Source organism: Lithobates pipiens, unplaced genomic scaffold, assembly GCF_037356315.1.
Source record: "Lithobates pipiens isolate NorthernLeopardFrog02 unplaced genomic scaffold, aLitPip1_a1.2 Scaffold_8, whole genome shotgun sequence".
Taxonomy (NCBI): Eukaryota; Metazoa; Chordata; class Amphibia; order Anura; family Ranidae; genus Lithobates; species Lithobates pipiens.
The window spans coordinates 642,802,188-642,874,276 of NW_027507903.1; the positions used below are offsets into that span (position 1 = coordinate 642,802,188).

General features: G+C 46.5%; 1 protein-coding gene across 1 annotated transcript; it reads right to left on the reverse strand.

Moving 5' to 3' along the window:
* Positions 1-1,234: 1,234 nt before the first annotated feature.
* LOC143961619 (beta-1,3-galactosyltransferase 5-like) lies at positions 1,235-51,931 on the reverse strand. The gene is made up of 3 exons (XM_077470942.1): positions 51,797-51,931; positions 15,210-15,795; positions 1,235-2,427 (listed from the first exon to the last, which is right to left on the reverse strand). The coding sequence occupies exons 1-3, from the start codon at positions 51,797-51,799 to the stop codon at positions 1,898-1,900; spliced, it is 1,119 nt and encodes a 372-aa protein (XP_077327068.1). The 5' UTR covers positions 51,800-51,931; the 3' UTR covers positions 1,235-1,897.
* Between the last annotated feature and the right edge of the window lie 20,158 nt (positions 51,932-72,089).

Below are 72,089 nucleotides of genomic sequence, written 5' to 3' on the forward strand. Positions count from 1 at the left end.
CCACCCCTCATGCTGCTCTGGCCCCCCATATGCTTTCCCCACGCTGCTCTGGCCCCCCCATATGCTCCTCTCCCCCGCCCATGCTGCTCTGATCCCCCATATGCTCCTCCCCCATATGCTCATCTCTCCCCCCTCATATGCTGCTTGGGTCCCCCATATGCTCCTCTCCCCTCCGTGATGCTTTGGTCCCCCATATGCTCCCCCTTGTGCTGCTCTGGTTCCCCCATATGCTCCTCTTCCACCCAATGCTGCTCTGGTCCCCCATATGTTCCTCTCCCCCACCCATGCTGCTCTGGTCCCCCATATGCTCCTTCCATGCTGCTCTGGTCCCCCATATGCTCCTCCCCCCATGCTGCTCTGGTCCCCCATATGCTCCTCCCACCATGCTGCTCTGGTCCCCCATATGCTCCTCCCACCATGCTGCTCTGGTCAGCCATATGCTCATCTCCCCCTCCCCCCATGCTGCTCTGGTCCCCCATATGCTCATCCCCCCCATGCTGCTCTGGTCCCCCATATGCTCCCCCTTGTGCTGCTCTGGTTCCCCCATATGCTCCTCTTCCACCCAATGCTGCTCTGGTCCCCCATATGTTCCTCTCCCCCACCCATGCTGCTCTGGTCCCCCATATGCTCCTTCCATGCTGCTCTAGTCCCCCATATGCTCCTCCCCCCATGCTGCTCTGGTCCCCCATATGCTCCTTCCATGCTGCTCTGGTCCCCCATATGCTCCTCCCCCCATGCTGCTCTGGTCCCCCATATGCTCCTCCCCCCATGCTGCTCTGGTCCCCCATATGCTCCTTCCATGCTGCTCTGGTCCCCCATATGCTCCTCCCACCATGCTGCTCTGGTCAGCCATATGCTCATCTCCCCCTCCCCCCATGCTGCTCTGGTCCCCCATATGCTCATCCCCCCCATGCTGCTCTGGTCCTCCATATGCTCCCCCCCATATGCTGCTCTGGTACCCCATACTGTATGCTCCCCCATGCTGCTCTGGTCCCCCATATGCTCCTCTCCCCTCCATATGCTGCTCTGGTCCCCCATATGCTCCTCTGTCCCCCCCGGGGGGCGCTCACCTCCGCTCCCTGGCTAGTTATGCAGCGCGCCTGAATTACAGGCCTGATGCTCAGGAGTGGACACTGAGAAGCTCATCATACGATCCGGAAGGAGGACGGCCGCACACAGCTGTAACGTAACCTTCCCCGGCACTCGTTCTGTGCGTCCGCCCTCCTTCCGGATCGTATAATGTGTCCACTCCTGAGCATCATGTCTGTATTCAGCCGCGCTGCATAACTAGCCAGGGAGGTGAGCGCCGCGGGTGGACAGAGGACCGGAGGGAGGCGGCGGTCCGCTGTCACTGAAACCGGCCCACTGAGCCATCGGCCCACCGGGAAACTCCCAGTAGTCCCCATGCCTGCTGATACATCACGATATAAAGCAACGCTCTCATTCTTCAGATAAGCTCCACCTATTAAAAAGCCATTCTTAAGTCCTGGTCTAGCAACTTAGCCTAAGCTGGGATCCGGTTAGCATTCTGCTGCAGGCAGGAGGAAGCATTTCCTCAGTCTTCTCTCCATCAGTGGTCAGAAGGTGGGAACCTGCAGCAGGGGCAGATCTAGGCCACATGTTTGTGAACACAACAAACCAGCATTTAGATGACTGGGCCAACTGTGAGCGGACATCTCCTTCTAGGAAGTAGGTGGTGACTCTGGATGATACCTGAACATAGATGGCTCCGTCTATCCGGAGAGGAAAGCAGTAGGAGGCATTGCCAGGCAAAGTGCTTTGATCTCTGTAAGAGGACACAAATGCCTGGAAGCCTTAGTATGTATGGACTTCATTATAAAATATATATCTGAAGACAGGTCCACGTGAACACCTCCAGAAGTCCACCAAGTCAGATCTAGCGGGCGACTGTCTTTCCGTTGTCACCTCCTTGTACGTTTTTGACTATACTATCGTACTCTCGCTTCTCTTTATTGCTGGGCGGGCACGGGGAGGTGTAAGGGAGGGTGTCCCAGATTTCCAGCAGCTGATGTCTCGATAAACCGTGTGCCACCAGGACGTCCCGGAAGCGGCAAATCTTGGTGGTCTTCAGCCCAAAGGTACGGAAGCGAAGCTCGTGGTGGAAGGAGATGTTGGCAGCTAGGGCCAGTAGACCAAAGTAGACGTCATCCAGGGGGAAGACGGGGATGGTGGACGAGGCTAGGAGAAGCAAGGGGACCACCTCGGCAGAGAAGAGGAATCCCCCGCCAGATACGAACGGGGGGTAGACATCGTACGGGAAGACGGTGAAGGGAACGCCGTATTTACCCCAACGTTCCACCGGGCCCTGAGTCTGGCAGAATCCATGGACTTGGAGAGGGAACTTCTTCACGGAGGTGGAGATGTAGGAGACCAGAGAGTGGGGGTTCACAAACTCGTCATCGTCCGCTGCCATGGACGAAACATTTGGGTAGAGATAAAAAAAAAAAACGTTTAGTTCATGACGATCACCCACAAAAATTCACAATTCACAAGATTTTTATCAACCACGGATGAAGGAAACACACCAGCCCCTTACATAGTGGAAGATGTTGTTGGTCAGTGAGCTTAATCTATTTGTTTCTTTCTGGACATAACTGAAAAAAAGTTGACCAAAAAATTATAAATAGTTGGGGAAACTGGGCATGCTACACCTGCCCCAAAAAAAAAGATCATACAGGAGATAGAGAGATACAAAGTAACAATGTTTATAAACATTGATCAGACGGGAGATAGAGAGATACAAAGTAACATTGTTTATAAACATTGATCAGAAGGGAGATAGAGAGATACAAAGTAACAATGTTTATAAACATTGATCAGACGGGAGATAGAAATACAAAGTAATATTGTTGTTTATAAACATTGATCAGACAGGAGATAGAGAGATACAAAGTAACAATGTTTATAAACATTGATCATACAGGAGATAGAGAGATACAAAATAACAATGTTTATAAACATTGATCAGACGGGAGATAGAGAGATACAAAGTAACATTGTTTATAAATATTAATTAGACAGGAGATAGAAATACAAAAGTAATATTGTTTATAAACATTGATCAGACAGGAGATAGAGAGATAGAATGTAACAATGTTTATAAACATTGATCAGACGGGAGATAGAGAGATACAAAGTAACAATGTTTATAAACATTGATCAGATAGGAGATAGAGAGATACAAAGTAACATTGTTTATAAACATTGATCAGACGGGAGATAGTTAGATACAAAGTAACGTTGTTTATAAACATTGATCAGACAGGAGATAAAGAGATAAAAAGTAACCCTGTTTATAAACATTGATTAAACAGTTAGATAGAAATACAAGGTAAAATTGTTTATGTAGGAGATAGAAATTCAAGGTAACATTGTTTATAAACATTGGTTAGACAGGAGATAAAGAGATACAAAGTAATGTTGTTTATAAACATTGATCAGACGGGAGATAGAGAGATACAAAGTAACATTGTTTATAAACATTGATCAGACGGGAGATAAAGAGATACAAAGTAATGTTGTTTATAAACATTGATCAGACGGGAGATAGAGAGATACAAAGTAACAATGTTTATAAACATTTATCAGATGGGAGATAGAGAGATAGAAAGTAACAATGTTTATAAACATTGATCAGACGGGAGATAGAGAGATACAGAGTAACATAGTTTTAAAACATTTATCATACGGGAGATAGAGAGATACAAACAATGTTTATAAACATTGATCAGACGGGAGATAGAAATACAAAGTAACATTGTTTATAAACATTGATCAGACAGGAGACAGAGATACAAAATAACATGGTTTATAAATATCGACCAGATGGGAGTGAGATACAAAGTAACATTTTTTTATACATATTGATGAGACGAGAGATAGAAAGATGCAAAGTAACATTGTTTATAAACATTGATCAGACGGTAGATAAAGAGATAAAAAGTAACCCTGTTTATAAACATTGATTAAACAGTTAGATAGAAATACAAGGTAAAATTGTTTATGCAGGAGATAGAAATACAAGGTAACATTGTTTATAAACATTGGTTAGACAGGAGATAGAAATACAAAGTAACATTGTTTATAAATATTGATCAGACAAGAGATAGAGATATACAGGGTAACATTGTTGAAAAACTTTGATCAGGTGGGAGATAGAGAGATACAAAGCAACAATGTTTATAAACTTTGATCAGACTGGAGATAGAACGATACAAAGTAACATTGTTACATGTGCTCTGTTTCATTTATCTGCAAATCAAAGGGATGAGCTGTGATCTGCAGATAAGGACAGTTAAAGAGGAAGTGTACCCTGGTGGGTGTTACTTCCTCTTTGATTCCCTGCAAAGACAAAGAGTAATGGGCTACTTCGCATCGCATAGTAGTCCATTATGTGTCACTTACCTGACACAGGAGCCAGCGATGTCCCCGATTTCCTCGCCGGCTGGAAGCGTCCATCTTCCTTCCGGGGGGTCACGGACTCCGGCTCTGTGACTGGCCGGAGTCGCGTGACGTCACTCCGTGTAGGTTTTAGGAGAGATTTGCAGCACCTACAGGTAAGCCTTAATCTAGGCTTACCTGTAGGTGAAAGTGTGTTGTAAGGGTTTACAACCACTTTACAGCAACCTGATAGGTAAATAAAAATGTAATAAAAAAAAAAAAAAAACTGTTCCTGTTTAACCCCTTTCACACTTGTATGACTTGTCCTGCGACTCGGGACTACAAAGTCGCATGACAATTCGTTCACCATGATTTCCAATGAGAACCACTCATATTAGTCGTGCCGACTTCAGAGTAGTCCCTGCACTACTTTGGGCTCGACTTTGATGCGATTTACACAGGGCATCCCCTGAAATTGCGTCAAAATCGCGGCCGCGAAATCGCCGGCAAAATAGCACGACTTTCACATCGAGGTAGTGAGAAAGGGGCCTTAATGAACCTGTAGTTTACCTTTATCAATCATATTTAATTCCTTATTCCCCTAGTCCTCTTGACTGGCATTTGGCTGCCTCTGGGTTTAGGGGGCGCTTTCCTGGCCTGTCAGACTGCAGGCTCAGATAAGGGTCTTTTATAGAGTATTGGGTGGACCCCACACCATTTTATTTATTTATTTATTTTTTTACATGTTGGCATGGGGTTTCCCTTAACCACTTCAGCCCCGGACCAATTGTCAGCCTAAGGACCAGAGGTCTTTTTACAATTTGGCACTGCGCTGCTTTAACTGGTAATTGCGCGGTCATGCAATGTTGTACCCAAATGAAATTTGCGTCCTTTTCTTCCCACAAATAAAGCTTTCTTTTGATGGTATTTGATTGCCTCTGCGATGTTTATTTTTTACGATATAAATGGAAAGAGACCGAAAATTTTGAAAAAAAATTATTTTCTACTTTTTGTTATAAGAAAAATCGAATAAACTAAATTTTTGTCATACATTTAGGGCAAAATTTATTCAGCCACATGTCTTTAGTAAAAAAAAATGTCAATAAGCGTATATTTATTGGTTTGCGCAAAAGTTATAGCGTCTACAAACTAGAGTACATTTTCTGGAATTTACACAGCTTTTAATTTACGACTGCCTATCTCATTTCTTGAGGTGCTAAAATGGCAGGGCAGTACAAACCCCCCCCCAAATGACCCCATTTTGGAAAGTAGACCCCCCAAGGAAATTGCTGAGGGGCATGTTGAGCCCATTGAATATTTTTTTTTTTGTCCCAAGTGATTGAATAAAAAAAAAAAGTTTACAAAAAGTTGTCACTAAATGATATATTGCTCACACATGCTATAGTTATATGTGGAATTGCACCCCAAAATATATTCTGCTGCTTCTCCTGAGTACGGGGATACCACATATGTGGGACTTTTTGGGAGCCTAGCCGCGTACGGGGCCCCGAAAACCAATCACCACCTTCAGGTTTTCTAAGGGTGCAAATTTTTGATTTCACTCCTCACTACCTATCACAGTTTCGAAGGCCATAAAATGCCAAAATAGCACAAAACCCCCCAAATGACCCCATTTTGGAAATCAGACACCCCAAGCTATTTGCTGAGAGGCATGTTGAGTCCATGGAATATTTTATATTTTGCCACAAGTTGCGGGAATATTACAAACTTTTTTTTTTTGTTTGCACAAAGTTGATATATTGCTCACACATGCTATGGGCATAAGTAAAATTACACCCCAAAATAAATTCTGCTGCTTCTCCCGAGTACGGAGATACCACATGTGGGGGACTTTTTGGAAGCCTAGCCACGTACGGGATCCCGAAAACCAATCACCGCCTTCAGGATTTCTAAGGGCGTTCATTTTTTATTTCACTGAGCCTGAATCTGACAGATGAGTGACCTCCTCTTCACTATCTGTCATGCTCAGAAACGTGTAGGCCTCTTCACTAGTGTACCTTCGCTTTGCCATTTTGTGCTCTAAATTTAGTGGTACATCTAGTGAGATTCACAGGTAAAAAAGCACCTAGCCTGTCAGCGACTGTATAAAACACTACAAAAAAAAACTGTTAGTGATGGCAGGGATCAGGCCTGACTCTGCGAATGCTGCAGTTATGTGTTTAGTGTTCTGTAAGTGACAGTGATCGATCGATACTGCACTTGGGTGAGCTGGGCAGAGGGGCAAAACGCAGGTGCCAGCAGGTATCTGGGCTGATCCCGCTAACAATGCGTTTTTTGGAACCCTAAACTGCTGGGGACGCTAATATAGATCAGATCAGATATTGATCTGTAGTGATGGCCGAACGGTTCGCCCGGCGGTCGTTTCGCGGCGAATTTCCGACTTTCGCCGTCCGCGGGTTCGAACGCCTTTTTCCGTCGTTCGCCCCGGCGGACTTACGTGTTTAATGTATACAAGAACTTTAACCTTTCGTGACACGTTTATCATGTGTTACAGGACAACCAATTGAGACATGACAGCTCATGGACACTTGGACATTCCCCCTAACCTATAAATACACCCGATCCGGTGGCCATTTTACATTCTTTCTTCTGTCACTGTAGGGAAAGGATCCTGTGTGGAGTAGGGACAGAGAAAACGCTAGCTATTTGGTACACAAAAGTTCTTTTCAGGACTGGTATAGGTGTTAGGTCAGCAGCCTGAGTTTCTTTTGTCAGTTTAGATAAAGGGACAGAGCGCTGTATGCTGCTATTTTAGGGACAGCTCAGCCAGATTAGTCTTTCTTCATCATCATCATCATCATCATCATTAGCTGTTACTATCAGGTCCACAAAAGAGCTATTCCAGCTAATCGTTCCAGCCTACTCTTTTTTGCCAATTTGTATAGGGACAGGCAGGAAGCAGTGTGTCAGGCAGTGAGGATAATTTTAAAGACTTGCTGTTACTATTAGTTCCACAAAGGTTCTTTTCAGGACTGGTATCAGTGGTACGGTAATAGGCTTGTACACGTATAATATTCTTTCTTCCAAATATAGAAAGAATATTATACTTGACTGCTGCCCTTCTGCTGCAGTCTGCTAATCATTCACAACTCACTTGTTCCACAAAAGTTCTTATAAGGACTGGTAACTTGGTCTGTCTAGGGTGCTACGGTACATAGGCTTGGGTGCGGTACAGTCTGCTGTTCTGTAAGGACCGCTATCGGTCCACAATAGATAGGGTTGCCGTGCACTACTGCTGACCGCTGCCCTATACTGCAGCAGTCCTTCAGCGGTATAGGGACTGACGCACAGTCTGCTAAACACTAATACACAACCTGCTTGGTCCACAAAAGTTCTTATAAGGACTGGTAACTTGGTATAGGGTGCTACGGTACATAGGCCTGAGTGCGTTACAGTCTGCTGTTCTGTAAGGACCGCTATCGGTCCACAATACATAGGGTTGACGTGCACTACTGCTGACCGCTGCCCTATACTGCAGCAGTCCTTCAGCGGTATAGGGACTGACGCACAGTCTGCTAAACACTAACACACAACCTGCTTGGTCCACAAAAGTTCTTATAAGGACTGGTAACTTGGTATAGGGTGCTACGGTACATAGGCCTGAGTGCGTTACAGTCTGCTGTTCTGTAAGGACCGCTATCGGTCCACAATAGATAGGGTTGCCGTGCACTACTGCTGACCGCTGCCCTATACTGCAGCAGTCCTTCAGCGGTATAGGGACTGACGCACAGTCTGCTAAACACTAATACACAACCTGCTTGGTCCACAAAAGTTCTTATAAGGACTGGTAACTTGGTATAGGGTGCTACGGTACATAGGCCTGAGTGCGTTACAGTCTGCTGTTCTGTAAGGACCGCTATCGGTCCACAATACATAGGGTTGCCGTGCACTACTGCTGACCGCTGCCCTATACTGCAGCAGTCCTTCATTGGTATAGGGACTGACGTACAGTCTGCTAATCACTAACACACAACCTGCTTGGTCCACAAAAGTTCTTATAAGGACTGGTAACTTGGTATAGGGTGCTACGGTACATAGGCCTGAGTGCGTTACAGTCTGCTGTTCTGTAAGGACCGCTATCGGTCCACAATACATAGGGTTGCCGTGCACTACTGCTGACCGCTGCCCTATACTGCAGCAGTCCTTCATTGGTATAGGGACTGACGTACAGTCTGCTAATCACTAACACACAACCTGCTTGGTCCACAAAAGTTCTTATAAGGACTGGTAACTTGGTATAGGGTGCTACGGTACATAGGCCTGAGTGCGTTACAGTCTGCTGTTCTGTAAGGACCGCTATCGGTCCACAATACATAGGGTTGCCGTGCACTACTGCTGACCGCTGCCCTATACTGCAGCAGTCCTTCATTGGTATAGGGACTGACGTACAGTCTGCTAATCACTAACACACAACCTGCTTGGTCCACAAAAGTTCTTATAAGGACTGGTAACTTGGTATAGGGTGCTACGGTACATAGGCCTGAGTGCGTTACAGTCTGCTGTTCTGTAAGGACCGCTATCGGTCCACAATACATAGGGTTGCCGTGCACTACTGCTGACCGCTGCCCTATACTGCAGCAGTCCTTCATTGGTATAGGGACTGACGTACAGTCTGCTAATCACTAACACACAACCTGCTTGGTCCACAAAAGTTCTTATAAGGACTGGTAACTTGGTATAGGGTGCTACGGTACATAGGCCTGAGTGCGTTACAGTCTGCTGTTCTGTAAGGACCGCTATCGGTCCACAATACATAGGGTTGCCGTGCACTACTGCTGACCGCTGCCCTATACTGCAGCAGTCCTTCAGCGGTATAGGGACTGACGCACAGTCTGCTAAACACTAACACACAACCTGCTTGGTCCACAAAAGTTTTTATAAGGACTGGTAACTTGGTATAGGGTGCTACGGTACATAGGCCTGAGTGCAGTACAGTCTGCTGTTCTGTAAGGACCGCTATCGGTCCACAATACATAGGGTTGACGTGCACTACTGCTGACCGCTGCCCTATACTGCAGCAGTCCTTCATTGGTATAGGGACTGACGTACAGTCTGCTAATCACTAACACACAACCTGCTTGGTCCACAAAAGTTCTTATAAGGACTGGTAACTTGGTATAGGGTGCTACGGTACATAGGCCTGAGTGCGTTACAGTCTGCTGTTCTGTAAGGACCGCTATCGGTCCACAATACATAGGGTTGCCGTGCACTACTGCTGACCGCTGCCCTATACTGCAGCAGTCCTTCAGCGGTATAGGGACTGACGTACAGTCTGCTAATCACTAACACACAACCTGCTTGGTCCACAAAAGTTCTTATAAGGACTGGTAACTTGGTATAGGGTGCTACGGTACATAGGCCTGAGTGCGTTACAGTCTGCTGTTCTGTAAGGACCGCTATCGGTCCACAATACATAGGGTTGCCGTGCACTACTGCTGACCGCTGCCCTATACTGCAGCAGTCCTTCATTGGTATAGGGACTGACGTACAGTCTGCTAATCACTAACACACAACCTGCTTGGTCCACAAAAGTTTTTATAAGGACTGGTAACTTGGTATAGGGTGCTACGGTACATAGGCCTGAGTGCAGTACAGTCTGCTGTTCTGTAAGGACCGCTATCGGTCCACAATACATAGGGTTGACGTGCACTACTGCTGACCGCTGCCCTATACTGCAGCAGTCCTTCATTGGTATAGGGACTGACGTACAGTCTGCTAATCACTAACACACAACCTGCTTGGTCCACAAAAGTTTTTATAAGGACTGGTAACTTGGTATAGGGTGCTACGGTACATAGGCCTGAGTGCAGTACAGTCTGCTGTTCTGTAAGGACCGCTATCGGTCCACAATACATAGGGTTGACGTGCACTACTGCTGACCGCTGCCCTATACTGCAGCAGTCCTTCATTGGTATAGGGACTGACGTACAGTCTGCTAATCACTAACACACAACCTGCTTGGTCCACAAAAGTTCTTATAAGGACTGGTAACTTGGTATAGGGTGCTACGGTACATAGGCCTGAGTGCAGTACAGTCTGCTGTTCTGTAAGGACCGCTATCGGTCCACAATACATAGGGTTGACGTGCACTACTGCTGACCGCTGCCCTATACTGCAGCAGTCCTTCAGCGGTATAGGGACTAAGAGTTTTGTCACAGGGTGATTTAAAAAATGACAGGCAGAGGAAGAGGCAGGCCCTTCCGCAGGGGTGGTAGGGGTAGGGCAGGAGCAACAGCCTTGAGCCAAAGTGGGAAGTTGCAGAAGGTGCGTTCAATTACTTTAAAGGACGCACCAGACTTGGTTGAGTGGCTCACTCAGCCTTATTCTTCTGCACCCTCCTCATCCTCTCGATCTGCACCCTCTTCTTCACTCTCTGCTATGTGCACCCCCAAAGACACTACCACCAACAACACCACCACCACCACATACCTTCCGCTTGAGTGCAAATGGGGGCCTTCATGCTCCAGTGTTTTAATAGGGACCCCCGTATAAAAAGCATGAGGGTCAAGGACCAGTACTGGGTGGCAACGTACTTAGATCCCCGGTACAAACACAAAATGGCGGAAATGTTACCGCCGTCGCAGAGGGCTGTCAGAATGCAGCACTTCCAGGCCTTGCTTCGAGAAATGCTGCATTCTGCTTTTGCGTGCGCTGGCAGAGGAGCAATTCCCACTCCCAGAGAAGGATTTGCGGGTACCAATCCAACAGCGCCTGCAAGAAGAGGCCGGTTTGAAGATGTGTTGGTGACTTCGGATATGAGGTCATTCTTTCAGCCGACCCATCGACAGGTGTCATCCGGATCCAGCATCAGGGAACGCCTAGACCGTCAGGTGTCCGACTACATTGGGTTAACGGCCGATGTGGACGCTCTGAGGAGTGATGAACCCCTAGACTACTGGGTGGGCAGGCTTGACCTCTGGCCAGAGCTTGCCCAATTTGCAATCGAACTGTTGGCTTGCCCCTCATCCAGTGTCCTGTCCGAAAGGACGTTCAGCGCAGCAGGGGGGATTGTGACCGATAAGCGTACTCGCCTAGCTCACGACAGTGTTAACTACCTCACATTTCTAAAAATGAATGAGGCATGGATCTCGGAGGAATTCAACACATGTGATCAGTAGACCATGTATATGTCTATAAACAATTTTTGGAATCAAGCACACAGACCTTCTTAATTCATTTGGCTCACTTCCCTGACCCAAAAAAGCACACCGTACTATATGCCCCTACCCTCCTCTTTGAAGAGGTTGAGCGGTGTCATATTTCTACTGGGGCTGCTTATTATGAGGGGTTCCCACCATCCCTGTGCTGTGCTGACTTCCTCCTGGGTGTTCTTATTATGAGGGGCTCCCACCATCCCTGTGCTGTGCTGACTTCCTCCTGGGGGTTCTTATTATGAGGGGCTCCCACCATCCCTGTGCTGTGCTGACTTCCTCCTGGGGGTTCTTATTATGAGGGGATCACACCATCCCTGTGCTGTGCTGACTTCCTCCTGGGGCTGCTTACGGTGCTGCTGTCAGCGCTGTATGTCACGGAGCTGCTGTCAGCGCTGTATGTCACGGAGCTGCTGTCAGCGCTGTATGTCACGGAGCTGCTGTCAGCGCTGTATGTCACGGAGCTGCTGTCAGCGCTGTATGTCACGGAGCTGCTGTCAGCGCTGTATGTCACGGAGCTGCTGTCAGCGCTGTATGTCACGGAGCTGCTGTCAGCGCTGTATGTCACGGAGCTGCTGTCAGCGCTGTGTCACGGTGCTGCTGTCAGCGCTGTATGTCACGGAGCTGCTGTCAGCGCTGTATGTCACGGAGCTGCTGTCAGTGCTGTATGTCACGGAGCTGCTGTCAGCGCTGTATGTCACGGAGCTGCTGTCAGCGCTGTATGTCACGGAGCTGCTGTCAGCGCTGTATGTCACGGTGCTGCTGTCAGCGCTGTATGTCACGGAGCTGCTGTCAGCGCTGTATGTCACGGAGCTGCTGTCAGTGCTGTATGTCACGGAGCTGCTGTCAGCGCTGTATGTCACGGAGCTGCTGTCAGCGCTGTATGTCACGGAGCTGCTGTCAGCGCTGTATGTCACGGTGCTGCTGTCAGCGCTGTATGTCACGGAGCTGCTGTCAGCGCTGTATGTCACGGAGCTGCTGTCAGCGCTGTATGTCACGGAGCTGCTGTCAGCGCTGTATGTCACGGAGCTGCTGTCAGCGCTGTATGTCACGGAGCTGCTGTCAGCGCTGTATGTCACGGTGCTGATGTCAGTGCTCTGTATTACGGTGCTGCTGTCAGTGCTCTGTATCTCCTGCACCCTCTTGTTTGCCTACCCTGGTCCCTGACCTTCCCTCTCCTCCATTGCCTTCATTAGCTCCATAGTCCTGAATTGTCAGAACAATTTCCCAAATAAAAAAAAAATGCTTGTAGTTATCGATCCCAAATTCACCTCATACATGTATTATGCTATTGTCCAGGTGGTGGGACTGCGTGCTACCCCCTAATAATTACCCCGTGGCCGCAAATTCGACCTAAAGGTTTGCGAAATTCGCCTCCCATTGAAGTCAATGGAGCCCGCGGCGAACGGTCGTTTTCGCGAACGTTTGTGCCCGTTCGCGTTTCGCGTTCGCGAAACGTCCCGTCGGAAGTTCGTCCATCACTATTGATCTGTTCAGATTCTATACCACTACGGGAGGTGTATGCTTTGCGTGTGGGTGTTAGCGGTACTGGCACTAACCTAGCGCTGCCTGGGGAGACGCAGACCCTAAAACCTAATTGATATCACCCACCGGGTGATCAAGGGGTTAAACCTTTATTGGGTAATAAATGGTGGGTGCCCTGATGCTATAAAAAGCAAACTAACTAACCAGCGTCACCCGTAACACTTATACGGTGATCACTGGTGAAAGGGTTAACTAGGGGCAATCAGGGGGTTAAAATCTTTATTAGGTAGTATATGGGGGTCCCGGACGCTATATAAAAACCTGACAGGGAACCTAAATAACTAACTGCCTAACCAGCGTCACCAGTGACACTTATACTGTGATCACTGGTGAAAGGGTTAACTCTAGGGGCAATCAGGGGGTTAAAAACTTTATTAGGTAGTATATGGGGTACCTAACGCTATAAAAACCTGGCGGTGAACCTAAAAAATAACTAGCTACCTAGCGGCACTAGTGACACTTATACGGTGATCGCTGGTGAAAGGGTTAACTCTAGGGGCAATCAGGAGGTTAAAACCTTTATTAGGTTATATATGGGGGTATATGGGGGTACCTAACGCAACCTAAAAAATAACTAGCTACCTAGCGGCACCAGTGACACTAGTGCAGCAATCAGAAAAACGATTGCTTAGTGACACTGGCAAAAGGGGGTGAAAGGGTTACCTGGGGGGCAATCAAGGGGTTAAACCTTTATTAGGGGGGGTAGGGGGCTACCCTGGACCTAACACTAACTGCCCTGACAGTTTTTACAGTCACAACTGACACTAAATGAAGTGATCAGTAAATAAATGATCACTGCAATCAGTGACACTGTGACTGGGGGGGGGGGGGGGGGGAATCGGGGTGAAAAGTGTGCCTATGTGTACCTACATGTCAGTGTAGTGTTGGTGCATTTGCTATGATGTCTTCTCTCCTCGCCGTCCGGTCAAAAAGACCGCCACGAGGAGAATGACATCACTTCCTCCCTGCCTGTGTTTACACTACACAGGCAGGGGAAGCTTCTCATTTGCCAGGAGCGAACGCGAGGGGATGGCCAGAAACCAACGGCTGTCCCCTCATCCCGGATCACTCCTGAAGCGAAACAGACCGCCGCAGCCAGCGGGAGGGGGTCAGATTGGACCCCCCACCCGCTGGAAGGCAGGCACGTACCGGTACGTGCTTGTGCCTGTCCGTGCCATTCTGCCGACGTATATTTACATGCAGCGGTCCTTAACTAGTTAAAATCCATAACAGACCCAAAGGGCCTTTTTTTTTTACATTTTTGTATTGCTTACACCCAGGAATTTTAATGACTTTATGTATGTCACTTTTGCTGCAGTAGGTTCTATACATGCTACAGATGCACCACTTTACAGGCAGACTAAGGGGACCCCCCCCCCCCATGCACTCTATGTAAAGGAAATTTTCATTTTTATTGTTTCACATTTAGAACCCCTACTCCTTTAAAAAAAAAAAAATTGCATTAATACATGTCCCCCAGGGCAGTACCCTGACCCCATACCCTTTTTATGACCTATAACCTGCATATAAGCCTTCAAAATGAGGACGTTTGTAATTTTCTAATTCGGGATCCCCTAGACCTAGGGTTCACAGTTCGGGTCTGAACTTTTTCCATGTTCGGGTGTTTTAGTGTGAACCAAACTGGGCGGGTGTTCGGTCCAACTTTTTTTGCCACTCCTTGGATTCTGCATGTGACGTGCCACAAGGCTAGGGGTCCCAACAGAGCCCTACATTACATCTGCCCACACATGGTTTTCCTGCACATGCGCAAAGGCGAGGCTGGTTTGGAAGTCCCCAAAACTCGGCGTGTTAGCGCATGCACCGAAAATCCCACTTGCGTACACAGGCATAGCAGAGCCCCATTCGGCACTTCTGCATATGCACTAGAAGAATAAAGAAGGTGGCACCAGAGGGGCAGTGTGGTCAAAACTAAAGGGAATTAAAGCAGAGATCCAATTATTTTCTTGAGTGAGAATTCAGCAGGAGTAGCAAACTCTGGCAAAGTATGGCAGGGAGCCTGTTGTCTTCAACTACAATTAAAATATCACTTTTGGAGTGGAATGGTCTTTTAATTACGGGACCCAGTTTTACCTTTGAGTATGTACTTGGCCTCCGGACAGCGGTACTGCAGCCACTCCAGAAAGCAGTGTTCCTTCAGGGACAAGTTATGGTGGCTCTCCATGAAGTCCCACAGGATAATGTCACCATAAAACGAGGCTTCCTCCACCAAACTCTCCATCTCAACCCGATGGCCGGAGTTGGCGAGGAGGAACACGGGGAGGAACCTGTATCCTAGAACCCTCCTCTCCTGAGCCCAGGTGTGACGTAAGATGGTTCTCCTCTCGGGGGATGCTGGGTGAGATTTCACTGCCAAGATAATCAGAGGATCCAGTGTCCGGCAATATCCGGAGAGATCTATAAAGGTTCGGCAACGGTACTCCTGAAGGGCCGGGTACTGCAGAGAGTATTCCAATAGATCCATGTAAAAGTCATTCTCGCGGTGGTACAAAAAGGCAGATCGGCGGCGGACTGGGGCAGAGCTGTTATTGGCTACGATATGGCGCAGGATCTCCTGCAGCTCAAGACGGGGCTCTTTCTTCGTGAAGGACTGGAAAACGACTACTAGGACCATGGACGTCAGGAATGCCGCTAGGATCAATTGCCATTTGGCGAGCCGCTGGAGAGTAGAACACACATGAAAAATAGAGAGGAAAAAATGTTAACCACTTCAATACCGGGCACTTAAACACCTTCCTGCCCAGACCAATTTTGAGCTTTCAGCGCTGTCGCACTTTGAATGACAATTGCGCGGTCATGCTACACTGTACCCAAATTAAATTTTTATCATTTTGTTTCCACAAATAGAGCTTTCTTTTGGTGGTATTTGATCACCTCTACGGTTTTTATTTTTTGCGCTACAAATAAAAAAATACCGAAAATTTTGAGAAAATTTTTTTTTTTGTTTCAGTTTCAAAACTTTGTAAATAAGTACGTTTTCTCCTTCACTGATGGGCACTGATGGGGCTACACTGATGGGCACCAATGATGTGGCACCAATGAAGTGGCACTGATGAGGTGGCATTGATGGACACTGATATGTGGCACTGATAGGCGGCACGGATGGGCGGCACGGATGGGCGACACGGATGGGCGACACGGATGGGCAACACGGATGGACACTGATAGGTGGCACAAATTGGCACTGATAGCTGGCATGGATTGGCATGGATGGGCGGCACAGATGGGCATGGATAGGCGGCACAGATGGGCATGGATAGGCAGCACAGATGGGCATGGGTGGGCACTGATAGGCGGCACAGGTAGGCACTAATAGGCGGCACAGGTGGGCACTCATAGGCGGCACAGGTGGGCACTTATAGGCGGCATTGGTGTTATACTGTACTAATGGATGCCAATCAGTGCCAAACAATAATGCATGCCAATCAGTGATGCCTAATGTGGGCACTGATTGGCATCCATTATGTTCACTGATTGGCATCCATTGTGCTGACTGGCATCCCTGGTGGTCTAGGGAGGATTACCTTTTCCCTGGTGGTCTGGTGGCGTCCCTGGTGGTCCAGTGTGGGCATCCTCAGGGGGGCTGTGCTGATAATCAATCAGCACAGACCCCCCCTGTCAGAGGAGCAGCCGATCGGCTCTCCTCTACTCGCGTCTGACAGAGGCGAGTGAGGAAAAGCCGATCACCGGCTCTTCCCATTTACACTGTGATCAGCCGTGATTGGACACGGCTGATCACGTGGTAAAGAGTCTCCGTCGGAGACTCTTTACCGAGATCGTAGTTGCCGGGTGTCAGACTGACACCCCGCAACAACGATCGCCGCGATGCCCGCCCCGAGGGGCGCGCAGCGGCTCATAATCCTGAGGACGTCATATGACGTCCGATCAGGATTATGAAACCACTTTGCCACCGTCAATTGCCTATAAGGCGGGCGGCAAGTGGTTAAATAAGATCCCCAGGAAGCCAAAGATATATCTAAACCATCTCCTGATTGTCGAATGTTTTCGTTTCTATTACGAAATTCCGATCGTGTGTACACGGCATAAGACTTAGACCGGACCATCATAACTATATGAGTTGGACATCCCATAACGAAACCATGGTCATTATTATTGAGTTGCCCTTGTTTAAAGCTATAACATCTTCCACTCTTCTTGGAGGTTGGGAAGACCTTCTCCTAGATTGTGGAGGGTGTCTGGGGGTTTCCACCCATTTGTGAGGTCATGCACTGACGTTGGATGAGAAGACCTGGTTCACGATCATTTTTCCAATTCATCCCAGAGACGTTCAGTAGGGTTGAGGTCAGATCTCTGTGCAGGGCACTCATGTTCCTCCACATCATGTCTATATGGAGCTGGCTCCACTCTTCTGGGAAGGCTAGCTACAAAAAATTTTGAGCGTGTCTTGGGGAATTTGAGTCCAATCAGCCAAAAAAGAACATTTGTGTGGTAAGGTACTGATGTTAGATGAGAAAACCAGGCTCACCACCGGGTTTCCAAGTCATCCCAAAGGTGTTCAGTAGGATTGAGGTCTGGGGCTCTATGGAGGACACTGGAATGCCTCCACACCAAGCTGGTCAAACCACGTCTTTATGGAACTGGTTTTGTACACAGGGGCGTGGTCATACTGAAACAGAAAAGGGACTTCCCCAAACTGTTACCACAAAGTTGGCAGCGCTCAATTGTCTACAATGTTGTGTGTTCTAGCTTTAACCAGTTGTTACCCGGCCGTTATTTGTCTATAGACATTTGTCATTCCGGGTGGAAGTCATTTGACGTCCTCCTAGAACGTGCCTCTCGCACGCCCCACTGGCATTGATTCATACCATTCATTGTATACCATTGTGATGAGCTCTGTGATTGGTCACAGTGATCACATGGCACAGACAGGGCAAATCGCAGCCCATCTGTACCATGTGATTAGCTGTGGCCAATCACAGGTAATCACAATAGTTATCACTGAATAAATCAAATTTCATTCAGTAAAAATGGTTGCTAATAACAATGAAATTCATTGGCATAAGCAATCATAATGTGTAAAAAAAAAAAAAAAAAAAAAATCCTGATCACTTCCTCAGAGTAGTACAGTGTTACTATGGTAGTACAGTGTGTTAAAAAGTAATCCTAAAAAAGAAAAATAGAAAAAAAAAAACTTAAAAAAATTACTAAGAATTTTATTTTGTATTCATACTGTTATATGATAAAAAAAAAGTTGTTTTATTGTAAATAAAATGTATATATTTTATTTTATAACGTTACACTTTTTTTTATATATCACTGGAAAAAAAAATGTTTAAATCTTTTTAATTTATCACTGGAATTATTTCTTTATTTATTTTAAAATGGGAAAAAAAATGAATGTAAATATAATATAATTGCAAAAAAATCAGCAGAAAAATAACTAAGAGGAGAAGGAATTAAGGTTTCCTTAACCGATGTTATATGCAGATTAAAGGTCACATCTTCGATCCGCATACCAAAGATTGTTGGAGGGAGCAGTGATAAGGAAAAGGAGTTGGATATAAAAAAATGTGTCCTGAAAACTCATCTGAAGTTTTTTTTTTTTTTTAAATATCTGTTTTGTATAAAATATTAATTTTATGGTATACTTTTGCCCATTTTTTACATGACACTGGCAAAAATAACTAAACAAAAACAAATGAAAAAAATGAATACTACATTAATAGCAAAACAAAAAAAAACAGCACGAAAACAATATCTAAGGAACAAAAGAAATGAAAATTCAAAAAATGATTAACAGTAAAACAAAACAAATAGAAATAAAAGCAGAAACAAATAGCTAAGGGGAAAAGGGTGTAAGGTTTCTATAACTGATGTTATATGCGGAGTTAAAATCAGCTCTACATATAAATGAAATAGTAGCAGAGGGCGTGGCGGCGGGGGGGGGGGGGGGGAGCTGGACATAACAGATATCCTGAAAAAGTTTTTTCTTTTTAACTATCTGGCAAGAATACAATCCTAATTTCATTGCATAATGTTGATTATTTTTAAATGTGGCACTGAAAAAAAATAACAAAACAAATGAAAATAAAAAAAAGATTTTAATACTAAAACAAGAGAAAACCAACAGAAAAAATAATACCTAAGAAACAAAACAACAAAAAGTAATAAAACAAAAAAAACAAAAAAAAACAAATGAAAATAAAAAAAAGATTTTAATACTAAAACAAGAGAAAACAAGCAGAAAAATAATACCTAAGAAACAAAACAAATGAAAACAACAAAAAGTAATAAAACAAAAAAAAAAAAAGAAAGAAATAAAAGTTAAGGCAAGAAGGGTGAAAAAGTAACAAAAGAAAAAAAAGGGAAAAAAAAGAAAATGAACAGTGAAAAAAATGGAAAAAAAAAATAAATAAAACAGCAAAAAAAAAAATCTAAGGTGAAAAGGGGTATATATATAAGGCTGGGTTCGCCGGTGCAACTTTGACGCCACTTCGACATGACTTCTGAGGAGCATTCTTCCCACTGATCACCAATGTAAGGAACATTCTTCCCACTGATCACCAATGTAAGGAACATTCTTCTCACTGATCACCAATGTAAGGAACATTCTTCTCACTGATCACCAATGTAAGGAACATTCTTCTCACTGATCACCAATGTAAGGAACATTCTTCCCACTGATCACCAATGTAAGGAACATTCTTCTCACTGATCACCAATGTAAGGAACATTCTTCCCACTGATCACCAATGTAAGGGACATTCTTCCCACTGATCACCAATGTAAGGAACATTCTTCTCACTGATCACCAATGTAAGGAACATTCTTCTCACTGACTCCCAATGTAAGGAACATTCTTCCCACTGATCACCAATGTAAGGAACATTCTTCCCACTGATCACCAATGTAAGGAACATTCTTCTCACTGATCACCAATGTAAGGGACATTCTTCCCACTGATCACCAATGTAAGGAACATTCTTCTCACTGATCACCAATGTAAGGAACATTCTTCCCACTGATCACCAATGTAAGGGACATTCTTCCCACTGATCACCAATGTAAGGGACATTCTTCCCACTGATCACCAATGTAAGGAACATTCTTCCCACTGATCACCAATGTAAGGAACATTCTTCCCACTGATCACCAATGTAAGGGACATTCTTCCCACTGATCACCAATGTAAGGAACATTCTTCTCACTGATCACCAATGTAAGGAACATTCTTCCCACTGATCACCAATGTAAGGGACATTCTTCCCACTGATCACCAATGTAAGGGACATTCTTCCCACTGATCACCAATGTAAGGAACATTCTTCTCACTGATCACCAATGTAAGGAACATTCTTCTCACTGATCACCAATGTAAGGAACATTCTTCTCACTGACTCCCAATGTAAGGAACATTCTTCCCACTGATCACCAATGTAAGGAACATTCTTCCCACTGATCACCAATGTAAGGAACATTCTTCTCACTGATCACCAATGTAAGGGACATTCTTCCCACTGATCACCAATGTAAGGGACATTCTTCCCACTGATCACCAATGTAAGGAACATTCTTCTCACTGATCACCAATGTAAGGAACATTCTTCTCACTGATCACCAATGTAAGGAACATTCTTCCCACTGACCACCAATGTAAGGGACATTCTTCCCACTGATCACCAATGTAAGGAACATTCTTCCCACTGATCACCAATGTAAGGAACATTATTCCCACTGATCACCAATGTAAGGGACATTCTTCCCACTGATCACCAATGTAAGGAACATTATTCCCACTGATCACCAATGTAAGGGACATTCTTCCCAATTTTTCTTTATTAAAAGTCTTGCAATCAATAATCATAAAATCACAATATATAAATATACATAAATATATACATATTTACATAAATTAAAATAAATATAGCAAATCTGCTCTCAAACCAAAAAAATACTTTAAGCAATAACATAAATCCTATTACGACTCACACCATTACACCAGACATCAAACTTGTGAGGTTAAGAAACAAACCTGTACCCATTATGCATGCAGCCCTTCTTCAAAAAGAAGATACTAACCAAAAAAAGCTAAGGGAGTGAAAGAACCAGAAAAAGAAAAGAGCTCCTCACCCAGAGATGGGCAGTTCACCAAAGGCAGGTCTGATATTCCTCCACGCCCTTATCCAGACTGCCCGAGGCTCCCTGCCCTTCTCAAGACCCCGAATTTTCCCAACCTCACCCAGAATATCGTGCACCACCACCTCAACAGAGAGGACTTTCTTCCGCAGGGTAATCTGGCACCGTGCATTCCATGTGAAGTAACGGACAACTATACTAACTAAAAACAGTGTATCCAAATCAAAATCCCAGTGAGTCGGGAATGCCCCATACACCCACTCCGCATAACTCATGCGATAGAAAAAGGGGATGCCTAGAGCCCTCCCCACCCTTTTATACACCTCTATGTTAAAGGGACACTGGAGCAAAAAGTGGTCCATAGACTCCACTTTACCAACACACTCCGCTCTAGGACAATCCCGATCATCCACAGGGCGATGCTTCAAGTTCCCTCTCACATAGAGCCTTCCATGGAAGGCGAGCCAGGCTTGATCCCTAAACTTCAAGGGGATTCTTTCTAAATTGATTAAACGCAACCCTTCCCTCATTACAGAGCCTGGGCAATCCCTTAAGGCCAGTGACACACTGAAAGCAGAGCCCAAAATCCTCTTCTCCAGAAGCTTCCTGGGGAGGGACTTGATATCCTCCACTGTCACCTGCCACTGCCGAAGTATTTTCAGACACGGGGCAACATAAGCCGGGAGCTTGCCATGTCGGACTCTCAGACTTTTCACTGGCCCGCCATCTTCCCAGGATCGCAGAAAAGGCCTAAAACAAGATTGAAAAATACCCACCCATCCCGGCGGGTTCTCTGCTAGCATGTTACCAAAATTGTACTTTAAAAACAGCAGAGAAAAGAAAACTATTGGGTTGACCATTCCTAGGCCACCCTCCCGCCTAGACAGGTAAGTTACATTGCGTTTGATCAGGTTCAGCCTACTTCCCCATAACAGTTGGAAAAAGCAGCTGTACACCCTTGCATAGAGAGATACTGGCAAGATACAGACAAAGCTGACATATAAAAAAATTGGGACCAGGTACGTTTTGATCAAGTCAACCCTCTCCCTCAAAGAAAGCTTCCATTTCTTCCAACTTGCTACTTTGGCATTGGCACACACCAACCTGCTTTCCCAATTTCGATGACCATAGTCACCAGGACCAAATTTGATGCCCAACACTTTAATTTCCTGCTGGGGCTCTGGGAAGGCATCCGGAAGTTCGAAGCTTTCACCTTCCTCACCCATCCAGAAAACTTCACTCTTTTCATGGTTGACTTTAGAACCAGAAGCCTCCGTGTACTGCTCTATCATAGAGACCACCTCCTGCGCCTCCTCCGTTCCAGAGACAATAACAGACACATCATCGGCATAGGCCACAACCTTCAAAGGTGGCACACCAGCAATGCCCAAAGGCACCCCGCACAAAGATCCACTCTCTAGCCTTCTTATGAAGGGGTCGATTGCGAATACATATAACAGGGGGCTCAGAGGACATCCCTGGCGCACACCAGAGCCAACCTCAAAAGGCCGTCCAACCCAACCATTAACCAGTGGGAAGCTCTCAGCCCCTTTATATAATGTCTTCAGCCAATCTATAAACCTCCCCTGCAGGCCGTATCTACCAAGTAGCAAATACAGGTACTCGTGATTGACTCTATCAAAAGCCTTCGCCTGATCCAATGCCAGCAAGTACTTTCTCCATCCAGCAGCCCTGCATCGTTCCAAAGCCTCCCGGACAGCTAAAACCGCTGAAAAGGTACTTCTACCTTGGACCGAGCAGTGCTGATGACTGGACAACAAATCGCCTGCCACTGACGACAAGCGCCAAAAAAGAATCTTCGCCAAGATCTTTCTATCAACATTGAGAAGACTGATGGGGCGCCAGTTCTCAATCATTGAGGGGTCTTTACCTTTTGACAGAAGAATCACAGCGGATTGCCTCATGGAGGGAGGGAGCGAACCCTCTTCTAGACAGCTGTTATAAACCTCCGCTAAAAAGGGAGCCAGAATGGACTTAAAACACTTGTAGAATTCAGCTGTCAACCCATCTGGCCCAGGCGATTTTTTGGTAGCCAGCTTCTCTATAGCATGAACTACCTCATCCACTGAAATTGGTTCTGTCAAATCCATCAAAGGCAATGTACCATTTCCCAATCCTGGAGTAGAATCCAGAAAGCTTTCCATCTTGTCCCGACAAAGGTCCTTTCTTCCCAGAAGGTCTGCATAATATGATCTGAAGATCTCCAGGATCCCTGATCTGGACTTCACCAGGGAACCCGTACTATCCCTCAGGCCTATGACCGTCTTAACTGCTATGCCTTGCTTACAGTTCTGGTAAGGATCAGGCGAGTGATATTTTCCATAATCCCTCTCCAGAACCAAGGAGGCATGCCGGTCGTATTGACACTTTCTAAGAAGAAACTTGACCTCAGAGATCTCCCCTGGATCTCCTCTATACGAGACAAGACGATCAAGCTTCCTCCGCAAATGCTGGTAGGCAATGTACATACCAAGCTGCTTCTTCTTACTTATGGCCTTGAAAAGTCCAATCGCCCTTTGTTTCACAAGCTCCCACCACTCTGACTTACTGCTGCAAAAGTCCAGAATAGAAACCTGTGCCTGGAAAAAATCCTCAAAGGATTGTCTTACTTCTACGTCTTCCAGGAGAGCCGAATTCAGTTTCCAGGTACCCCTTCCCCTGGGTGGAGTGTCCGAGGCATTCAGAGTCACAGACAGCATACAGTGGTCAGAGAACTCCACCGCCCTCAACTCAGGAGCCGAGAAAGCAGAGTTCTCCTTTAAAAAAAACCTATCTATCCTACTCTGACTATTCCCTCTCTGAAATGTGAATCCCGTGCTGCCAGGGTAGTGCTTAATATGCACATCTACCAGGCCTGCTTGTCTCACCATATCTCTAAGAAAAACGCTATCATACGCCAGCCTGTCTATGGAGCCTCTCCTGTCTTCAGGCCTAATTATGGTGTTAAAATCACCTCCAAAGACAACCTGCTGGGACGTAAAAAGGAAGGGCTTGATCTCTGTGAGGAGGCATTTCCTGCCCCATCTTGACTGCGGTCCATAGATATTAATCAGACGCAAGTCCTGCCCCCTAACAGAGACGTCCAAGACCATGCATCTCCCAATCTCTACCTCAATTACCCGCCGGCACGTTACCATATCGGTTTTAAAAAGGACCGCAACTCCGCTGCAGGGCTCAGCCGCAAGAGACCAAAAGGAGGGACCGCATCTCCACTCCCTTTTTGCTAGATGGACATCGGCCAAAGTATTGAGCCAGGTCTCTTGCAAAAATAAAATCTCGGCATCAAACTCGCTGATCAAAAATAAGGCAATATCACGAGCTCTTGCAGATTTCATGCTGGCGACATTAATGGTCGCCACCTTTATCGGAGTGGGAACTGCCATCAGGATGATTGGGGTAGTCGTTTCTTAACCTTTGCCACACTCTCATCACCAGAAACAGCTCTCTTCAAACTATGTGACTCCCCCTCATCCATGGATGATAAAGAGAAAGATACATCAGACATCCCATCACCTGACAAAACTGAAAAAGGGTTACCAGGAGGAACCCCTCCTGGGTCCGACTCTGAGGAAGAAATAACTACTTTATTTGTCTTCCTCTTCTTCTTTTTCTTCCTCCTAAACGTCTCCCACCCCTCATCATCTGAATCCCCCCCAACAGAGGGTGAGACATGGGATATGGACACCCTTCCATCCGCCCCACCCCCATCCAGCACCCCCACATTCCCCTGACCACGTTTGCGCTGCCGAGGGACAGGGACTGGAGGCTGAGAAGGAAGATCCGCTAAACCTGCCCCCCCAGCAGCTTCCGCTAGTCTGGAGGACCTACGTACAGCAGGAATAGGGACAACCACATGGGGGACAGACTTAGGGACCACATCACTAGAGGGAACAGAATCTGAAACAGAAGGAACTGACACAGGAGGGACAGATTCAGGGACAACATTACCAGGGGGAACAGAACCTGAAACAGATGGAACAGACACAGGAGGGACAGACTCAGGGACAACATTACCAGGGGAAACAGATGGAACTGACACAGGAGGGACAACAACAGTTACAGCGGCCTGATCCTCCTTATCCAGCCTCTGCAGCTCAGCCTCCAATCCTTGCAGGTTATGTAAAGCCTCTGGACACTTACTGTAAGGATGGCCAAGCTGTTGGCACAGATTGCACCGAATTTGGGTACAATCTTTCGCCAAGTGGTCCAGACCCTGGCATAGCGAACACTTTTTACGCGTGCAGGTAGAGGCAAAATGGCCCTTTTCACCACATTTATTGCAGACTTTGGGCTGTCCCTGGTAGAAAATAGTCAGCCGATCTCTTCCCAGAAAAGCTGAGCAGGGCAGATGTTGGACTACATTGCCCAGCACCCCCAGTTTTAGTGACACCGTCCAGGCCCCTGTCCATATCCCATGTTCATCCAGGACCTTCCGCAGTGGAGTGAGGACCTCACCATATCGGCGTAGCCATACTATCAAATCAGCCTCTGGTATGGATTCGTTACGCACCAGGATGGTCACCGATTTTATCAGAGGCTGCCTGGAAATCACCTTTGGCACCAAACCACTCCACTGCGAAAGGCCCTGGCACCTCCTATGTCGCTCCCAAAATAAATCCAACCCCTCAGGTTTTACAAAAGACAAATCAAATTCATAACTCCCCACTGGGCAAATCAAAGCAAAAATATCCACAGCTTTAAACCCCATTTCCAAAATCAACTCTGCCACCCTCCCCCTCACTGGTGGGGTCCCCTCCCCCTCCCACTTGAACTGAACCACATTCCTCCTCCTATACCCACCACCAAACCCCCTATATTGTGACCACCAATATTTACAGTATTCCCCCCACCCTCCTTGGTGCGACTCCCCACAACAGACGCATAACTCCCCATATTCCTCCCAGCAGAAGAGATATTTGTGTGTTTTGAACTGTCTGAGACATCTTTAGCAGATATCGATTGTACAGATTTGGTCTGTACAATCGATGAGTCTTTCCTCTGAGCAGAGAGAGAAATGTCATTTTTGTTTTTCCCAGCAGTATTAACCCCTTCACCATCACCACCACCACCCACCACATTCATTGTTTTATCATGACTGTCATTGTTAATACTTGCTGGTATATTCACATGTCCTGCAGTCTTCCCAGCAGTGTCAGTTCCCACTGCTGTGCTGGTGGAATCTTCATCTGGCCTGTTCTCTTCCATCAGGACAGGACTTTCTGCAGAGGACAGTGCAGGCTGGACTGACACATCCATGGCTTCCACTGCACATGGTGCAGTATTCTGATCCCCTCCCCCACCAGCATCAATCAGCTCTGCTGGAACACAGAGAGGCTCAGGTGAAGCAATCACATTGCAGGTGTCAGACACAGTGTGTGAAACACATGCAGCAAATGTGGTAGTGGAACTACAGGTCTCAGCACATGCGGGTGCAGCAACATCCATGTTCAGGGGATTTGGTGCAGGTCCATCCTCATTACCTGGCTGATTCTTCTGAACATCCTCCGGGACCTCTGATGGATTATCAGACATTACAAGCTTGTCTCCTCTCAGGGGGGATTCCATCCTCTGGATGAAGGTCAGGGTGCCATTCTCACTCTCAACCCCCTGGCTGGTTGCCGCCGGCGACTCCAAGGCCTTACATGGGGGGAGAGGAGCAGAGGCAGATGGACCCGGGTCATCCATATGCTGAGGCTGATCCACTGAACACGATGAGGACTGGCTGACAAACCTTCTCTCGTTTTCAAACTTTTCTTTAAATGCTCCACTTTTTTCTTTTAGTTTTCCCAACAATAAAGTTTGCTGCTTTACTTTTTCCTCTAATTCCTGTAGCTCAGGCTTCATGGCGGTGCGATTCTTACTCCAGGCCTGGAAGTATTTGGCTTTGAAGTTTTTAAGCTCCACTCTCAAAACTTTAAGTTTCTCCTCCGCTCTCCCAATCGCCCTAAAGCGATTAACAACCTTAAGGCTGAAAACGCTGGCATCCATACCAGGGCCCGGACCCACAGACAGATCCTCCACCTCCTCCTCACTGGGCCCCGTGTCATCAGGGGGATCCATCTCAGGGCCTCCCCCAGGATCAGGCATTATTCCTGGGCCGAGCTAGCAGGCAAGGCCCAGGCTTGAAAAATGGGTGGTTCTCACAGAGAGCTCTTTGGGTGTGTCCTCCTCCTCCTTCCCACTGATCACCAATGTAAGGAACATTCTTCCCACTGATCTCCAATGTAAGGAACATTCTTCTCACTGATCACCAATGTAAGGAACATTCTTCCCACTGATCACCAATGTATGGGACATTCTTCCCACTGATCTCCAATGTAAGGAACATTCTTCTCACTGATCACCAATGTAAGGAACATTCTTCTCACTGATCACCAATGTAAGGAACATTCTTCCCACTGATCTCCAATGTAAGGAACATTCTTCTCACTGATCACCAATGTAAGGAACATTCTTCTCACTGATCACCAATGTAAGGAACATTCTTCTCACTGATCTCCAATGTAAGGAACATTCTTCCCACTGATCACCAATGTAAGGAACATTCTTCCCACTGATCACCAATGTAAGGAACATTCTTCTCACTGATCTCCAATGTAAGGAACATTCTTCCCACTGATCACCAATGTAAGGAACATTCTTCCCACTGATCACCAATGTAAGGAACATTCTTCTCACTGATCACCAATGTAAGGAACATTCTTCTCACTGATCACCAATGTAAGGAACATTCTTCTCACTGATCACCAATGTAAGGAACATTCTTCTCACTGATCACCAATGTAAGGAACATTCTTCCCACTGATCACCAATGTAAGGAACATTCTTCTCACTGATCACCAATGTAAGGAACATTCTTCTCACTGATCACCAATGTAAGGAACATTCTTCTCACTGATCACCAATGTAAGGAACATTCTTCCCACTGATCACCAATGTAAGGGACATTCTTCCCACTGATCACCAATGTAAGGGACATTCTTCTCACTGACCACCAATGTAAGGAACATTCTTCTCACTGACCACCAATGTAAGGGACATTCTTCCCACTGATCACCAATGTAAGGGACGTTCTTCCCACTGACCACCAATGTAAGGAACATTCTTCTCACTGACCACCAATGTAAGGGACATTCTTCCCACTGATCACCAATGTAAGGGACATTCTTCCCACTGATCACCAATGTAAGGGACGTTCTTCCCACTGATCACCAATGTAAGGAACATTCTTCTCACTGATCACCAATGTAAGGGACATTCATCCCACTGATCACCAATGTAAGGAACATTCTTCCCACTGATCACCAATGTAAGGAACATTCTTCTCACTGACCACCAATGTAAGGAACATTCATCCCACTGATCACCAATGTAAGGGACATTCTTCCCACTGATCACCAATGTAAGGAACATTCTTCCCACTGATCACCAATGTAAGGATCATTCTTCTCACTGATCACCAATGTAAGGAACATTCTTCTCACTGATCACCAATGTAAGGAACATTCTTCTCACTGATCACCAATGTAAGGGACATTCTTCTCACTGATCACCAATGTAAGGAACATTCTTCTCACTGATCACCAATGTAAGGAACATTCTTCCCACTGATCACCAATGTAAGGGACATTCTTCCCACTGATCACCAATGTAAGGGACATTCTTCCCACTGATCACCAATGTAAGGGACATTCTTCCCACTGATCACCAATGTAAGGAACATTCTTCCCACTGATCACCAATGTAAGGGGCATTCTTCCCACTGATCACCAATGTAAGGAACATTCTTCCCACTGATCACCAATGTAAGGGACATTCTTCCCACTGATCACCAATGTAAGGAACATTCATCCCACTGATCACCAATGTAAGGGACATTCTTCCCACTGACCACCAATGTAAGGAACATTCTTCCCACTGATCACCAATGTAAGGAACATTCTTCTCACTGATCACCAATGTAAGGAACATTCATCCCACTGATCACCAATGTATGGGACATTCTTCCCACTGATCACCAATGTAAGGAACATTCTTCCCACTGATCACCAATGTAAGGAACATTCTTCCCACTGATCACCAATGTAAGGAACATTCCTCCCACTGATTACCAATGTAAGGAACATTCTTCCCACTGATCACCAATGTAAGGAACATTCTTCTCACTGATCACCAATGTAAGGAACATTCTTCTCACTGATCACCAATGTAAGGAACATTCATCCCACTGATCACCAATGTATGGGACATTCTTCCCACTGATCACCAATGTAAGGAACATTCTTCCCACTGATCACCAATGTAAGGAACATTCTTCCCACTGATCACCAATGTAAGGAACATTCTTCTCACTGATCACCAATGTAAGGAACATTCTTCTCACTGATCACCAATGTAAGGGACATTCTTCTCACTGATCACCAATGTAAGGAACATTCTTCTCACTGATCACCAATGTAAGGGACATTCTTCTCACTGATCACCAATGTAAGGGACATTCTTCCCACTGATCACCAATGTAAGGAACATTCTTCTCACTGATCACCAATGTAAGGGACATTCTTCTCACTGATCACCAATGTAAGGAACATTCTTCTCACTGATCACCAATGTAAGGAACATTCTTCCCACTGATCACCAATGTAAGGGACATTCTTCCCACTGATCACCAATGTAAGGGACATTCTTCCCACTGATCACCAATGTAAGGAACATTCTTCCCACTGATCACCAATGTAAGGGGCATTCTTCCCACTGATCACCAATGTAAGGAACATTCTTCCCACTGATCACCAATGTAAGGGACATTCTTCCCACTGATCACCAATGTAAGGAACATTCATCCCACTGATCACCAATGTAAGGGACATTCTTCCCACTGACCACCAATGTAAGGAACATTCTTCCCACTGATCACCAATGTAAGGAACATTCTTCTCACTGATCACCAATGTAAGGGACATTCTTCCCACTGATCACCAATGTAAGGAACATTCTTCTCACTGATCACCAATGTAAGGAACATTCATCCCACTGATCACCAATGTATGGGACATTCTTCCCACTGATCACCAATGTAAGGAACATTCTTCCCACTGATCACCAATGTAAGGAACATTCTTCTCACTGATCACCAATGTAAGGAACATTCTTCTCACTGATCACCAATGTAAGGAACATTCATCCCACTGATCACCAATGTATGGGACATTCTTCCCACTGATCACCAATGTAAGGAACATTCTTCCCACTGATCACCAATGTAAGGAACATTCTTCCCACTGATCACCAATGTAAGGAACATTCTTCTCACTGATCACCAATGTAAGGAACATTCTTCTCACTGATCACCAATGTAAGGGACATTCTTCTCACTGATCACCAATGTAAGGAACATTCTTCTCACTGATCACCAATGTAAGGGACATTCTTCTCACTGATCACCAATGTAAGGGACATTCTTCCCACTAATCACCAATGTAAGGAACATTCTTCTCACTGATCACCAATGTAAGGGACATTCTTCTCACTGATCACCAATGTAAGGAACATTCTTCTCACTGATCACCAATGTAAGGGACATTCTTCCCACTGATCACCAATGTAAGGGACATTCTTCCCACTGATCACCAATGTAAGGGACATTCTTCCCACTGATCACCAATGTAAGGAACATTCTTCTCACTGATCACCAATATAAGGGACATTCTTCTCACTGATCACCAATGTAAGGAACATTCTTCTCACTGATCACCAATGTAAGGGACATTCTTCCCACTGATCACCAATGTAAGGAACATTCTTCTCACTGATCACCAATATAAGGGACATTCTTCTCACTGATCACCAATGTAAGGGACATTCTTCCCACTGATCACCAATGTAAGGGACATTCTTCCCACTGATCACCAATGTAAGGGACATTCTTCTCACTGATCACCAATATAAGGGACATTCTTCCCACTGATCACCAATGTAAGGGACATTCTTCCCACTGATCACCAATGTAAGGGACATTCTTCTCTCTGACCACCAATGTAAGGGACATTCTTCTCACTGATCACCAATGTAAGGGACATTCTTCTCACTGATCACCAATGTAAGGAACATTCTTCTCACTGATCACCAATGTAAGGGACATTCTTCTCACTGATCACCAATGTAAGGGACATTCTTCCCACTGATCACCAATGTAAGGAACATTCTTCTCACTGATCACCAATGTAAGGGACATTCTTCTCACTGATCACCAACGTAAGGAACATTCTTCTCACTGATCACCAATGTAAGGAACATTCTTCCCACTGATCACCAATGTAAGGGACATTCTTCTCACTGATCACCAATGTAAGGAACATTCTTCTCACTGATCACCAATGTAAGGGACATTCTTCTCACTGATCACCAATGTAAGGGACATTCTTCCCACTGATCACCAATGTAAGGAACATTCTTCTCACTGATCACCAATGTAAGGGACATTCTTCTCACTGATCACCAATGTAAGGAACATTCTTCCCACTGATCACCAATGTAAGGGACATTCTTCCCACTGATCACCAATATAAGGGACATTCTTCCCACTGATCACCAATGTAAGGAACATTCTTCCCACTGATCACCAATGTAAGGGGCATTCTTCCCACTGATCACCAATGTAAGGAACATTCTTCCCACTGATCACCAATGTAAGGGACATTCTTCCCACTGATCACCAATGTAAGGAACATTCATCCCACTGATCACCAATGTAAGGGACATTCTTCCCACTGACCACCAATGTAAGGAACATTCTTCCCACTGATCACCAATGTAAGGAACATTCTTCTCACTGATCACCAATGTAAGGGACATTCTTCCCACTGATCACCAATGTAAGGAACATTCTTCTCACTGATCACCAATGTAAGGAACATTCATCCCACTGATCACCAATGTATGGGACATTCTTCCCACTGATCACCAATGTAAGGAACATTCTTCCCAATTTTTCTTTATTAAAAAGTCTTGCAATCATTAAGCATAAAATCACAATATATAAATATACATAAATATATACATATTTACATAAATTAAAATGAATATAGCAAAACTGCTCTCAAACCAAAAAAAAAAAAATACTTTACAGCAATAACATAAATCCTATTACGACTCACACCATTACACCAGACATCAAACTTGTGAGGTTAAGAAACAAACCTGTACCCATTATGCATGCAGCCCTTCTTCAAAAAGAAGATACTAACCAAAAAAAGCTAAGGGAGTGAAAGAACCAGAAAAAGAAAAGAGCTCCTCACCCAGAGATGGGCAGTTCACCAAAGGCAGGTCTGATATTCCTCCACGCCCTTATCCAGACTGCCCGAGGCTCCCTGCCCTTCTCAAGACCCTGAATTTTCCCAACCTCACCCAGAATATCGTGCACCACCACCTCAACAGAGAGGACTTTCTTCCGCAGGGTAATCTGGCACCGTGCATTCCATGTGAAGTAACGGACAACTATACTAACTAAAAACAGTGTATCCAAATCAAAATCCCAGTGAGTCGGGAATGCCCCATACACCCACTCCGCATAACTCATGCGATAGAAAAAGGGGATGCCTAGAGCCCTCCCCACCCTTTTATACACCTCTATGTTAAAGGGACACTGGAGCAAAAAGTGGTCCATAGACTCCACTTTACCAACACACTCCGCTCTAGGACAATCCCGATCATCCACAGGGCGATGCTTCAAGTTCCCTCTCACATAGAGCCTTCCATGGAAGGCGAGCCAGGCTTGATCCCTAAACTTCAAGGGGATTCTTTCTAAATTGATTAAACGCAACCCCTCCCTCATTACAGAGCCTGGGCAATCCCTTAAGGCCAGTGACACACTGAAAGCAGAGCCCAAAATCCTCTTCTCCAGAAGCTTCCTGGGGAGGGACTTGATATCCTCCACTGTCACCTGCCACTGCCGAAGTATTTTCAGACACGGGGCAACATAAGCCGGGAGCTTGCCATGTCGGACTCTCAGACTTTTCACTGGTCCGCCATCTTCCCAGGATCGCAGAAAAGGCCTAAAACAAGATTGAAAAATACCCACCCATCCCGGCGGGTTCTCTGCTAGCATGTTACCAAGATTGTACTTTAAAAACAGCAGAGAAAAGAAAACTATTGGGTTGACCATTCCTAGGCCACCCTCCCGCCTAGACAGGTAAGTTACATTGCGTTTGATCAGGTTCAGCCTACTTCCCCATAACAGTTGGAAAAAGCAGCTGTACACCCTTGCATAGAGAGATACTGGCAAGATACAGACGAAGCTGACATATAAAAAAATTGGGACCAGGTACGTTTTGATCAAGTCAACCCTCTCCCTCAATGAAAGCTTCCATTTCTTCCAACTTGTTACTTTGGCATTGGCACACACCAACCTGCTTTCCCAATTTCGATGACCATAGTCACCAGGACCAAATTTGATGCCCAACACTTTAATTTCCTGCTGGGGCTCTGGGAAGGCATCCGGAAGTTCGAAGCTTTCACCTTCCTCACCCATCCAGAAAACTTCACTCTTTTCATGGTTGACTTTAGAACCAGAAGCCTCCGTGTACTGCTCTATCATAGAGACCACCTCCTGCGCCTCCTCCGTTCCAGAGACAATAACAGACACATCATCGGCATAGGCCACGACCTTCAAAGGTGGCACACCAGCAATGCCCAAAGGCACCCCGCACAAAGATCCACTCTCTAGCCTTCTTATGAAGGGGTCGATTGCGAATACATATAACAGGGGGCTCAGAGGACATCCCTGGCGCACACCAGAGCCAACCTCAAAAGGCCGTCCAACCCAACCATTAACCAGTGGGAAGCTCTCAGCCCCTTTATATAATGTCTTCAGCCAATCTATAAACCTCCCCTGCAGGCCGTATCTACCAAGTAGCAAATACAGGTACTCGTGATTGACTCTATCAAAAGCCTTCGCCTGATCCAATGCCAGCAAGTACTTTCTCCATCCAGCAGCCCTGCATCGTTCCAAAGCCTCCCGGACAGCTAAAACCGCTGAAAAGGTACTTCTACCTTGGACCGAGCAGTGCTGATGACTGGACAACAAATCGCCTGCCACTGACGACAAGCGCCAAAAAAGAATCTTCGCCAAGATCTTTCTATCAACATTGAGAAGACTGATGGGGCGCCAGTTCTCAATCATTGAGGGGTCTTTACCTTTTGACAGAAGAATCACAGCGGATTGCCTCATGGAGGGAGGGAGCGAACCCTCTTCTAGACAGCTGTTATAAACCTCCGCTAAAAAGGGAGCCAGAATGGACTTAAAACACTTGTAGAATTCAGCTGTCAACCCATCTGGCCCAGGCGATTTTTTGGTAGCCAGCTTCTCTATAGCATGAACTACCTCATCCACTGAAATTGGTTCTGTCAAATCCATCAAAGGCAATGTACCATTTCCCAATCCTGGAGTAGAATCCAGAAAGCTTTCCATCTTGTCCCGACAAAGGTCCTTTCTTCCCAGAAGGTCTGCATAATATGATCTGAAGATCTCCAGGATCCCTGATCTGGACTTCACCAGGGAACCCGTACTATCCCTCAGGCCTATGACCGTCTTAACTGCTATGCCTTGCTTACAGTTCTGGTAAGGATCAGGCGAGTGATATTTTCCATAATCCCTCTCCAGAACCAAGGAGGCATGCCGGTCGTATTGACACTTTCTAAGAAGAAACTTGACCTCAGAGATCTCCCCTGGATCTCCTCTATACGAGACAAGACGATCAAGCTTCCTCCGCAAATGCTGGTAGGCAATGTACATACCAAGCTGCTTCTTCTTACTTATGGCCTTGAAAAGTCCAATCGCCCTTTGTTTCACAAGCTCCCACCACTCTGACTTACTGCTGCAAAAGTCCAGAATAGAAACCTGTGCCTGGAAAAAATCCTCAAAGGATTGTCTTACCTCTACGTCTTCCAGGAGAGCCGAATTCAGTTTCCAGGTACCCCTTCCCCTGGGTGGAGTGTCCGAGGCATTCAGAGTCACAGACAGCATACAGTGGTCAGAGAACTCCACCGCCCTCAACTCAGGAGCCGAGAAAGCAGAGTTCTCCTTTAAAAAAAACCTATCTATCCTACTCTGACTATTCCCTCTCTGAAATGTGAATCCCGTGCTGCCAGGGTAGTGCTTAATATGCACATCTACCAGGCCTGCTTGTCTCACCATATCTCTAAGAAAAACGCTATCATACGCCAGCCTGTCTATGGAGCCTCTCCTGTCTTCAGGCCTAATTATGGTGTTAAAATCACCTCCAAAGACAACCTGCTGGGACGTAAAAAGGAAGGGCTTGATCTCTGTGAGGAGGCATTTCCTGCCCCATCTTGACTGCGGTCCATAGATATTAATCAGACGCAAGTCCTGCCCCCTAACAGAGACGTCCAAGACCATGCATCTCCCAATCTCTACCTCAATTACCCGCCGGCACGTTACCATATCGGTTTTAAAAAGGACCGCAACTCCGCTGCAGGGCTCAGCCGCAAGAGACCAAAAGGAGGGACCGCATCTCCACTCCCTTTTTGCTAGATGGACATCGGCCAAAGTATTGAGCCAGGTCTCTTGCAAAAATAAAATCTCGGCATCAAACTCGCTGATCAAAAATAAGGCAATATCACGAGCTCTTGCAGATTTCATGCTGGCGACATTAATGGTCGCCACCTTTATCGGAGTGGGAACTGCCATCAGGATGATTGGGGTAGTCGTTTCTTAACCTTTGCCACACTCTCATCACCAGAAACAGCTCTCTTCAAACTATGTGACTCCCCCTCATCCATGGATGATAAAGAAAAAGATATATCAGACATCCCATCACCTGACAAAACTGAAAAAGGGTTACCAGGAGGAACCCCTCCTGGGTCCGACTCTGAGGAAGAAATAACTACTTTATTTGTCTTCCTCTTCTTCTTTTTCTTCCTCCTAAACGTCTCCCACCCCTCATCATCTGAATCCCCCTCAACAGAGGGTGAGACATGGGATATGGACACCCTTCCATCCGCCCCACCCCCATCCAGCACCCCCACATTCCCCTGACCACGTTTGCGCTGCCGAGGGACAGGGACTGGAGGCTGAGAAGGAAGATCCGCTAAACCTGCCCCCCCAGCAGCCTCCGCTAGTCTGGAGGACCTACGTACAGCAGGAATAGGGACAACCACATGGGGGACAGACTTAGGGACCACATCACTAGAGGGAACAGAATCTGAAACAGAAGGAACTGACACAGGAGGGACAGATTCAGGGACAACATTACCAGGGGGAACAGAACCTGAAACAGATGGAACAGACACAGGAGGGACAGACTCAGGGACAACATTACCAGGGGAAACAGATGGAACTGACACAGGAGGGACAACAACAGTTACAGCGGCCTGATCCTCCTTATCCAGCCTCTGCAGCTCAGCCTCCAATCCTTGCAGGTTATGTAAAGCCTCTGGACACTTACTGTAAGGATGGCCAAGCTGTTGGCACAGATTGCACCGAATTTGGGTACAATCTTTCGCCAAGTGGTCCAGACCCTGGCATAGCGAACACTTTTTACGCGTGCAGGTAGAGGCAAAATGGCCCTTTTCACCACATTTATTGCAGACTTTGGGCTGTCCCTGGTAGAAAATAGTCAGCCGATCTCTTCCCAGAAAAGCTGAGCAGGGCAGATGTTGGACTACATTGCCCAGCACCCCCAGTTTTAGTGACACCGTCCAGGCCCCTGTCCATATCCCATGTTCATCCAGGACCTTCCGCAGTGGAGTGAGGACCTCACCATATCGGCGTAGCCATACTATCAAATCAGCCTCTGGTATGGATTCGTTACGCACCAGGATGGTCACCGATTTTATCAGAGGCTGCCTGGAAATCACCTTTGGCACCAAACCACTCCACTGCGAAAGGCCCTGGCACCTCCTATGTCGCTCCCAAAATAAATCCAACCCCTCAGGTTTTACAAAAGACAAATCAAATTCATAACTCCCCACTGGGCAAATCAAAGCAAAAATATCCACAGCTTTAAACCCCATTTCCAAAATCAACTCTGCCACCCTCCCCCTCACTGGTGGGGTCCCCTCCCCCTCCCACTTGAACTGAACCACATTCCTCCTCCTATACCCACCACCAAACCCCCTATATTGTGACCACCAATATTTACAGTATTCCCCCCACCCTCCTTGGTGCGACTCCCCACAACAGACGCATAACTCCCCATATTCCTCCCAGCAGAAGAGATATTTGTGTGTTTTGAACTGTCTGAGACATCTTTAGCAGATATCGATTGTACAGATTTGGTCTGTACAATCGATGAGTCTTTCCTCTGAGCAGAGAGAGAAATGTCATTTTTGTTTTTCCCAGCAGTATTAACCCCTTCACCATCACCACCACCACCCACCACATTCATTGTTTTATCATGACTGTCATTGTTAATACTTGCTGGTATATTCACATGTCCTGCAGTCTTCCCAGCAGTGTCAGTTCCCACTGCTGTGCTGGTGGAATCTTCATCTGGCCTGTTCTCTTCCATCAGGACAGGACTTTCTGCAGAGGACAGTGCAGGCTGGACTGACACATCCATGGCTTCCATTGCACATGGTGCAGTATTCTGATCCCCTCCCCCACCAGCATCAATCAGCTCTGCTGGAACACAGAGAGGCTCAGGTGAAGCAATCACATTGCAGGTGTCAGACACAGTGTGTGAAACACATGCAGCAAATGTGGTAGTGGAACTACAGGTCTCAGCACATGCGGGTGCAGCAACATCCATGTTCAGGGGATTTGGTGCAGGTCCATCCTCATTACCTGGCTGATTCTTCTGAACATCCTCCGGGACCTCTGATGGATTATCAGACATTACAAGCTTGTCTCCTCTCAGGGGGGATTCCATCCTCTGGATGAAGGTCAGGGTGCCATTCTCACTCTCAACCCCCTGGCTGGTTGCCGCCGGCGACTCCAAGGCCTTACATGGGGGGAGAGGAGCAGAGGCAGATGGACCCGGGTCATCCATATGCTGAGGCTGATCCACTGAACACGATGAGGACTGGCTGACAAACCTTCTCTCGTTTTCAAACTTTTCTTTAAATGCTCCACTTTTTTCTTTTAGTTTTCCCAACAATAAAGTTTGCTGCTTTACTTTTTCCTCTAATTCCTGTAGCTCAGGCTTCATGGCGGTGCGATTCTTACTCCAGGCCTGGAAGTATTTGGCTTTGAAGTTTTTAAGCTCCACTCTCAAAACTTTAAGTTTCTCCTCCGCTCTCCCAATCGCCCTAAAGCGATTAACAACCTTAAGGCTGAAAACGCTGGCATCCATACCAGGGCCCGGACCCACAGACAGATCCTCCACCTCCTCCTCACTGGGCCCCGTGTCATCAGGGGGATCCATCTCAGGGCCTCCCCCAGGATCAGGCATTATTCCTGGGCCGAGCTAGCAGGCAAGGCCCAGGCTTGAAAAATGGGTGGTTCTCACAGAGAGCTCTTTGGGTGTGTCCTCCTCCTCCTTCCCACTGATCACCAATGTAAGGAACATTCTTCCCACTGATCTCCAATGTAAGGAACATTCTTCTCACTGATCACCAATGTAAGGAACATTCTTCTCACTGATCACCAATGTAAGGAACATTCTTCCCACTGATCTCCAATGTAAGGAACATTCTTCTCACTGATCACCAATGTAAGGAACATTCTTCTCACTGATCACCAATGTAAGGAACATTCTTCTCACTGATCTCCAATGTAAGGAACATTCTTCCCACTGATCACCAATGTAAGGAACATTCTTCCCACTGATCACCAATGTAAGGAACATTCTTCTCACTGATCTCCAATGTAAGGAACATTCTTCCCACTGATCACCAATGTAAGGAACATTCTTCCCACTGATCACCAATGTAAGGAACATTCTTCTCACTGATCACCAATGTAAGGAACATTCTTCTCACTGATCACCAATGTAAGGAACATTCTTCCCACTGATCACCAATGTAAGGAACATTCTTCTCACTGATCACCAATGTAAGGAACATTCTTCTCACTGATCACCAATGTAAGGAACATTCTTCTCACTGATCACCAATGTAAGGAACATTCTTCCCACTGATCACCAATGTAAGGGACATTCTTCCCACTGATCACCAATGTAAGGGACATTCTTCTCACTGACCACCAATGTAAGGAACATTCTTCTCACTGACCACCAATGTAAGGGACATTCTTCCCACTGATCACCAATGTAAGGGACGTTCTTCCCACTGACCACCAATGTAAGGAACATTCTTCTCACTGACCACCAATGTAAGGGACATTCTTCCCACTGATCACCAATGTAAGGGACATTCTTCCCACTGATCACCAATGTAAGGGACGTTCTTCCCACTGATCACCAATGTAAGGAACATTCTTCTCACTGATCACCAATGTAAGGGACATTCATCCCACTGATCACCAATGTAAGGAACATTCTTCCCACTGATCACCAATGTAAGGAACATTCTTCTCACTGACCACCAATGTAAGGAACATTCATCCCACTGATCACCAATGTAAGGGACATTCTTCCCACTGATCACCAATGTAAGGAACATTCTTCCCACTGATCACCAATGTAAGGATCATTCTTCTCACTGATCACCAATGTAAGGAACATTCTTCTCACTGATCACCAATGTAAGGAACATTCTTCTCACTGATCACCAATGTAAGGGACATTCTTCTCACTGATCACCAATGTAAGGAACATTCTTCTCACTGATCACCAATGTAAGGAACATTCTTCCCACTGATCACCAATGTAAGGGACATTCTTCCCACTGATCACCAATGTAAGGGACATTCTTCCCACTGATCACCAATGTAAGGGACATTCTTCCCACTGATCACCAATGTAAGGAACATTCTTCCCACTGATCACCAATGTAAGGGGCATTCTTCCCACTGATCACCAATGTAAGGAACATTCTTCCCACTGATCACCAATGTAAGGGACATTCTTCCCACTGATCACCAATGTAAGGAACATTCATCCCACTGATCACCAATGTAAGGGACATTCTTCCCACTGACCACCAATGTAAGGAACATTCTTCCCACTGATCACCAATGTAAGGAACATTCTTCTCACTGATCACCAATGTAAGGAACATTCATCCCACTGATCACCAATGTATGGGACATTCTTCCCACTGATCACCAATGTAAGGAACATTCTTCCCACTGATCACCAATGTAAGGAACATTCTTCCCACTGATCACCAATGTAAGGAACATTCCTCCCACTGATTACCAATGTAAGGAACATTCTTCCCACTGATCACCAATGTAAGGAACATTCTTCTCACTGATCACCAATGTAAGGAACATTCTTCTCACTGATCACCAATGTAAGGAACATTCATCCCACTGATCACCAATGTATGGGACATTCTTCCCACTGATCACCAATGTAAGGAACATTCTTCCCACTGATCACCAATGTAAGGAACATTCTTCCCACTGATCACCAATGTAAGGAACATTCTTCTCACTGATCACCAATGTAAGGAACATTCTTCTCACTGATCACCAATGTAAGGGACATTCTTCTCACTGATCACCAATGTAAGGAACATTCTTCTCACTGATCACCAATGTAAGGGACATTCTTCTCACTGATCACCAATGTAAGGGACATTCTTCCCACTGATCACCAATGTAAGGAACATTCTTCTCACTGATCACCAATGTAAGGGACATTCTTCTCACTGATCACCAATGTAAGGAACATTCTTCTCACTGATCACCAATGTAAGGAACATTCTTCCCACTGATCACCAATGTAAGGGACATTCTTCCCACTGATCACCAATGTAAGGGACATTCTTCCCACTGATCACCAATGTAAGGAACATTCTTCCCACTGATCACCAATGTAAGGGGCATTCTTCCCACTGATCACCAATGTAAGGAACATTCTTCCCACTGATCACCAATGTAAGGGACATTCTTCCCACTGATCACCAATGTAAGGAACATTCATCCCACTGATCACCAATGTAAGGGACATTCTTCCCACTGACCACCAATGTAAGGAACATTCTTCCCACTGATCACCAATGTAAGGAACATTCTTCTCACTGATCACCAATGTAAGGGACATTCTTCCCACTGATCACCAATGTAAGGAACATTCTTCTCACTGATCACCAATGTAAGGAACATTCATCCCACTGATCACCAATGTATGGGACATTCTTCCCACTGATCACCAATGTAAGGAACATTCTTCCCACTGATCACCAATGTAAGGAACATTCTTCTCACTGATCACCAATGTAAGGAACATTCTTCTCACTGATCACCAATGTAAGGAACATTCATCCCACTGATCACCAATGTATGGGACATTCTTCCCACTGATCACCAATGTAAGGAACATTCTTCCCACTGATCACCAATGTAAGGAACATTCTTCCCACTGATCACCAATGTAAGGAACATTCTTCTCACTGATCACCAATGTAAGGAACATTCTTCTCACTGATCACCAATGTAAGGGACATTCTTCTCACTGATCACCAATGTAAGGAACATTCTTCTCACTGATCACCAATGTAAGGGACATTCTTCTCACTGATCACCAATGTAAGGGACATTCTTCCCACTAATCACCAATGTAAGGAACATTCTTCTCACTGATCACCAATGTAAGGGACATTCTTCTCACTGATCACCAATGTAAGGAACATTCTTCTCACTGATCACCAATGTAAGGGACATTCTTCCCACTGATCACCAATGTAAGGGACATTCTTCCCACTGATCACCAATGTAAGGGACATTCTTCCCACTGATCACCAATGTAAGGAACATTCTTCTCACTGATCACCAATATAAGGGACATTCTTCTCACTGATCACCAATGTAAGGAACATTCTTCTCACTGATCACCAATGTAAGGGACATTCTTCCCACTGATCACCAATGTAAGGAACATTCTTCTCACTGATCACCAATATAAGGGACATTCTTCTCACTGATCACCAATGTAAGGGACATTCTTCCCACTGATCACCAATGTAAGGGACATTCTTCCCACTGATCACCAATGTAAGGGACATTCTTCTCACTGATCACCAATATAAGGGACATTCTTCCCACTGATCACCAATGTAAGGGACATTCTTCCCACTGATCACCAATGTAAGGGACATTCTTCTCTCTGACCACCAATGTAAGGGACATTCTTCTCACTGATCACCAATGTAAGGGACATTCTTCTCACTGATCACCAATGTAAGGAACATTCTTCTCACTGATCACCAATGTAAGGGACATTCTTCTCACTGATCACCAATGTAAGGGACATTCTTCCCACTGATCACCAATGTAAGGAACATTCTTCTCACTGATCACCAATGTAAGGGACATTCTTCTCACTGATCACCAACGTAAGGAACATTCTTCTCACTGATCACCAATGTAAGGAACATTCTTCCCACTGATCACCAATGTAAGGGACATTCTTCTCACTGATCACCAATGTAAGGAACATTCTTCTCACTGATCACCAATGTAAGGGACATTCTTCTCACTGATCACCAATGTAAGGGACATTCTTCCCACTGATCACCAATGTAAGGAACATTCTTCTCACTGATCACCAATGTAAGGGACATTCTTCTCACTGATCACCAATGTAAGGAACATTCTTCCCACTGATCACCAATGTAAGGGACATTCTTCCCACTGATCACCAATATAAGGGACATTCTTCCCACTGATCACCAATGTAAGGAACATTCTTCCCACTGATCACCAATGTAAGGGGCATTCTTCCCACTGATCACCAATGTAAGGAACATTCTTCCCACTGATCACCAATGTAAGGGACATTCTTCCCACTGATCACCAATGTAAGGAACATTCATCCCACTGATCACCAATGTAAGGGACATTCTTCCCACTGACCACCAATGTAAGGAACATTCTTCCCACTGATCACCAATGTAAGGAACATTCTTCTCACTGATCACCAATGTAAGGGACATTCTTCCCACTGATCACCAATGTAAGGAACATTCTTCTCACTGATCACCAATGTAAGGAACATTCATCCCACTGATCACCAATGTATGGGACATTCTTCCCACTGATCACCAATGTAAGGAACATTCTTCCCAATTTTTCTTTATTAAAAAGTCTTGCAATCATTAAGCATAAAATCACAATATATAAATATACATAAATATATACATATTTACATAAATTAATATGAATATAGCAAAACTGCTCTCAAACCAAAAAAAAAAAAATACTTTACAGCAATAACATAAATCCTATTACGACTCACACCATTACACCAGACATCAAACTTGTGAGGTTAAGAAACAAACCTGTACCCATTATGCATGCAGCCCTTCTTCAAAAAGAAGATACTAACCAAAAAAAGCTAAGGGAGTGAAAGAACCAGAAAAAGAAAAGAGCTCCTCACCCAGAGATGGGCAGTTCACCAAAGGCAGGTCTGATATTCCTCCACGCCCTTATCCAGACTGCCCGAGGCTCCCTGCCCTTCTCAAGACCCTGAATTTTCCCAACCTCACCCAGAATATCGTGCACCACCACCTCAACAGAGAGGACTTTCTTCCGCAGGGTAATCTGGCACCGTGCATTCCATGTGAAGTAACGGACAACTATACTAACTAAAAACAGTGTATCCAAATCAAAATCCCAGTGAGTCGGGAATGCCCCATACACCCACTCCGCATAACTCATGCGATAGAAAAAGGGGATGCCTAGAGCCCTCCCCACCCTTTTATACACCTCTATGTTAAAGGGACACTGGAGCAAAAAGTGGTCCATAGACTCCACTTTACCAACACACTCCGCTCTAGGACAATCCCGATCATCCACAGGGCGATGCTTCAAGTTCCCTCTCACATAGAGCCTTCCATGGAAGGCGAGCCAGGCTTGATCCCTAAACTTCAAGGGGATTCTTTCTAAATTGATTAAACGCAACCCCTCCCTCATTACAGAGCCTGGGCAATCCCTTAAGGCCAGTGACACACTGAAAGCAGAGCCCAAAATCCTCTTCTCCAGAAGCTTCCTGGGGAGGGACTTGATATCCTCCACTGTCACCTGCCACTGCCGAAGTATTTTCAGACACGGGGCAACATAAGCCGGGAGCTTGCCATGTCGGACTCTCAGACTTTTCACTGGTCCGCCATCTTCCCAGGATCGCAGAAAAGGCCTAAAACAAGATTGAAAAATACCCACCCATCCCGGCGGGTTCTCTGCTAGCATGTTACCAAGATTGTACTTTAAAAACAGCAGAGAAAAGAAAACTATTGGGTTGACCATTCCTAGGCCACCCTCCCGCCTAGACAGGTAAGTTACATTGCGTTTGATCAGGTTCAGCCTACTTCCCCATAACAGTTGGAAAAAGCAGCTGTACACCCTTGCATAGAGAGATACTGGCAAGATACAGACGAAGCTGACATATAAAAAAATTGGGACCAGGTACGTTTTGATCAAGTCAACCCTCTCCCTCAATGAAAGCTTCCATTTCTTCCAACTTGTTACTTTGGCATTGGCACACACCAACCTGCTTTCCCAATTTCGATGACCATAGTCACCAGGACCAAATTTGATGCCCAACACTTTAATTTCCTGCTGGGGCTCTGGGAAGGCATCCGGAAGTTCGAAGCTTTCACCTTCCTCACCCATCCAGAAAACTTCACTCTTTTCATGGTTGACTTTAGAACCAGAAGCCTCCGTGTACTGCTCTATCATAGAGACCACCTCCTGCGCCTCCTCCGTTCCAGAGACAATAACAGACACATCATCGGCATAGGCCACGACCTTCAAAGGTGGCACACCAGCAATGCCCAAAGGCACCCCGCACAAAGATCCACTCTCTAGCCTTCTTATGAAGGGGTCGATTGCGAATACATATAACAGGGGGCTCAGAGGACATCCCTGGCGCACACCAGAGCCAACCTCAAAAGGCCGTCCAACCCAACCATTAACCAGTGGGAAGCTCTCAGCCCCTTTATATAATGTCTTCAGCCAATCTATAAACCTCCCCTGCAGGCCGTATCTACCAAGTAGCAAATACAGGTACTCGTGATTGACTCTATCAAAAGCCTTCGCCTGATCCAATGCCAGCAAGTACTTTCTCCATCCAGCAGCCCTGCATCGTTCCAAAGCCTCCCGGACAGCTAAAACCGCTGAAAAGGTACTTCTACCTTGGACCGAGCAGTGCTGATGACTGGACAACAAATCGCCTGCCACTGACGACAAGCGCCAAAAAAGAATCTTCGCCAAGATCTTTCTATCAACATTGAGAAGACTGATGGGGCGCCAGTTCTCAATCATTGAGGGGTCTTTACCTTTTGACAGAAGAATCACAGCGGATTGCCTCATGGAGGGAGGGAGCGAACCCTCTTCTAGACAGCTGTTATAAACCTCCGCTAAAAAGGGAGCCAGAATGGACTTAAAACACTTGTAGAATTCAGCTGTCAACCCATCTGGCCCAGGCGATTTTTTGGTAGCCAGCTTCTCTATAGCATGAACTACCTCATCCACTGAAATTGGTTCTGTCAAATCCATCAAAGGCAATGTACCATTTCCCAATCCTGGAGTAGAATCCAGAAAGCTTTCCATCTTGTCCCGACAAAGGTCCTTTCTTCCCAGAAGGTCTGCATAATATGATCTGAAGATCTCCAGGATCCCTGATCTGGACTTCACCAGGGAACCCGTACTATCCCTCAGGCCTATGACCGTCTTAACTGCTATGCCTTGCTTACAGTTCTGGTAAGGATCAGGCGAGTGATATTTTCCATAATCCCTCTCCAGAACCAAGGAGGCATGCCGGTCGTATTGACACTTTCTAAGAAGAAACTTGACCTCAGAGATCTCCCCTGGATCTCCTCTATACGAGACAAGACGATCAAGCTTCCTCCGCAAATGCTGGTAGGCAATGTACATACCAAGCTGCTTCTTCTTACTTATGGCCTTGAAAAGTCCAATCGCCCTTTGTTTCACAAGCTCCCACCACTCTGACTTACTGCTGCAAAAGTCCAGAATAGAAACCTGTGCCTGGAAAAAATCCTCAAAGGATTGTCTTACCTCTACGTCTTCCAGGAGAGCCGAATTCAGTTTCCAGGTACCCCTTCCCCTGGGTGGAGTGTCCGAGGCATTCAGAGTCACAGACAGCATACAGTGGTCAGAGAACTCCACCGCCCTCAACTCAGGAGCCGAGAAAGCAGAGTTCTCCTTTAAAAAAAACCTATCTATCCTACTCTGACTATTCCCTCTCTGAAATGTGAATCCCGTGCTGCCAGGGCAGTGCTTAATATGCACATCTACCAGGCCTGCTTGTCTCACCATATCTCTAAGAAAAACGCTATCGTACGCCAGCCTGTCTATGGAGCCTCTCCTGTCTTCAGGCCTAATTATGGTGTTAAAATCACCTCCAAAGACAACCTGCTGGGACGTAAAAAGGAAGGGCTTGATCTCTGTGAGGAGGCATTTCCTGCCCCATCTTGACTGCGGTCCATAGATATTAATCAGACGCAAGTCCTGCTCCCTAACAGAGACGTCCAAGACCATGCATCTTCCAATCTCTACCTCAATTACCCGCCGGCACGTTACCATATCGGTTTTAAAAAGGACCGCAACTCCGCTGCAGGGCTCAGCCGCAAGAGACCAAAAGGAGGGACCGCATCTCCACTCCCTTTTTGCTAGATGGACATCGGCCAAAGTATTGAGCCAGGTCTCTTGCAAAAATAAAATCTCGGCATCAAACTCGCTGAGCAAAAATAAGGCAATATCACGAGCTCTTGCAGATTTCATGCTGGCGACATTAATGGTCGCCACCTTTATCGGAGTGGGAACTGCCATCAGGATGATTGGGGTAGTCGTTTCTTAACCTTTACCACACTCTCATCACCAGAAACAGCTCTCTTCAAACTATGTGACTCCCCCTCATCCATGGATGATAAAGAGAAAGATACATCAGACATCCCATCACCTGACAAAACTGAAAAAGGGTTACCAGGAGGAACCCCTCCTGGGTCCGACTCTGAGGAAGAAATAACTACTTTATTTGTCTTCCTCTTCTTCTTTTTCTTCCTCCTAAACGTCTCCCACCCCTCATCATCTGAATCCCCCCCAACAGAGGGTGAGACATGGGATATGGACACCCTTCCATCCGCCCCACCCCCATCCAGCACCCCCACATTCCCCTGACCACGTTTGCGCTGCCGAGGGACAGGGACTGGAGGCTGAGAAGGAAGATCCGCTAAACCTGCCCCCCCAGCAGCTTCCGCTAGTCTGGAGGACCTACGTACAGCAGGAATAGGGACAACCACATGGGGGACAGACTTAGGGACCACATCACTAGAGGGAACAGAATCTGAAACAGAAGGAACTGACACAGGAGGGACAGATTCAGGGACAACATTACCAGGGGGAACAGAACCTGAAACAGATGGAACAGACACAGGAGGGACAGACTCAGGGACAACATTACCAGGGGAAACAGATGGAACTGACACAGGAGGGACAACAACAGTTACAGCGGCCTGATCCTCCTTATCCAGCCTCTGCAGCTCAGCCTCCAATCCTTGCAGGTTATGTAAAGCCTCTGGACACTTACTGTAAGGATGGCCAAGCTGTTGGCACAGATTGCACCGAATTTGGGTACAATCTTTCGCCAAGTGGTCCAGACCCTGGCATAGCGAACACTTTTTACGGGTGCAGGTAGAGGCAAAATGGCCCTTTTCACCACATTTATTGCAGACTTTGGGCTGTCCCTGGTAGAAAATAGTCAGCCGATCTCTTCCCAGAAAAGCTGAGCAGGGCAGATGTTGGACTACATTGCCCAGCACCCCCAGTTTTAGTGACACCGTCCAGGCCCCTGTCCATATCCCATGCTCATCCAGGACCTTCCGCAGTGGAGTGAGGACCTCACCATATCGGCGTAGCCATACTACCAAATCAGCCTCTGGTATGGATTCGTTACGCACCAGGATGGTCACCGATTTTATCAGAGGCTGCCTGGAAATCACCTTTGGCACCAAACCACTCCACTGCGAAAGGCCCTGGCACCTCCTATGTCGCTCCCAAAATAAATCCAACCCCTCAGGTTTTACAAAAGACAAATCAAATTCATAACTCCCCACTGGGCAAATCAAAGCAAAAATATCCACAGCTTTAAACCCCATTTCCAAAATCAACTCTGCCACCCTCCCCCTCACTGGTGGGGTCCCCTCCCCCTCCCACTTGAACTGAACCACATTCCTCCTCCTATACCCACCACCAAACCCCCTATATTGTGACCACCAATATTTACAGTATTCCCCCCACCCTCCTTGGTGCGACTCCCCACAACAGATGCATAACTCCCCATATTCCTCCCAGCAGAAGAGATATTTGTGTGTTTTGAACTGTCTGAGACATCTTTAGCAGATATCGATTGTACAGATTTGGTCTGTACAATCGATGAGTCTTTCCTCTGAGCAGAGAGAGAAATGTCATTTTTGTTTTTCCCAGCAGTATTAACCCCTTCACCATCACCACCACCACCCACCACATTCATTGTTTTATCATGACTGTCATTGTTAATACTTGCTGGTATATTCACATGTCCTGCAGTCTTCCCAGCAGTGTCAGTTCCCACTGCTGTGCTGGTGGAATCTTCATCTGGCCTGTTCTCTTCCATCAGGACAGGACTTTCTGCAGAGGACAGTGCAGGCTGGACTGACACATCCATGGCTTCCATTGCACATGGTGCAGTATTCTGATCCCCTCCCCCACCAGCATCAATCAGCTCTGCTGGAACACAGAGAGGCTCAGGTGAAGCAATCACATTGCAGGTGTCAGACACAGTGTGTGAAACACATGCAGCAAATGTGGTAGTGGAACTACAGGTCTCAGCACATGCGGGTGCAGCAACATCCATGTTCAGGGGATTTGGTGCAGGTTCATCCTCATTACCTGGCTGATTCTTCTGAACATCCTCCGGGACCTCTGATGGATTATCAGACATTACAAGCTTGTCTCCTCTCAGGGGGGATTCCATCCTCTGGATGAAGGTCAGGGTGCCATTCTCACTCTCAACCCCCTGGCTGGTTGCCGCCGGCGACTCCAAGGCCTTACATGGGGGGAGAGGAGCAGAGGCAGATGGACCCGGGTCATCCATATGCTGAGGCTGATCCACTGAACACGATGAGGACTGGCTGACAAACCTTCTCTCGTTTTCAAACTTTTCTTTAAATGCTCCACTTTTTTCTTTTAGTTTTCCCAACAATAAAGTTTGCTGCTTTACTTTTTCCTCTAATTCCTGTAGCTCAGGCTTCATGGCGGTGCGATTCTTACTCCAGGCCTGGAAGTATTTGGCTTTGAAGTTTTTAAGCTCCACTCTCAAAACTTTAAGTTTCTCCTCCGCTCTCCCAATCGCCCTAAAGCGATTAACAACCTTAAGGCTGAAAACGCTGGCATCCATACCAGGGCCCGGACCCACAGACAGATCCTCCACCTCCTCCTCACTGGGCCCCGTGTCATCAGGGGGATCCATCTCAGGGCCTCCCCCAGGATCAGGCATTATTCCTGGGCCGAGCTAGCAGGCAAGGCCCAGGCTTGAAAAATGGGTGGTTCTCACAGAGAGCTCTTTGGGTGTGTCCTCCTCCTCCTTCCCACTGATCACCAATGTAAGGAACATTCTTCTCACTGATCACCAATGTAAGGAACATTCTTCTCACTGATCACCAATGTAAGGAACATTCATCCCACTGATCACCAATGTATGGGACATTCTTCCCACTGATCACCAATGTAAGGAACATTCTTCCCACTGATCACCAATGTAAGGAACATTCTTCCCACTGATCACCAATGTAAGGAACATTCTTCTCACTGATCACCAATGTAAGGAACATTCTTCTCACTGATCACCAATGTAAGAAACATTCTTCTCACTGATCACCAATGTAAGGAACATTCTTCTCACTGATCTCCAATGTAAGGAACATTCTTCCCACTGATCACCAATGTAAGGGACATTCTTCTCACTGATCACCAATGTAAGGGACATTCTTCTCACTGATCACCAATGTAAGGAACATTCTTCTCACTGATCACCAATGTAAGGGACATTCTTCTCACTGATCACCAATGTAAGGGACATTCTTCCCACTGATCACCAATGTAAGGAACATTCTTCTCACTGATCACCAATGTAAGGGACATTCTTCTCACTGATCACCAATGTAAGGAACATTCTTCTCACTGATCACCAATGTAAGGGACATTCTTCCCACTGATCACCAATGTAAGGGACATTCTTCTCACTGATCACCAATGTAAGGAACATTCTTCTCACTGATCACCAATGTAAGGAACATTCTTCTCACTGATCACCAATATAAGGGACATTCTTCTCACTGATCACCAATGTAAGGGACATTCTTCTCACTGATCACCAATGTAAGGAACATTCTTCCCACTGATCACCAATGTAAGGGACATTCTTCCCACTGATCACCAATGTAAGGAACATTCTTCTCACTGATCACCAATATAAGGGACATTCTTCTCACTGATCACCAATGTAAGGAACATTCTTCTCACTGATCACCAATGTAAGGGACATTCTTCCCACTGATCACCAATGTAAGGAACATTCTTCTCACTGATCACCAATATAAGGGACATTCTTCTCACTGATCACCAATGTAAGGAACATTCTTCCCACTGATCACCAATGTAAGGAACATTCTTCCCACTGATCACCAATGTAAGGGACATTCTTCCCACTGATCACCAATGTAAGGGACATTCTTCCCACTGATCACCAATGTAAGGGACGTTCTTCCCACTGATCACCAATGTAAGGAACATTCTTCCCACTGATCACCAATGTAAGGAACATTCTTCTCACTGATCACCAATGTAAGGAACATTCTTCTCACTGATCACCAATATAAGGGACATTCTTCTCACTGATCACCAATGTAAGGGACATTCTTCCCACTGATCACCAATGTAAGGGACATTCTTCCCACTGATCACCAATGTAAGGGACATTCTTCTCACTGATCACCAATATAAGGGACATTCTTCCCACTGATCACCAATGTAAGGGACATTCTTCCCACTGATCACCAATGTAAGGGACATTCTTCTCTCTGACCACCAATGTAAGGGACATTCTTCTCACTGATCACCAATGTAAGGGACATTCTTCCCTGTGACTAATGTACTGTACATATAGTAATTATTAGCGGGGTTCCCTGAGACCGGAAAGTTATTTAATGTGTTCCCCCATGTTAGGACGGCTGAGGAAAGCTGCACTAGATCTGGGTAGATGGACCATTCGGGAAGATGCCCTTAGAGTTTTGGCCATGGTGTTGGTCACAATGTAAGGTTAATCAGCTGCTGATGACCTTTACAAGCCAGGAGTGAGTGAGGACATGACCGAACCTCATGGACATCGATGTCCTCCATCACTCGAGACATTTCCTAAGAGTGGATTCCCAATGGAAGAGCCGTGTTCCAGCCAACTCACCATCCTCAGCTTCTTACACCAGTCTGCCAGAGCGAGACGCACCGGGTGACCATCACATTCACACTGACAGGTCTTGTGGGACAAAGTGATAATCTTTTTGTTGTTGGTGAGTTGGCTGGTCAGCTCCTTGGAGACAGGCTGAGTACAACAATGAGCCAAAGCTCCTTGTCTCCCGTACAATGCACTCTGCATCCTTTACAGCATAGCTACCTGCTTGTCAACACAAGAGGGCCATCCAGATCCGGCCAAACAGGTACCGGCACACAAACTCTCCGAGGAGCTACCATTCAGAAGATCAATCAAGTCACCCGACACCTACAATGCACCACCTGGCCTCCTGCCAACAACAGCCCGTCAAACCCATATTTTTCCATCATGTATTTATTGATTTGTTTTTTTATTTTAGATTTTTATTTTCCATTTTTCCAAATGTCAAGGCATGCGTCAAATAATGCGTCAAATAATAAGATCTACTATGTGTCACTTATAAACTATTTACAAAACTTTTTTTTTTTTGTCAGTGCAGCCTTTACCACTTCAGTTCTGGAAGGTCTTTTACCCCCCCCCCCCTTCCTTTATGACCAGGGCATTTTTTTAAAATATTCAGCACTGTGCTACTTTACTTGGTAATTGCGCAGTCATACAACGCTGTACCCAAATACATTTTTTTTATATATATCATTTTTTTCACACAAATAGTGCTTTGCATTGTTGGTACTTTTACACTACTGTTTGTTTGTTTATACAATAAAAAAAAAAGGCAGAATATTAAAAAAAAAATATTTTCTGCTATAAATCATTTCTAATATTTTTTTTTTTATTAAAAATCCCAATAAGGGTATATTGATTGGTTTGGGTAAAAGTTACATTGTCTACAATTTATGGTATGATATACTTGAGTTTATCTTTATTTTTTACTTTCTGCTATAAAACATTTATAATAAAAAAAAAAAAATATATATATATATATATATATATATATATATATATATATATATATATATATATTTTTTTTTTTTTTAATAGAATTTAGGATATAATGTATTCTTTTTTTTAATAAATTCTTTATTTTTTCATCTTTTCTTTCCATAGATTTCACATTACATTTCGTTATATATCTACAACTTCTTTAACAGCTATGTCTTATAATATTTCAATCCATACCTCAATTCCATGTCATCCTCCCCCATCCCTCACCCTTCCCTCCCAGAAAAAAATAAAAATAAAAAAATAAATAAACAAACTAAAAAAAATTTAAAAAAATAAAATAAAAATTATATCTTTGGTAAAAAAAAAAAAAAGAAAAATCCCAATAAGGGTATATTGATTGGTTTGGGTGAAAGTTATAGCGTCTACAATTTATGGTATGATATACTTGAGTTTATGTTTATTTTTTACTTTATGCTATTTAATTTTTTTTTATTAGATATGTTTTAATATCTAATAAAAAAAAATTAAATCTAATTTAGGATATAATGTATTCTGCTACATGTCTTTGGTAAAAATAAAATAAAAATAAAATCCCAATAAGGGTATATTGATTCGCTTGGGTGAAAGTTGTAGTGTCTACAATTTATGGTATGATCTCTAACATATCTAACATATCTAAAAAAAAAAACATTTTTTTAAAATCAAATTTAGGATATATTGTATTCTGCTACGTCTTTGGCAAAAAAAAAGAAAAATCCCAATAAGGGTATATTGATTGGTTTGGGTGAAAGTTATAGTGTCTACAATTTGTGGTATGATATACTTGAGTTTATCTTTATTTTTTACTTTCTGCTATGAAACATATCTAATATATTTTTTTATCAAATTTAGGATATAATGTATTCTGCTACATGTCTTTGGTAAAAAAATCCCAGTAAAGGTATTATGATTGGTTTGGTTGAAAGTTATAACTCCTACAATTTGTGGTGTGATATATGTGAGTTTATCTTTATTTTTTACTTTCTGCTATAAAACATTTCTAATAATTAAAAAAAAAAAATAATAATTTAGGATATAATGTATTCTGCTACGTCTTTAGTAAAAAAAAAAAAAAATCCCAATAAGGGTATATTGATTGGTTTGGGTGAAAGTTATAGCGTCTACAATTTATGGTATAATATACTTGAGTTTATCTTTATTTTTTACTTTCTGCTATAAAACATTTCTAATATTTTATTTTTTTTTTAAATAGAATTTAGGATATAATGTATTCTGCTACATGTCTTTGGCAAAAAAAAAATACCAATAAGGGTATATTGATTGGTTTGGGTGAAAGTTACAGCGTCTACAATTTATGGTATGATATACTTGAGTTTATCTTTATATTAATTTATGGTATAATATACTTGAGTTTATCTTTATATTTTATACTAGTAATTAGGGATACACCAATACCATTTTTTTTACAACGCATACCAATACTTTTTTTTTTTTAGTACTCGCCTTATTGTCAGGAAAGGGTCTGTCCGCTGGTAAGATGTATTATTTGGTGTGCAGTACTGATGTCCTCCAGCAGGTGTCTCCTGGCAGTATGGAATTGTCAGGAGACTCTTTCCCTGCTGGTGTTATTTCATCATTGGGCCGCAGTACTAACGTCCACCAGCGGATGGATCCTGGCAGTGTGGAGCAGACAACACCTTCTGCGCTCCGGTGTTACATGAGGACAATCACTGGCAGTCCCATAAATACCCGGCAAACCCTAACATGCTTGCCTTGGTATCTTTCTTCTTTGTGACCTGCACCCTGAGCCTGCACCCGATCCCATCCCACCCCGATCCCATCCTGATCCTGTCCCTCCTGTGTTCCTGTTCCCTTGTAAGCCTGATCCCATCCATTATCTCCCTCTCCTGTCCTGCCCTTGTTCATTTGCTGATCCCCTGTGTATGGCCCTGGCCTGGCTGACGTGTTTGATTTCGGTACTTCCCTTTGGCTGTATATAATATCTGTTGTCTGTGGGTTTCTGTTGGTTGGTTGAGCACTATTTGTATTTGTGGTGTTTACATATTGATATCGCTTATCTTAAATAAACATTATTCTTATTCACTTTACATGTGGTTTGGTTTCCTCTTTGCGGTCCACACAATCTGGTCACACATGTACATGGCAGTATACCAAGGCCATCCCTGACCAGAAGTGGTTGCACTGAGGAACCATCTCGGTTCTGTTTCCCGCTGCTGAGATCGATTCAGATATAATTGTTTATTATGCTCTGCTGGCAACAGAGAGTTCTGAGTATCTCCGGCAGACATTGAAGGGGAGGTCCAGTGATCAGCTGCTGGAGATTATCGGTTTAGCTGACTCTGTGATTGATCAGGGCAGTGTACTGTTTGAGGATGTTCAGCCTTTGATTGGAATGTGTACAGAGCTGGCTCTGCCCTGTATCCCAAAGAGCCATGATGACTTCCCCCCCCCCTCCTTCACCATTAACCAGGTTGCCTGCTCAGACATCCTTTCTCCCATCACCCCTGGCAACCTCAGCTACAGCCCAATATACCCCGCTCCCCACCAAGTATCAATACCCTGTTTCTACTTCCTGCACATATCATGCCTTTAACCCACCTGCCTCTTCTCTACTACCTGCAACTGCCCCACAAAAACTTCCTCTGGCCGCTGTTCCCCCTTCCTTGCCATATCCCAACCCTTCGTTTCAGTATGCCTCACCTCCTACCTACAGTCCTACAGCCACCTACAGATCTCCAGCAGTTAAGCCAAAGAAGAAACGGAAGTTCTTCCCCACTCACACAATCCTGCCAGTAACCCAACTTGCGTCCACACCAACCAACCTGCTCCAGTCTGCTTGCATGCCAGCTGAACCTGATAACCCACTTGCTTATGCCAAACCTCTGCCTGTTATCCAGCTAGTGTCTCCGCCTGAAGTTCCTGTGCCCCAGTCTGATGTTCCTGTTGTGCCGGTGCCTGCTGTCCAGCCTGACGTCCCAGTCTTCCAGCCTGATGTCCTGGTGCTGGCCTTCCAGTCTGATGTCCCGCTGCCTGCTTCCCAGTCCGATGTGCCAGCCTTCCAGTCCGATGTGCCAGATTCCCAGTCTGATGTGCTCCTGCCTGCTGCCCAGCCTGATGTGTTCCTGCCTTCTGCCCAGCCTGATGTGTTCCTGTCTGCTGCCCAGCCTGATGTGTTCCTGTCTGCTGCCCAGCCTGATGTGTCAGTGTCTGCTACTCAGCTTGTTGTGCCAATGCCTGTGCCCGCTGTCCAGTTTGAGGTCCCAGTGCCTGCTGCTCAGCCTGACATCCCAGTGTCCATGTTCCAATCTGACGCTCCAGTGACTACTGTCTGATGTACCTGTTGTTCAGCCTGTTGTGCCAGTACCTGCTGTTCTACCTGTTGTGCCAGCGCCTGTGCCTGCTGCCCAAATTCCAGTACCGGCTGCCCGGTTTGAAGTTCCAGTACCTGCTATCCCGTCCAATGCATCTGTTGTTCTGCCTGATGTGCCAGCGCCTGTGTCTGTTGCCCAGTCTGAAGTTCCAGTAACTGTGGCCCGGTCTGATGTCTCAGTTCCCGTTTGTCCAATCTGATGTGCCTGCCTTCCAGCCTGATGTCCTGGTGCCGGCCTTCCAGCCTGATGTCCTGGTGCCGGCCTTCCAGTCTGATGTCCTGGTGCCGGCCTTCCAGTCTGATGTCCTGGTGCCGGCCTTCCAGTCTGATGTCCTGGTGGCGGCCTTCCAGTCTGATGTCCTGGTGGCGGCCTTCCAGTCTGATGTCCCGCTGCCTGCTTCCCAGTCCGATGTGCCAGCCTTCCAGTCCGATGTGCCTGCTTCTCAGTCTGATGTGCTCCTGTCTGCTGCCCAGCCGGAGGTGTTCCTGTCTGCTGCCCAGCCTGATGTGTTCCTGTCTGCTGCCCAGCCTGATGTGCCACCATCTGCTGCCCAGCCTAATGTCCCACCATCTGCTTCCCAGCCCAATGTGCCAGTGTCTGCTACTCAGCCTGTTGTGCCAATGCCTGTGCCCGCTGTCCAGTTTGAGATCCCAGTGCCTGCTGCTCAGCCTGACATCCCAGTGTCCATGTTCCAATCTGACGCTCCAGTGGCTACTGTCTGATGTACCTGTTGTTCAGCCTGTTGTGCCAGTACCTGCTGTTCTACCTGTTGTGCCAGCGCCTGTGCCTGCTGCCCAGTCTGAAGTTCCAGTACCGGCTGCCCGGTTTGAAGTTCCAGTACCTGCTATCCAGTCCGATGCATCTGTTGTTTTGCCTGATGTGCCAGCGACTGTGTCTGCTGCCCAGTCTGAAGTTCCTGTAACTGCGGCCCGGTCTGATGTCTCAGTGCCCGCTGTCAAATCTGATGTGCCTGCCTTCCAGCCTGATGTCCTGGTGCCGACCTTCCAGTCTGATGTCCTGGTGCCGGCCTTCCAGTCTGATGTCCTGGTGCCAGCCTTCCAGTCTGATGTCCCGCTGCCTGCTTCCCAGTCCGATGTGCCAGCCTTCCAGTCCGATGTGCCTGCTTCCCAGTCTGATGTGCTCCTGTCTGCTGCCCAGCCTGAGGTGCTCCTGCCTGCTGCCCAGCCTGAGCTGTTCCTGTCTGCTGCCCAGCCTGATGTGCCACCATCTGCTGCCCAGCCTGATGTGCCACCATCTGCTGCCCAGCCCGATGTGCCAGTGTCTGCTACTCAGCCTGTTGTGCCAATGCCTGTGCCCGCTGTCCAGTTTGAGGTCCCAGTGCCTGCTGCTCAGCCTGACATCCCAGTGTCCATGTTCCAATCTGACGCTCCAGTGACTACTGTCTGATGTACCTGTTGTTCAGCCTGTTGTGCCAGTACCTGCTGTTCTACCTGTTGTGCCAGCGCCTGTGCCTGCTGCCCAGTCTGAAGTTCCAGTACCGGCTGCCCAGTCTGAAGTTCCAGTACCTGCTATCCAGTTCGATGCATCTGCTGTTCTGCTTGATTACTACTATTTGTATTTGGGGTGTTTACATATTGATATCATTTATCTTAAATAAACATTATTCTCATTCACTTTACATGTGTTTTGGTTTCCTCTTTGCAGTCCACACAATCTGGTCACACAGGTTCATGACACTTATACACACAATGCTCCGGCTCTCTGCCCCCCCTCCCCTGGATCACACCGCTGCCTTATACACACAATGCTCCGACTCTCTTCCCTTCCCCTACCTGGATCACACTGCTGCCTTATACACACAATGCTCCGACTCTCTTCCCCCCCTCCCCTGGATCACACTGCTGCCTTATACACACAATGCTCTGACTCTCTTCTCCCCTCTCCCTGGATCATACTGCTGCCTTTTACACACAATGCTCCGGCTCTTTGCCCCCCTCACTCTGCATCACACTTCTGTCTTACACAGACTCATCATTGGACCTCACTTCCTTATCCAGCCATGTGCTTGAGCTCTGTGCTCCCTCCCACAGTCTATGATCAGCGCTGCCATTGGAAGTCCCCACCTTCTTCACCTCTAGCTCCTGGCACTACTCCTGGCACCTCCCTCTGAGTTCACAGGAGCCGAAACTACAGAGGAGGCATTGGGTATCAATGTGCACTGACAGCATTGACTGGAAACAACATTGGGTGGTATACAGTACATTCACCACAATGTTCATTTGCAGTAAAAACCCTGGGGACCACCAAAATTTGAGGCAGGCACCAAAGTTCCACGGACCGTTGGGTGGCAACCGCTGCTCTAAGTTATAGGAGGTCACAAGGGCTCAATTCCAAATAATTTCCGCAGAAGGCAGCACACCGTACACGAATCAATTTTTATCTTCCACCACCCCACCGATCCAAAATAATATCAATCAGGATTCCTGATCATTAGGCCGCGTACACACGCGCGGACTGTTCGCCCAACTTTGTCCGCTGAACAGTGTTTGGGCGGACAGTCCGCTCGTGTGTGGGCTTTCAGCGGACAGTTTCAGCGGACAGTTTGACGAACAAGGTTTTTCGGAAATTCCGTAAAACTGTCCGCTGAAACCTTGTTTGAGCGAACAGTCCGCCCGTGTGTAAGCTTGTTCGTCAAACTAAGTTCCGCGCATGCTCAGAAAGGATTTACACGCCGAAAGTTATAATGCAGTGTATAGGACGTCGTATTTTTCGTCCCGTCGTACGTGCCGTTCACGTCATCGCGCACGGTTTCAGCAAACTGTTCGTTCGTCGTGTGTGGGCATGTCCGTCCATGCTAATTTTGAGCGGACTGTTTGCCGAAACTGTTTGACGGACAAAGTTGGGCGAACAGTCCCCGCGTGTGTACGCGGCCTTAGAGTCCCTCATAAAAAAACAAATAAAAACATACTTCCACATATACGTTGGTGTGTGCAGGGCTTGTAGCACGCAACTCTCATTCTACAGGAAGTACTGCCGTAGATAGAACCCACAACGCGTTTTGATGATATCAAAGTGATGACGTCACAAGAGGTGGGTTTTCTGAGCTGATGCGTAGCGTTGCGTCCCTGGGCTGGGCTTCATCAGAGGTAAGGAAAGTATGTTTTTATCAATAAAATCCAGCAGAGGGCGTCAGAGATTGTTTTTTCTTCTGTGTAAAACTGGTGTGTGCAGTCCATACATGATGCAATGCGTGGTTACAAGTCATTGCAGCGTTTCCTTTTTAAACTTTATTTAAAAGTGACACACATTCAAGTCTATGCACGACAACTGCAATGCTCTGACAGATGCCGTAATACGTTTTTGTGTATTTTGCTACATGAAATTTTTTTTTTGTGAATGTGGAACATAAACGCCAATTCATTTTGCGTTGATTAACTCAGATCAAGGCATCTCAATGCACCTGGTGTAAATGAGCCCTTAAAAATGCAGTTCAACCTGCAGTAGGCATTACAAATGCAGGTTAGGGTGATTTTACACATATCAATATACACTATATTACCAAAAATATTGGGACACCTGCCTTTACAAGCATGAAGTACCATAACTAGCCATAGGAGGCACTCTGATGCTGTCATTTAACACTAGAGCTCGTTCGTGGCACATCACACGTAAAAAAAAAAATCATCCCAGTCTTAGTCCGTAGGGTTCAATATTGAGTTGGCCCACCCTTTGCAGCTTTAACAGCTTCAACTCTTCTGGGAAGGCTGTCCACAAGGTTTAGGAGATGTGTCTGTGGGAATGTTTGACCATTCTTCCAGAAGCGCATTTGTGAGATCGGGCACTGATGTTGGATGAGAAGGTCTGGCTCGAAGTCTCCGCTCTTATTCATGTTAAAGCATGCCTTACACCAGCTAGCCTTACATCAGGGTCCCCAGAGTGCCCCCCCCACTTACATCAGGGTCCCCAGAGAGCCCCCCCACTTACATAAGTGTCCCCAGAGAGCCCCCCACTTACATCAGGGTCCCCAGGGAGCTCCCACTTACATCAGGGTCCCCAGGGAGCCCCCCTTACATCAGGGTCCCCAGAGACCTAGCCTTACATCAGGGTTCCCAGAGTGCCCCCCACTTACATCAGGGTCCCCAGAGAGCCCCCCACTTACATCAGTGTCCCCAGAGAGCCCCCCACTTACATCAGGGTCCCCAGAGTTCCCCCCCTTACATCAGGATCCCCAGAGATCTAGCCTTACATTAGGGTCCCTTGAGAGCCTCCCCCTTAAATCAGGGTCCCCAGAGAGCCTCCCCTTGCATCAGGATTCCCATAGAGCCCCCACTTACATCAGGGTCCCCAGAGAACCTCCCCTCCCCTTGGGGACCCATGCAGAGACTCGAGGCTATGGCCCTGGGATTGGGGGCTATAGCCCCAAAAGCCACCCCCCAGCGACGCCACTGTCCACCACACTGTCCTCCTCCTGTCTGCTCACTGGACTACTGGTGGCCATCATCATTTTGTTGACTCCCGGAGATCTCTCACCTAGGCACCAAATTAGATCAGCTTACCTTCCAGCTCTTCAGCTCACAGAATAGATGTTCCCACCGCAAGCCTGATTTTAGCTTTCAGCTGGTGTGTGGCATCTCTGTATAAAGACAGGTTAGCTTTTAAGGAAAAAGACTGCGTACATGAACCAATGAGATCACTAACACCTGACTGACTGAGAACAAGCTTACCCAGAGGTTACTGCAGGTCTCCCTAAAGTTGGACCGGCTCCCAAAAGCCACACATAGACGGTTCGAATCTTGGCTGGTTCAGCAGGCATGGGCCGAGATTCGAACCATGTATGGGCAGGCTGAATGTACCCAAGTTGATCCATTGATCATTTTGGGTATAATCATCCTAACGGGTTTTACATGCGATTATTGCCAGCGGCTATTATAGCCACCAGCAGTAATCAATGTGTTTTCCCAGTGGGGGTGGCTTCCTGTGCTGTAGCCGGCCAAATGATTTGCATTCCAGTCCTGAGATTTACACAGCTCTGCCACACAGAGCAACCCTGCCTGGCAGAGAGGAGACCAAATTGTTCTCCCCTGCAGATAAAAATTACAGGTTTTTCCCCTTCCCCGGTCTGTGACAGTGAAAGGAGAAGCAGCAGACTGATGAGCTCATCTTCCTGTCCCTTTGGTGGCTCCTCCTATCAGCGTGCAACACTCCTAGCTCCTTTTATTACTTCTCCCTCCCCTAGTCTGAGCTCTTCTGTACAGGGACTGCAAATGGCTAATAGCAAGTCTAATTCATCCTTTAATGATGTAGTAATGAATACAGAGCTGCATTCATTTGTGCCTTTTATACCTGTTTGGATTTCAATTTTAAAGTCAGGAGGCACTGGTGACCTAGCCTTCCCAGGGGGAAGATGTTAAGCACTGGTGACCTAGACAACCCAGGAGACAGCTGGGTGGCATTGGTAATATAGCCTTCCCAGGAGACAGTTGGGAGCCACTAGAGACAAAGAGGCAGCTGGGTGGCCCTGATGGCAAAGCTTTCCCAGGAGGGAGCTGAGAGATATTGGTGATCTAGCCATCCCCGGAAACAGCTATAAGAAACTGGTAATATAACCTCTCCAGGAGGAAGCTGGGAGGCACTGGTGACATAGCCTTCCCAGGAAGCAGTTGGCAGGCACTGGTGATCTAGTCTTCCTAGGAGGAAGATATTAGGCATTGGTGACCTAGCCACCCCAGGAAGCAGCTGGGGAGAACCTGGTGACATAGCCTTCCCAGGAGGCAGCTGGGAGCCACTGGAGTCAAAGCCTTCGCAAGAGGCAACTGGGTGGCCCTGCTAACAAAGCTTTCCCAAGAGGCACCTGTAAGAAACTGGTAATGTAGCCGTCCCAGGAGGCAGCTGTAAGAAACTGGTAACATAGCCTTTCCAGGAGGTAGCTGGGAGGCACTGGTGACATATGCTTCCCAGGAGGCATCTGGGAGGCAACAGTTATGTAGCCTTCCCAGGAGGTATCTGGGAGGCACTGGTGTCATAGCCTTCCCAGGAGGCAGTTGGGCGGCACTGGTGACCTAGTCCTCCCTGGAAGCAGCTGGTGAGGACCTGATGACATCACCTTCCCAGGAGGCAGCTGGGAGGAATTGATGATGTAGCATTCCCAGGAGACATTGCCCTGGGAACCACTGGAGACAAACCCTTTCCAAGAGGCAATTGGGCGGCTCTGTTAACAAAGCTTTCCCAGGAGGCATCTGTAAGAAAGTGGTAGTAGAGCCTTCCCAGGAGGTTGCCCTGGTGACATAGCCTTCTTAGGAGGCAGCTGGGTGACATTGGTGATATACCCGTCCAAGGAGGCAGCTGGGAGGCATTGGTGATGTAGCCTTCGAAAGAGGCAGCTGGGAGCCACTGGAGACAAAGCCTTCCCAAGAGGCAACTGGATGACCCTGTTGACAAAGCTTTCCCAGGAGGCAGCCAGGGGACACTGGTGACATATCCTTCCTAGGAGGTAGCCTGGAGGCACTGGTGACATATCCTTCCCAGGAGGCATCTGGGAGCCAATAGTTATGTAGCCTTCCCAGGAGGTAGCTGGGAGGTACTGGTGTCATAGCCTCCCCTGGAGGCAGCTGGGAGGCATTGGTGACATAATTCCCAGGAGGCCCATGAGGTGGCTGAGAGATATTGGTGATGTAGCCTTCCCAGGGGGTACCTGGGAGGCACTGGAGACAACACCTTCCCAAGAGGCAACTGGTGGCCCTGTTGGCAAAGCGTTCCCAGGAGGCATCTGTAAGGAACTGGTAATGTAGCCTCTCCAGTAGGCATCTGTAAGAAACTGGTAACATAGCCTTTCCAGGAGGCAGCTGGGAGGCACTGTTGAAATATCCTTCCCAGGAGGTATCTTGGAATCACTAGTGAAGTAGCCTTCCCAGGAGGTTTCTGGGAGACCCTGGTGACATTGTTTTCTCAGGAGGCAGCCATGAGGCATTGGTGATGTAGCCTTCCTAGGAGGCAACTGGGAGGCATTGGTGATGTAGCCCTCCCAGGAGGCAGCTTGGAGGCACTGGGGACAAAGCCTTCCAAAGAGGCAACTGGGTGGCCCTGTTGACAAAGCTTTCCCAGGAGGCAGCCGTAAGAAACTGGTAACATAGCCCTTCCAGGGGGCAGCTGAGAGGCACTGGTAAAATAGTCTTCCCAGTAGGTAGATGGGGGGCACTGGTGACATAGCCTTCCCAGTAAGCAGCTGGGAGGCACTAGCAATATAGCCTTCCCAGTAGGCAGCTGGAAGACACTGGTGACATAGCTTTCTCAGGAAGCAGCTGGGAGCCACTAGTGACAAATCCTTCCCAGGAGGCATCTTGGAGCCACTAGTGACATATCCTTCCCAGGAGGCATATTGGAGCCACTAGTGATGTAGCCTTCCCAGGAGGTTGCTGGGGGCCCTGGTGGCATGGCCTTCCCAGAAGGCCAATGGGAGGAACTGGTGACATAGACTTCCTAAGAGGCATGTGTGAGGCACTGGTGACACAGCCTTCTCAGGGGGAATTTTGAAATTGTGGAAGCTCAGTTGATGTAGCCTTTCCAGGAGACCACGGCGGGCCCTGACTATGTCACCAGTGCCCAGGGAGAGTCTGAAGGCGCATGTCTTTGTAAGTTTAATTTTAAGAAAATTAGATTAAGAATGAGAATGTACAAGGTTTTATTGTATAGGTACGTGCGGACGATGGGCTCATCTATGTAATTAAACTCTACGGTCCTTCACCGATCACATGGTCTGGATTCCACCACGTTCTGTATACAATTATCGTATTTGTTTCCATTGTATGACTTTGTCCCTCCTCTGACTTATCCAGGTCTTGGTGCAGCTCAATAGAGAACTGATGCTTTGCTTAGAGCGCCACCTGCTGTCTGTGATGGTAAACATAAACTATTTGAATGCAACATTTCATATTTAAAGTGGAACTCCAGCAAGCTACTTCCTTACCTGGTCCATAAATGATCTCCATTCCTTTGTAAAGACCATTTTCTGGCAGGATCAACAGGTACATGTTTGTGCTTATTGAGCAGATATCACAAAACACTTTGAAAGGGTATATTTAGGAGATCAAAAGGGTGGAAATATATATATTTTTAAATGTTTTATTAAAAAAAAAATAATGGCATTATTACCAAAAACTTAATAATAAAAAAAGGTAAAGTGAGAAAAGGTAGGAATGGATTTTTATCAGAACCAGTAAAGGAACGGTACAGGTATGCCTCCCCTTCAGAGCGCATGCGTCGGTGACGTCACCCCATGTGAATATCTCCTAAACAATGCAAGTTCAGGAGATATTCACTGTACCTACAGGTAAGTCTTATTATTGTAGCAATAGGTGAACTTTACTTCCACTTAAAGCGGTTGCAAACTCTGTTACACCCTAGGGCGAACTGTTGCCTAGAGTGTCGGCCACTGGTGTTCCTACTCTCTGCAGCAAGCAACTAAGTCTCAGCATCAGCAGGCAGCTGCCGCTCCATTTACACATAGTGTCAGAGTCGCAGCAGCGGAGGACTGTGTCTGTGTCCCGACTCCCGAATGAATGGAAGCAAGCAAACATTCACTGATGGGCGCTGGTGAGGCTGCATTGATGGGCACTGGTGAGGCTGAATTTGATGGGCGCTGGTGTGGCAGCATTGATGGATGCTGGTAGGCTGCATTTGATGGGCGCTGGTGAGGCTGCATTAGATGGGCGCTGGTGAGGCTGTTTGATGGGCACTGGTAGACTGCATTGATGGGCGCTGGTGAGGCTGCATTTGATGGGTGCTTGTGAGGCTGCATTTAATGGCTGCTGGTGAGGCTGCATTTGATGGGCGCTGGTGAGGCTGCATTTGATGGGTGCTTGTGAGGCTGCATTTAATGGATGCTGGTGAGGCTGCATTTGATGGGCGCTGGTGAGGCTGAATTTGATGGGTGCTGGTGAGGCCGCATTGATGGGCACTGGTGAGGCTGCATCGATGAGCGCTGGTGAGGCTGTATTGATGGGTGCTTGTGACGCTGCATTTGATGGACGTTGGTGAGGCTGCATTTGATGGGTGCTGGTGAGGCTGAATTTGATGGGTTTTGGTGAGGCTGCATTGATGGGCGATGGTGAGGTTGCATTGATGGGCGTTAGTGAGGCTGCATTGATGAATGCTGGTAGGCTGCATTTGATGGGCGCTGGTGAAACTGCATTTGATGGGCACTGGTGAGGCCGCATTTGATGGGCGCTGGTGAGGCTGAATTTAATGGGCGCTGATGAGGCTGAATTTGATGGGCGCTGGTGAGGCTGCATTTATGGATGCTGGTAGGCTGCATTTGTTGGGCGCTGGTGAGGCTGCATTTGATGGGCGCTTCATTAAAATGGTGGGGTATACATAGGCAGAGCAAAAGGGGTGGAGTCAGGGGTTAGGTCAATGGGGGGAGCAAAACTAGGTTTCACCTAGAGTGTCAAAAATCCTTGTACCAGCCCTGTCTGTAGGTACCGTTTCTTCAGTATCTGTGCCGTGACTGGCGGCACCCGTGTGGAGCCTGCAAACCCGGAAGTAACTCCAGTGAAAGATACTGGCCGTGGGAGCGGAGTGCAGGCGCCACTGCAGGGCATCGCTCTAAGGTAAGTATTTCATAAGGAGCTAGTATACAATGCACACTAGCTCATTATGCCTTTGTCTTACAGTTTTTTTTTTTTTTTTCCGGAGGTTTACGACCTCTTTAAAGCAAAAATTATCACTGATGGGGGAACAGGAAAAGCACGGGGGGGAGGCAGAAGGGGCATGAGCCCCATGTGGCAGCTGTATGTATAGGGGGAGCACACTGAGAGCTCTCTTCTCCCTGCATTTCACAGAGAGGAATGACTCCACCTCCAGCACTGGCCACATGTTGTGAACACTGAAGCACCTTCCGGTGCCAATTCTGTTTAAAAATGACAGCGCCTCTTCAGTTCAGGTGTAGCAAGCATGGAGTGCATTGCAGGACTTGGGAAAAGCTGGGTGTGGTTGGTAGAGGGCAGTATTTGGGGAAGGGGGGATTTGGGAGGAGAGAGATCAGTGTATTGGGGGAGTGGGAGGAGGGGGAAGCTCAGTGTACTGGGGGTTTATGAGGTGGTGGGGGGAGGGTCTCTGTACTGGAGAGGAAGGGGTGCATCTATCTATTCTGAGGGGGAAACTAGGGGATGGTGGGAGCTCTGTACTGGAGGATGGGAGGAACAGATAGCTTTGTGTACTGGGGGGGTAGGAGGAATGGAGAGCTCTGTGTACTGGGGGGACTAGTGGGTGGGGGCAGCTTTGTTTTGGGGGGCTACGGAGTGGGGGGAGCTCTGCATTGGTGGATGGGAGGAGGTGGGGAGCTCTATGTACTGGGGGTTAGAGAAAGTGGGAGCTCTGTGTACCGGGTGGGGGCAGCACTCTTCTGGGGGGCTACAGGGTGGAGGGAGTTCTGATGGATGGGAGGAGGTGGGAAGTTCTATTAACTGTGGGGTTGGAAAAAGGGGGATCTCTGTGTACTGGGGGAAATAGTGGGTGGGGGCAGCACTGTTCTGGGGCGCTACGGAGTGGGGAGAGCTCTGCACTGGTGGATGGGAGGAAGTGGGGAGCAGTATGTACTGGAGGCTTAGAGAAAATGGGAGCTCTGTGTACTGGTGGAACTAGTGGGTGGGGGCAGCGCTCTTCTGGGGGGCTACAGGGTGGGGAGAGCTCTGCACTGGTGGATGGGATGAGGTGGGAAGCTCTATGTACTGTGGGGTTGGAAAAAGGGGGAGCTCTGTGTACTGGGGGACTAGTTGGTGGGGGCAGCTCTGTTCTGGGGCGCTACGGGTGGGGCGAGCTCTGCACTGGTGGATGGGAGGAGGGGGAGCTCTATGTACTCCAGGGTTGGAGAAAGGGGAAATTCTGTGTACCGGGGGGGACTAGTGGGTGGGAGAAGCTCTGTTCTGTGGAACTACAGGGTGGGTGGAGCTCTGCACTGGTGGATGGGAGGCAGTGGGTAGCCCTATGTACTGCAGGGTTGGAGAAATGGGGAGTTCTGTGTACTGGGGGAACTAGTGGGTGGAGGCAGCTCTGTTCTGGGGGGCTACAGGATGAGGGGAGCTCTGTACTGGTGGATGGGAGGGGGGAGCTCTATTTACTGGGGGGTTGAAGCTCTGTGTACTGGGGGGGCTAGGGTGAGGGTGGGGGAGCTCTGTTCTAGGGCATGGTTGGGGTACTGTACTAGGGGCTGGGAGAAGGGGGGAGCTCTATGTACTGGGATGGGGGCTAGGGGGTGAGGGGAGCTTTGTACTGGGGGTGAGTGGCTTCTCCTGCCTGCCCTATAGAAAAGCTTTACTGAGCGACTCTGCAGCTGCTGTTGCTTAGAAAATTGGCAATAGCAGCTGCAGTGTTGCTCAAGAATGCTTTTCTATGGGCGGGGCGGGAGAAGTGCCGTGATTCAGCGTTTTTTGCGTGAAAAAATGGTTGGTTAAAGTGGAGTTCCACTCCTAAAATTATTTTTGCATTAATCAGCTGCATTAAAAAACGATTAATAACATTAACCTCTCTCTCACCTCTTAATGCCTGTTGCTAGGGGGTCCCTCGTAATCTGCCTCCTTGCTCACCTCGGCTCCTTACATCGCTTTCCTCGGCACCTCCACTTGCTACTGATCCTGAGGGATGTGTGTTGTCATTTCCCAGGAGTCAGCGGGCTGCGCCGAGGGCTGGGTTGCCATAACAACGGGGTGGGCACTTTCTGACAATGACGCCGCCCGTTGTTATGGCAACCTGAGTAGTTGACGGCGCTCCGATAATGGATGATCGCGCATGCGCGAGATCGGGGAGAGAACGGACAGTGCATGCTGGTCGCTCAGCAGTATCCTGGAAGAGGATGCTTGCGGGCTTCACATGCCCACAGGCAAGATGAGAACTTTCAGTAAGAAATTATATAAGTCACTTTTCGATACGAAAACGGACATGGGGGGATATTTTTCACCAAACAAGTGAGTGGTACATTTTGATTGGATGATCTTAGAAATGTAGAAAAAAAAATGTTTTTATTATACGTTGGAACTCCGCTTTAAACCCACTACCGTTTTTACCATTACTATTCCTTATTATTGGCTTTTGTAGCAGTTTAGAAATTAGATGAAAGGTTTATCACATGGCCTAAACTGAGGAAAAACATTTTTTTTAGATATATTTTGAGGATATTTATTATAGCAAAAAGTCAAAAATATTGTGTTTTTTTTTCAAAATTGACGCTTTTTTTTGGTTTATGACGCAAAAAATAAAAACCACAGAGGTGATCAAATACCACCAAAAGAAAGCTCTATTTGTAGGGAAAAAAGGACATCTGGAAGGGGCCGTAACATGTTGGTATAGTTATATAGTATAGTAAAAAAAAAAAAAAAACTAGAGAACTGTATTCAATTTAAAGGTTAAATTGTAAAAATAATAATAATAATAATAATAATACAAAAATTAATGAAAAATTAAATTCTAAAAAAAAGTAAGGTTTTTAATTGAATGGGTCATGATCAATGAGGGTATCATTTCTGCCACAGCTGGGAAGCACAGGATCGCGGCTTTGGCATTTTAGTAAAAATACAATTTGATATTTTCAGGTGGGGGGATGTGTGAGGTTGTATGGGCGCCCCGTGATTTCCAAGCCCTGCCCATAGCCTTTTTTTTTTTTTTTCAGTAATTTTTTCCGTTAGCCCTAAAAATGGCTAGAACTCACTTCCTATAGATTTCAAAGATATTAGTACATTTTATACACTGTTCGTTAGAGCCGCACGATTCTGGATAAAATTTTGCTTAGAATAAAGATCACGATTCTGGATAACATTTTGCTTAGAATAAAGATCACGATTCTGAAGGACTTTTTTTTTTAATTTTTAAAGATTTACAACCCCTGAACATTAACTTTATCAAACAAGATGGTAATCAAATTTAACTGCTTGCCACCCGCCCACTGTCAAATGGCGGCAGGGCCGTGCGGCTCTTGTTCTAGGACGACATCATATGACAGCATCCCAGAACGGCTGCTCTCCTGTGCCGGCAGGGGGCGCGCAGCATGGCGATTGTGACTGCACCACGTTGCTAGGACACGGCGCAACCCCGATCTGTGTAAAGAGCCACGTCCGCGGCTCTTTAACCATGTGACCGGCTGTGTCCAATCACAGCCAGTAGTCACATGTACAGAAGGAAGTGACGATAATCGGCTCTTCTCGCCTCATAATGACAGAGTGTGAGGAGAAGAGAGCCGATCAGCGGCATCTCCTCACAGGGGGACATGTAGGAATGTAATCAGGGCACTGATTGCAGTAAAGAAATATAGTGTCAAAATACAGTGCCCACCAATGGCAGCATACAGTGTCCACCAGTGGCAGCAATCAGTACCCACCACTGCCCACAAGTGCCACCAATCAGTGCCCATTAGCCATGCCAGTGAGTGCTGGCAATCAGTGACGCCTATCAGTGCTGCCCATCAGTGCCCATCACTGCTGTCCAACAATGCCTATCAGTGCCACCCATCAATGCCCATCAGTGCCCATATGTACTGTCTATCCGTGCTACCTATCTGTGCCCACCAGTGCACCCTATTAGTACCTGCCGCTGCTGCCTATCAGTGCCCACCAGTGTCGCCTTTTAGTGCCCATCAGTACCACCTAACAGTGCCCATCAGTGCCGCCTATCAGTGCCCGCCACTGCCGCCTATCAATACCCACCAGTGTCACCTATTAGTGCGCATCAGTGCTGCCAGTCAGTGCTCATCAGTGCCACATATCAGTGCCACCTATTAGTGCCCAGAAGTGTGGCATAATAGTGCCTCCTCATCAGTACCACCTCATCAGTGCCCATAAGTGCCACCTCATCAATGCCCACCAGTTCAGCCTATCAGTGCCCATCAGTGCCGCCTCATCAGCGAAGGCGTAAAATGACTTAGTTTCAAAATTTACTGACAGAAAAATGTAAAAAAAAAAGTTTTCAAAATTTTTGGTCCTTTTTTTTTTTTTGTAAAAAATAAAAAACCCAGCAGTGATTAAATACCACCAAAAGGAAGCTCTATTTTTGTGAAGAAAATGATAAAAAAAAATGTGGGTACAGAGTAACAGGACGGCGCAATTGTCATTCAAAGTGTGACAGCCCTGAAAGCTGAAAAATGGCCTTGGCAGGAAGGGGGTAAAAAAATAGCCTGGCCAGTAAGTGCCCGGTAGGCAAGTGGTTAAAGGAGGATTTTTAAAAACTTGTGTGTGTTTATTTACAACAGATTTTTTTTGTGTGAACGTTTAGGGGTAATATACCGTACTCATTCACGTAGGAGACAGATATACATTGGCTCCCTTATCTTAAAAATGACTTGGATAAGCCCCTTCCACACCTTCATGAGGTGATGGATGGGGGAAGAGGACCTTGCTCCCAACAACATGTGGGCCCACCAATCTTGAGGGCATGTGGCCTAGTATGGTTTAGTGCCATTATTTTTTTTTGCTAAGGGTCCCCCCTTAAAATCCATACCACTTCCAAAGGGTCTAGTATGTATTTTGGAGGTCCCCATGACATTTTTGGGGGGGGGTTTTGTTTGACCACCCTAAAATCCATACCAGGTTTGGCATTGATTTTGGAGATCCCATGTTATTTTTATTTTATTTTCCATGTATAACAAAAGCAACATAATTGATGAGGTTCTGGTATGTATTTTGGAGTAGTGATGGACAAACTTCCGACGGGACGTTTCGCGAACGTGATCCGCGAACGTGCCCAAAAGTTCGCGAAACGCAAGGTTTGCGGCAGACCCCATTCACTTTAATGGCAGGTGAACCTTAAAAACCTCCAGGTCATATTTTTAGCCACAAAAACTTAATAGCTGTGCACACATAGTCCCACAACATGGACACTGACATAACACATGTATGAAGTGAATCTGGGATCCACAACTACAAGCATTCTTTTTTTATCTGTGAAATTTTGACAATTCAGGATTCAGGAGCGCATGAAGGCCATGGAGAAGAGGCAAGGTCAGGGCAGGCTATGAAGGGGGTGCAGGAGATGATCAGTGCCACAGTCAGGGCAGCGCAATCCTGTGCCATTGTCCCAGTGTGCTAACCTGTGCTTGAGCCCCTCCCTCTGCCCCCACCTATGCAGGGCTCCACTGCGGTGGTCCGGAGGTGCCAGTCCATTGCTGATCCTCAGCCATGGTGCTGGCACTGCCTGCTGATTGGCTTCTCCGCTGCTATCTCCCTCACTGTCTGAAACCAGCATCGCGATAGAGAGCACTGACACCACACCAGCACCGTGATAGAGAGCACTGACACCAGCACCGAGATAGAGAGCACTGACACCAGCACCGTGATAGAGAGCACTGACACCAGCACCGTGATAGAGAGCACTTCTGCACTTTGCCACTTTGGCTCAAGCCTGTTGCTCCTGCCCTACCCCTACCACCCCTGCGGAAGGGCCTGCCTCTTCCTCTGCCTGTCATTTTTTAAATGACCCTGTGACAAAAGTCTCTAGAGAAGTGCAGTATGTATGTAGAAGAAGGTATATAACACCCTGCTTCAATCTGTCGTTTTTGGGGGCCACTGGTCTATCACACCAGTTATAATACTTTTTTCTAATTGCATTTGTCACTCTTTGTAGTATCGCTACAGAACCGATCAGCAGTCACAATGCTGCACAGTGGAAACGCGCTATACTATGCTTTCTATATTTGAAAGTATTTTATACGTGTATTACACCCCTATATACTGCACACCAAATAGTACACCTATACCAGTCCTTAAAAGGACCTTTGTGGACCTAATAGTAGCTAGCTAGTAGCTAGTGAATTGCAGAGTGTCCCTGCTCCAAACACCAAACTGTCCCTCCCTACACCGAGAAACGACAGCTGCAGAATCGGTCAGCAGCACAGCAGTGCAGTGCACTATAATATGCTTTCTATATTTGAAACAAAGTATATTATATGTGTATTACAACCCTATATACTGTACACCTATACCAGTCCTTAAAAGGACCTTTGTGGACCTAATAGTAGCTAGCTAGTAGCTAGT

Coding starts and splice junctions, on each gene's coding strand:
- LOC143961619 (XM_077470942.1), bottom strand. Junction 2,428..15,209: donor GGCCAAGTACATACTCAAAG/GTAAAACTGGGT, acceptor CGTCCATGGCAG/CGGACGATGACGAGTTTGTG.